The 72,089-nt window shown below is 35.3% G+C and overlaps 1 protein-coding gene across 1 annotated transcript; it reads left to right on the top strand.

Annotated features, from left to right (window-relative positions):
- Positions 1 to 17,651: 17,651 nt before the first annotated feature.
- LOC123539348 (SCO-spondin-like) lies at positions 17,652 to 68,473 on the top strand. Its single transcript, XM_053530661.1, has 28 exons — positions 17,652 to 17,761; positions 18,062 to 18,130; positions 21,123 to 21,386; positions 22,807 to 22,959; positions 23,968 to 24,138; positions 26,316 to 26,486; positions 28,250 to 28,420; positions 28,886 to 29,050; positions 30,225 to 30,392; positions 31,696 to 31,866; positions 32,147 to 32,314; positions 35,235 to 35,405; positions 35,912 to 36,079; positions 36,869 to 37,039; positions 55,185 to 55,277; positions 57,643 to 57,930; positions 58,700 to 58,855; positions 59,490 to 59,642; positions 60,029 to 60,199; positions 60,901 to 61,065; positions 62,257 to 62,427; positions 62,577 to 62,744; positions 63,241 to 63,411; positions 64,003 to 64,170; positions 64,920 to 65,090; positions 65,434 to 65,606; positions 66,399 to 66,512; positions 67,485 to 68,473. The coding sequence occupies exons 1-28, from the start codon at positions 17,701 to 17,703 to the stop codon at positions 67,575 to 67,577; spliced, it is 4,497 nt and encodes a 1,498-aa protein (XP_053386636.1). The 5' UTR covers positions 17,652 to 17,700; the 3' UTR covers positions 67,578 to 68,473.
- Positions 68,474 to 72,089: the final 3,616 nt, after the last annotated feature.

The raw sequence follows: 72,089 nt of genomic DNA, 5'->3' as shown, positions 1-72,089 counted from the left end.
TTCCAATCCTGAGGTCGGGGGTTCGATCCCCGGCAGCTACTCGGGAATTTTCAGAAACGCTTTTCAGTGTTTCCCACCCAACTAGAGGTGTACTGGTCAGGAACCCAGGCAATCCTTGCGTGTATCAGTGCTATACACTGGGCACGTTAAAGAACCAGGCTGTCTATTCGCAACGAGCTAGGCTAAGTTAGCCGGACAAGCCTGTATCTGATTTCTGATCTCTCTGTCGTGGGGGCTTTGTCTCACTCTGTCCCTCTGGTCAGATCGCTCTGTGTCTGTACTAGTAGAGGATGAGTTATGCGCCGTGTGTGGCTGCATTTGAACTATGTAAAGCGCCTTTGAACGTGAAACTGATCATGAAAAAGGCGCTATATAAATCTGGTATAATAATAATAATAATATGTAATAGAGGCTGGATTTTATAACTGATCTTCATGAAATTCTGTCAGAGTTATAATCTTGATGTAATCTAGGATAAGATTTAAAATGGGTCACCTGGGGTTAAAAACTAGGTCACTAGGTCAAATCAAAGAAAAACATTGTGTATGCGATAGAGGCTGTATTTCTCAACAGATCTTCGTGAAATTTTGTTAGAATCATTACCTTGATAAAATCTATGAGGAATATGAAAATGATTTATCTTCGTTTAAAAGCTAGGCCACTAGGTCAAATCAAAGAAAACCCTTGTGTATGCGATAGAGGCTGTATTTTTCAATTGATCTTCATGAATCTTGGTCAGAATGATGACCTTGATAAAATCTAGGCTAAGTTTGAAAATGGGTCACCTGGGTTCAAAAACTAGGTCACTAGGTCAAATCAAAGAAAAACGTTTTGTTTGTGATAGAGGCTGTACTTTTGAATTGAAGTTTATGAAATTTGGTCAAAACGATTTCCTTGATCAAATCTAGGTCAGATTCGAATGTAGGTCATCTTGGCTCACAAACTAAGCCCTAGGTCAAATTGAAGAAAATACTTGTTCACACTTAAGAGACCACATTTTTGGTCCAACCTTAATGAAAATTGGTCACAATATTTGTTTCCATGAAATCACTAGGTCAAACTTGTTTATACTGTTATGGTGTGTTTCTCAGGTGAGCGACCTAGGGACATCTTGGCCCTCTTGTTTATTTCAGTATCTGATTCACCTGATGTTTTTTTCTATATCTACCAGTTCGGATCCTTAGCACGTTGGTAGAATGATTCTGGCAAATTAAAATCTAAGAGCTTGAGGCTATACACCAAATGTAATTTTCAAACGCTAGTGTCATGTTTTCAAAATTTCCACATATCTAAAACTGAACTGACTCACAATAGAACCGTGCCGCAGTTGTATAATAATTATTAGAAACTCTTTGTTTTAATATTTTTGTAACTCGTATACAATCAATTAATCACGATTAGTAAAATCTTCTGCAAAACCATACAAATCTAACATGTTATTACCATTCGTCACCAAATTATTCAGAGATTTTTATCGGATTCACTTAAGTCATAAATAGGTTTTAGTATTTCATACTGTCTGTACTTGTATTATTTTGACATATATCTCTTTACAGCTAACGCATTTCGATACGATTCGTCATATGTACTTGCATTCCATGCACTAGATAGAATCTAACTTTTTTAATTATTTTACAAAATTTCGTATGCGTACGTTCTATTGCTATATATTTCTATAATCCCATAACTTTGAAGAATAAGGCAAAACAGAGCCTGCAAACAAATGGCACATTAGCTTGAGATCAAATGCGTTACAACTGTACGTTACATTCAATGCAAAATATTTGCCAGTATAGCAAAAAAGGTACCACGATCGTTACAATTATCAAACTTAACTTCGGTAGGATTTCCGTTATATTGCCACCGTCCTGCCTCTTTTGTTCTAAAGACTGCACTGTTTTAGTTTTTAAAGTGTGAACCTCAGGTCTCCGGTGACAGTAAATCAAGAATATTGTGTAAAAACCAATACGATATCAACAAGTGAATGAAGTATTGCCATGCAATACAAAGTCCCCTACTGGAAGGCACCTAATTTTCTCTACTGCAGTATAATATAATGAACTGATATCTGTCAATAATGTATAAACAATATTGTACTATATATACAATATGTTATAACAAAACACTTGGATTAAAATGTGTATATATAAAACCCTATAGTTGGTTTCATATAGCATTTGTTTTGGCCAATTATCAAAAAGGTATCATATAAGTTATTTATAGTAAAAAAATAATTTATACAAGTCCACACAAAACTCTTTACCAGATAGAGATAGGTCAAAAATACACCTAAAAATGTATGTAACATGCATGTTGTACCACAAGAACTGGTCTCAATTGTTCCCTACGGCCTGTAATAAATAAGTTATTTAATATAAGCTATTTATAGTAAAACAAAGGGACATAATTCTAAAAACAAGAGTGCCTCATGGTGGTGAACATTTGTGCCAAGTTACATCAAAATCCCTCCATGCATAAAGAAGAAATGCTCCAGACAAAGTCATTCTTGAATTTGGCATTTGACCTCTAAGTGTGACCTTGACCTTAGACCTAGGGACCTGGTTCTTGCGCACAACAATCCGTCTCATGGTAGTGAACATGTATGCGAAGTTACATCAACATTCCTCAATGCATGAAGAAGAAGTGTTCCAGACAAAGTCATTCTTGTATCTGACATTTGGCCTCTATGTGTGACCTTGACCTTCGACATAGGGACCAGGTTCTTGCGCACGACACTCCGTCTCATAGTGGTGAACATTTGTGCCAAGTAATATTCAAATCCTGTTTTGCATGACAAAGTTATATACCGGACAGGAAAAATGTCCCATTGACCTTTGATCACCAAGTGTGACCTTTACCTTTAAGCTAGTGTTCTGGTTGTTGCGCTTGACATGTCGTCTCATCATGGAGAATATTTATGCCATGTAATATTAAAATCCCTTGATGGATGACAGAGTTCTGGACCGGACAGGAATAAAAACCCTATTGACCTTTGACCTCCAAATGTGATCTTGACCCTTGAGCATAACACGTCATCTTATCATGAGGAACATTTGTGCCAAGTAATATTAAAATCCCTTCATGGATGGCAGCGTTATGGACCGGACATGAAACAGACCCTGTTCATGCAATGTTAACATTTGACTGCCAAGTGTGACCTTGACCTTTTTGCTAGGGGTCTGAAAGTTGTGCATGACACATCGTCTTATTATGTGGTACATTTGTGCCAAGTAATATTAAAATCCCTAACTTTTAGGAAGATCGAGAACTTCAGTCAGATTGAGTTTCCATTGAATGTCAAGTATAAAGCTTTCTGCTCCGTAAACTTTTACATAGAAACATTCCCCATGGTTAGACTATGTGTCACGCACATGACCCATGGTTGGCAGTCAAAGGTCAAGGGCACTGTTGGAGGTCAAGTAAAATTGCTTCCGCTCCATAACCTTTATGCACATTGGTAGATTATCTTAATACTGCACACATATGTTCCCGAAGATACGATAATATGTCGCTTACATTATCTATGCTTGTAGGTCAATGTCACTATTGAAATTTAAGTAAAAACTAGTTTTTGTTTCTTAGCTCCTAAATGCATTTGAGTGCCCTACCAATGGAGGGGATTATAGAAATGCCCCCCGTCCATCTGTCTTTTCATCCCTCCGCCTGTCGGTCGGCAAATCTTGATCAAGCAATTACTCAAACAGTTACTGTATCTGTTGCCACAACCGCAAGGGATGAACACTAGCAAAGTTTTCCACCAGTAAGGGACTCCTGTATTGCGACTGCAATACACGTTCACTTGTTATTTGCGTGATTTTAGTATGATTAAAAGCTCTAACACCAAACGTTGCAGATTAAGAATTTATTTATTTATTTTGTTGGGTTTAACGTCGCAACGACACAATTGTAGGTCATGTGGCGACTTTCAAGCTTTGATTCTGGAGGAAGATCCCAGGGTAGAACAACCGACTTTCCGTAAGCCAGCTGAATGGCTTCCTCACATGAACAATTCAACGCCCCGAGTGAGGCTCGAACCTACATCGATGAGGGGCAAGTGATTTGAAGTCAGCCTATAGGCCACGGAGGCCCCTGCATTGATTAAGAAAATCCGCAGTTTTTATCAAAAAAAGCCCATATGCTGATCAGGTTCACAAAGTAATTAACTTTTCTGAACACGTAATGAATGTTCCATCGAAAACAATAGCAAACTCATTAAGGTCAATCAAATCAATTTCTGTTGTTTGACCGGTTATAATAGTAATCAAAGTCAATTAGACCGACACTTCATGGATAAAACATTCCGCCGTTACGAAATTTGCTGGAACAGTAAATAATTATCAACAATGACCTAAACATGCAAACAAAATGATAAGTATTTATATGAACAGTTTGAATTTTATCCCTTAACAATATCAGATAAAATAAATCGATTGCTGAATAACTGAAAGCTGACCTGTGCTCTATCATTGTGTGACAAAGCGTCTAAAACAGGAAAACGAGTGCTTTCCTGCCATAACTTCTCAATACTCTTCAAACACCTCGTTCAAATCCCAGTGTGCACTTTACCTCCACATTTGGTCCGAAAAACACATTTTGACGAAGTGTTTTAGAAAAGTTTTGAGAATTCTGATAGAGGGTCTGCGCCGAGGACAGCACTCGTTTTCCTGTCTTTGACGATTATTATAAATATCAAATTCAGTCAAGTAATATGGCAATTATATGCAGAGATGTTACCTGAATAGTGAAATTTTTTCGTGTGTACGATACCTAAATGTCACGTGGGTTGGCTACCCTGTTAAGTGTTTCACTGAGGGAAAAAAAATCTGAGATGTTTTCTATACTGCACTACCAATCATAATTATTATGGGCTGGTGTTTGGTTTCTAGCTCCGCCTTTTTCATAATTTGAAGATGCATCATATTTCTAGGAAAAATATATTATAGCCGAACATTCAATATTGATTTAATATGTTTATTTAATTTATAATTATTGCTAAAATAACGATGGCAACGAGGATAGGAAAATCAAATTTTAAAAATACTCTCAGTGAAAATCTGATGTCAATCAAGAAATCGGTGAACAAAATTAAGTGTAAATGATCACCCGATTCCTTACACATTTTAGCTGCTATGTACTAAGCAAATCTAGTACGCAAGAAGAAAAGGACGAAATGCGATAGTAGGATGGAGGTTTAGAAGGACGATATCATAGCAGGATGGTTGGCTTTAATTGTAATGGTAGGGTAGCGATGGTAGGATGGTAGGACAGCAATGTAAGAATAATAGGATGATAGGATGGTAAAATGAGTGGAAAGCGTTGGTAAATTGGTAGGATAGCGATAATAAGAAGGCCGTATAACTATCATCCTACCATTGCTATCCTACCTTCCTACTGTCTTTATCCTGCTATCCTACATTCGCCACCCTACCATTCTACCATCAAAACATCGTCATCCGACTACCCTGTCATCGCGTTTAGATAATTAGGGTGTCACCCCTAGGAAGTAGTTCTTTGAAAATTTGAAGTTCCCAATTTGAAGCCATCCCTACATTGACTCGTTAAATTCCAAATGTATTTATTGACACTGCACATTTTGTGTCATTTCTGATGTCTTTAACATGTGATACTTTGATGTGTAGCAAAAAAAAATATATTTGTTGCTGATGATAGTACTTTTCTATTATATATATATTGGGACAGGATTAATCTTCAGAAATACAGAGCTGTCAATGCGGTAAATGTGTTGTGAAATTCACAATCCATGTCCAAAAGTGCTTGTTTTACTATACAGCAAAGAAGGAGAAATTGTACCGGGCCGATACCTTGGGTGATAAGCGATGATAGGATATGAATAAAACAGTGGAGTCCAGTTGTGTTAAAATATTTTCATAGTCATTTTGCAGTTGACGTTTCATCGTCGGCGCATCGTGTAAGGATACATGTTTCGGCATTCCATGTCAAATTCCATGACATTGATCGATATCTATTTGTAACGTTTGTTTTGTCATTACATTATTGGAGTATTATTCCTACATAGTTGTTTGTTGTGACATTTCTCATGTGGGAATAGGTAATAACTGAAATATAAAGATAGCATAAGATAATATTGTTCATTCTTCTTTTTTAATTGTGCCGATGGACTTAATATTTAAATGACACATGTCTTTTAGTCCATTCTATATAGTAATTCTATAATTATATTACAGAGTTTCGATTTATATCCTCAAATTAATGACAGGCGTTTATATTTGCATCGACAGAAGAACATAGTATTACAAAAATGTCATTACTTTCTTTTCTACTCAAAATAGTTCCCCAAAGCAGGTGAATGTGTATAGTAGTGTTAGGCACTGCGATGGGGGCTTGTTTTGTTTGCTAAAAGATTGAAAAGATTATTCAAAACAGGTTCAGGTCTACATGCATTATAAAATGAACAAACAATATAAACATTTGAAGACTATAGCGAAAAATATCTAAAGAACGCAAGACCTTAATGAAAAAGAATTAAGGGCAGAAACGAGATGACATAGTACCAGAAAGAAGTGTTAAGAAACCGTTTACACAAGAGGTACTTGATATAAAGTCTCCACTCACCATTGAAAATGTGTAAAATCAACGAACCATCTTCAGACCTTGTGAAGTTTTGGTAGATAAAGGGGCATCACTATGTTACTATTAGGCGTGAAACGATACATTCATTATTCCCCGTCACGGTCGTGTATTTTTACCAGTAAAATATCAACATTGGCTTTGAGAATACGAGTAATAGAACAGTATTTTTTTCCCGAAAATCGTACATGTAAATTTCTTAGGTACAGTGATGAAATGCATTTGCTATATTATATGCATTGTGAAACTAGATACCTCTGTTATTGTTCTCCGTGACTATTTGATAAACGACATTGTGTCTGATATCATTAGTCCTCCACCTCTGATTCATGTGGGGAAGTTGGCAGTTACTTGCGGAGAACAGGTTTGTACTGGTACAGAATCCAGGAACACTGGTTAGGTTAACTGCCCGCCGTTAAATGACTGAAATACTGTGAAAAACGACGTTAAACCCAAAACAAACAAACAAAGAAACCTCTGTTATTGCTTGCATTTGTATTTAAGTTTACTACTTATCGCCATTAGTGCTCCAAATAGTATAGGTCAGAACAATTTGATGTAGGTTACTTATGGAGCACATTGGGGGTGCTGATACTTTAAATTGTTCAAATATGCTGTAGAATTTATATACTTTATTTCAAACAACTGTAACATAGTGTGTTGATGTAGCTACAGTGGTAATTCGTGGATCCCATGTCTTGAAGAATGCTGTGTTGCCAAAGTAGTAATTTGTAGGTGTATATATATATGATAATCGCTAGAGCTTACCGGCCAAAATACGTTCGTTTTTTTTTTAAATTTGCTAAATACGAACGTCTAACGATATCAAAGTACGAATATAAAAGTTTCTCCTGTAGAATCTCTATCATTGGATCAACAAAACTGGTATGGACAAAGGGAGACAACTCGTGTAATACTATGTTGCCATTAGTGTTTTATAGCAATGTATGTGATAACAGGTCATTTCGAATGGTTCATACAGGTATTATACATGTTATACCTTAGAGAAATAAAAAAACAAATTGCACCTGATTTAAGAAAAGGTTCATGTAACATGACTTAAACCTAGGGTCGGAAAAAATATCTTCTTTCCTCGCAAAAGCAATATTGATATTGTAAATCTATGTGCTTTTATTGTATCAAAAGAAATGCCCAAGTTTTAGACAGGGGATATACAAGGAAGATGCCTGCTGCAGCTGAATGCGTTATGTTACAAATAGACGTGCATCTGGATCATTTCCTCAATGTTAATTATTAAAACGAGTTATATCAATTTGAAAAAGTCTTCTATGGCTTGTACTAATTGAATAAAATAGCATTTTGTCCAGGAAAGGTGGTTATGTACGTATTATTCTAGTTAATTCTATATGGTCAGTTTATATTTCAAACAATCGAAAAAAAATGCTCACTTATCAATTGATACTTCTGTTAAATCTTAACTGCTTACGTTGTCCATTTTGTAGAGCGTATAAAAGCAACACTAAAGTAAAATGGAAAGCAACACAATTAGTATTATCTTGTAAGAAACACGAAAAAATCTAGAAGACGAGAATACGGACATTTCAGTCTTTTTACTTCTCTCTCTCTATATATAAGTATTGATATGAATTCCGTCACTAGTTGTGGCTAAAAACAATTTCACAGTTAAATTAAAATCTTATTTATATAAATATATATTTTTTTGCAAAAGTGATCAAGATCTACCATTAAAAACCTGCCCAGGACAGACTTACGAAGTTTTTAAACGTTTTTCATTATGTAACATTAATGACCAGATTTTCTCCATGTGATTTGGGACGTCGGTCCAAATTAGAACCACAGTATATTTACATTTCATATTTCTTGAATAACATTGTATTGCATCTTCACCTCCCCATATGATATCTTTACCGTATGTTAGACTGGTATAGTTTATCTTAGGAATATTTTTGGGGACCAGTCCATACAGATATACGTCATCAATCCAGAAAAATGGCGTTATTGTCGCAGATTTATATAGACTTGGTATGACGTCATTTGAAAATGACGCCATGAAACCTTGACAAAACGTGGGATAAGTTCTCTTCCCGCTGAACTCCTCTGGGTTCACATACCAACTGCCGTTAGGGTTCCGACGAATTACGACATTTGACAGACGCCGGCATAAAATATGATTTGACTTCGATAGAATGGTTGATACATACGTGGTAAGAAAAGAAAACATATTAATAATTACGTCGTCATCGACCTTGAGTATCACCTTTGCATTCCTACATCTTTCAGATATCCATTTATACCCCATAACTCCTTTCAGTGTGATGTTATGATAAGAATCAACAAAGTCACCCTGTAAGATATCAGTATAGTTTTTAAACTCCTGTTCTATCCTCGATTGTTTTTCTTTGTCTATTGTACGACCCAGCAGAAACAGCCTTCTTACTGTCCCCAAGTCTGGATAATAGGAGTTGTTTGTCCATGTCTGCCGTATAACTTGTCTTTTCTCGAAATTAGATGTTGCCGAATGTACAATTACTAATACCTTGAGGTCCTTAACAGATGAACACAAATCTGGATTTTCAATTAAGTATGCCTTTTGTATTGTACTCTGAAGCATTTGCGTTAAGCCTGTCGTGGATTTTAACGACAAAGCCGTTTCAGGGTTCAAAGAAATATCGGTGATCTCGTTCTTGTCTTCAAGTTTCTTTATTTCAGTCGAGTTAATCGCTTGTTTATCTATCTTTATTTTTGTTTGATTGGCAACATCCGACCAATTCAGATCACTACTGGATTGTCTCGTATCATCTGTTATTCTGCTCTTTCTAATAACACCATTGTGTTCCTTTAGTTTAGTTCTTACAAACGCCCAAACCAGAAACAACAATAGAAAAGTCGAAAGAATTACTTTGTTAAAATTAAACCTTCTTATTTTACATCCATTTAAACGCATATTCACTAACGAAGAAACAATTTCTAAGAATATTAAAGTGTATTGGACGTTTTGAATTTATTTGATCTATAATTGTGTATTGATTGAACTAGGTTTAATTAGCATACCAGCAACATATTGTCGATTTTCATACGTTGGTACAATAGTATTATGGAAGTTAACAGTACGATGATATTTCATATAAAAGTATTTACGAATCAAATACTATCTTCTGTATATGTTGATATATCTATCTAAACCACATTGATCCATACATCTGCTGATATCTGGGTGATAGCTGATAACATTTAGTTTTTTTCTTTTTATACGGGGATTGCAGATCATTTCGTGTTTTTGATTTCTTGCTAGACTGATTTGAAAAATTTAGATCCCACGCAAGTTTTCATAACGTGAGTCCATTGGAAAAATTACAATTTTTATAACATTTTCGAGAATAGGCACTTCTCACATTCGTAAATAAAGATATGGTGAAATATATGTATAAGTCCTTGTGCTTGCTCTTGAGATATTTGCCCATAATTAAAATGATCCACACATTTCAATCTGGTTTTAAGACATTTTTTGAATTATTTAACGTGTCATGTTTTAATATCATATTCTCACTTCAGAAAGATCACAGTGAACGTTGCTATTGTTATAAATATACTTCTGGGTTGCCATTAATTCAAAAAATGATTTTTATTTTCGCACACCGAATCCGGGTTTAATTCTACTAAATGGCTAAATGACGTTACGCCATCATTTAGATTCAGTGTGTACATACCACGTGGTTTAATGACGTCATTTTCGGGTATTACGGCAAGAAAATTAATAAACAAATCCGTCGATTCAGAACTTAAAAGCACTGTAAGTATTTTATTTTCTCACCGATTTGAATATTTTTTTTACGAGGCTCAAGCAAAAATAGTGGGCTATGAACGTAAGGCAATGATTTTCTGAAATTCTAAGCAGTTTTTGCAAAGGTCCGTTCCAACCCTGAAATGCTGCAAATTCTTGGAGGGTAATACAGCAAGAAAACCCTGTGTTTTACAAAAAAAATGCAGGATTGATTTGCTTTCCATTGTTGTGCCTTTCACCGCTGTTTATTTCGGTCCCAAGAAGACCAGCGAACGACTTTACTGGAAATGAAATGGTAGGTTTCTCATTGAAAACATATGTCTTCGGAAAATGCTAATACTGCAAGAATGATATGACGGCAAGCAGTTCATTTATACACCTATTGTCCCTAACAGCAGTTGAGACTTGGTTCTCTAAAACTACTTACTTCCTTCAGCAGGTAAGTAAATAGGGCCTAACTATTTAGTGCATGGTATGCTAAACTAGATGGAACCGTTTATAAACAATAAAGCCCTGTTTCATATTTGAAGTGTTGACAAAACATTTTCTTTATGCCTGAGATTTATTTGAAAAAATATTTTAAATTGTTTTTATTTTTAAAGGTGCATCTGCATTTTACACTCTAGTATGACATACAGGAAATACTGCACACATATGCATAGTTTTGTTATTTACAATTATATGGTTTAAAGCTTTGCTCTTACAATAATATATCATAATCGTTCATCATAGTTTCCCCATCGTCAGTAAATGTTTTGTTTAAATAAAAGATAATTTTGAAATACAAATTTATCACAAAAGGATGCTGCACAGTCTTCATTTATGAGTTTCAATGTGCGTGATATATCGTTGCGTATATGGAAACTACACATCTGGTTTGGTGGTCTTTTGTTGACTTTGCATTTGTTGTATTGCTATTGCTTTGTTGGGTCTGATAAAATGAATATTTCCAATTTTACATTTTTACATTTGACGTTCATTTCGTATGAACAGCAAAAGGAAAGGCGCGAAAGTTACATCATCGCTGCTTAGGGATAACCTACCGCTGTTTTTACGACGTCCGCGTATGTCAGGAAGAACGTTCCTTAGACGACATCGCAGTTGTTCCGTCTGGTGAACAGAATGGCCAGGAAGTTGATTTTAATGCTCAATGCTACAAATCATATGCAATTCATAATATTATATAGTTTACAAATGGAAAGGAAATATAATGTAATTATAAGAAATTAAACTTGCCGATCCTATTAAACTTGCCGATCCTATTCTGTTGCAGATCCTATTAAATTGCCGATTCTATTCTGTCGTTCATTTCGCATTAACACCGAAAAAATCATTTCATTTCTTAATTAAGTTTTACTGTTATGTTTTACATTTCAAAACGTTTAATCAATTTTTAAAAGTGTGTAATTATCTGCTTATACTATCATAATTCAATGTGTTATTTTTTTATAATAAAAAATCTTATTGGAAACTTCTGTATGCATCAATGATGTAACAAACTTTACATTTGAACTCGCTTGTTGGTTTCTGTGTCTGAATTCTGACGTCTTAGATCGTTTCCCAAGTTTAAGTTTAGTCTTTGTTCGCGTCATTACCCTTAAAAAATTAAAATACGTCGTCCGAGTATTCGTCTTCAACATCAAGTTTTTTCTTATCAATGTTTGTAGATCTATCACCGTAACCTCGAAATCTCAAAGACTTATCCTATATGAAGTTTCGATATATTATCGGGTATTGATCAGAGGCCTAACTTTCACTGATGCTTGATAAGGAAACATATAATGTGAACATTTAGGATATATTTTTCAATTTTTAATACTTTTTGTTCACTTTTTGGCAATTTAGTTGTTAGCATTCGCGGATGCAACAGTATAGGTACATAGGGACTCATCTTTAAGATACCTCTTGAGATTATAAATAAAGTAAACATTAGGAAACTTCTCCTGAAAGCCCGAAATTATTAGATAACAAATAATGAAACAGAAAAAAAATAGATCTACTAAACGATCTTTAAGAAGCATTGAAAAAAAACCCGTTCTTTCATATCACATCATACCGAAATAAATCTTAAAAGCTAAAGAAATCTGTTAACCGGTATTTTTCAAGGGGAAATGAGTCTCAAACACAATAATCTGCGAGACTGTTCGTAAAGGAACAGTAAGTGTATTCATGAATCTGCTTGCCGTCATATCATTCTTGCCGTATTAGCATTTTCCGAAGACACATTTTCTTTCACAGATACCTACCATTTCATTTTAAGTTAAGTAGTTCGCCAGTCTTCTTGGAACGGAAACAATCAGCGGTGAAAAGCACAACAATGTAAAGGAAAGCAATCCTGCATTATTTTGTAAAACACCGGATTTACTTGCCGTAATACCCTTCAAGAATTTGCAGCAGTTCAGGGTTGGAACGGACCTTTGCAAAAACTGCTTAGAATTTCAGAAAATCATTGCCTTACGTTTATAACCCACTATTTTTGCTTGAGCCTCGTAAAAGAATTATTAAAATCGGTGAAAAAATGAAATACTTACGGTGTTTTTAAATTCTGAATCGACGGATTTGTTTATTAATTTTCTTGCCGTAATACCCGAAAATGACGTTACAAACCACGTGGTATGTACACACTGAGATTAGAACAGAGCCAGTAGCGCAATGCTTAGCAGGTTTGACTGCAACTCCAGCGGTCCGGATTCGATTCCCGTTCACGACTGATAATTATCTTGACTAGTGTTCAGTGCTAGGTGATTTTCTTAAATTGTTACTGTTCCAAGTAGTATCGGCCTAGACTGAATGCTAGGGCTTAATGCTAGGGAGGTAAATATAAGTTGTTCCATCCATTTCAGGTGGAGATTTTCGTCGACTGCCCACGTTAAACAAGAATCTTTTACTTTTAATTCTCGTTAATCAAACGTGCTGAGCTACCTTAAGTCGTTATAATTTAAATGTTACTTGGCAAGACAAACAGTATATTTATTAGACAAAAAGTTGTTTTGTGTAAAAGGGAAATAATCCTTTAGGCAGAACATACTGAATGAATCCTAAAATATGTTGAACCTTTTCTATAGGTTTTTACAAATGTAGTTAAATCAATATAAACCAACATCGAACGTTATTTTGTTTGTATGCATATACCGTATATGAGCCGCGCCATGAGAAAACCAACGTAGTGCATTTGCGACCAGCATGGATCCAGACTAGCCTGCGAATCCGCGCAGTATGGTCAGGATCCATTCTGTTCGCTAACGGTTTCTCTAATTGCAGTAGGCTTTGAAAGCGAACAGTATGGATCCTGGCCAGACTGCGCGGATGCGTAGGCTGGTCTGGATTCATGCTTGTCGCAGATGCACTACTAATATGTTGGTTGTCTCATGGCGTGACTCAAATACTTATATACATACATATACAAACATCTGGTCAAAATTCTTGCTGTTTGCTAACGGTTTCTGTAATTGCAACAGGCTTTAAACGTGAACAGCATAGATCCTGACCAGACTGCGTGGATGCACAGGCGGGTTTAGATCCACGCTTGTCGCAAATGCACTATGTGGGTTTTCTCATGGCGCGGCTCATATATATGTATGATATAGTTACATTTGCACAAAAGTTATGTCCAAACTTTGTACTAAGTATATACTAGATGTAATAATGACTTAGACTACAGAGGTTATTTTTGATTATTACATGTTTTTAGTGAAATATCGAAATGTGAGAGTGAAATACATATACATATATCTAGTATTTTCACAATGAAATATGTCGAACATGTTGTCACTGGTAAGAAAATGATAAAAATGAATAAATTCAGTAAAAATATGGATTTTTTTGTTTAACATACAAAATCAGAGTATCTTCCACTCCTGGACACAGTATCTTACATTTTCAGTCGTGGCTATGGCATTCATGAAAATATTGCATTCGGTTTTCACTTGTGAAAGATATTTCAACTTTATACATCCTCCGCATACAAGTCACAAAGTCTGCATAACGTGAAAGATAACTTTCCTATATCTGTACCTGTTGTTTCAGCATTATTGCTCTCCCCTCCTCTCTTCCTCATCCCCTGTGAGAATTTCCTTTATCAGTCAATTATAACGTATATTTTACTGAAGCAAATATGTCAATTTTTAAACATTCAAACGAAAGGTCATTCAAGCTACTGTTAGGATTATTTTGTATCCAATATTTTTTTGTGTGTGATATTTAATACATCAGTCTAGTCAAGATTAGTACGTGTGAACTTCAAACAAACTATGTAACTGACATTTGAGCCGCGTCATGAGAAAAGCATCATAGTCAGGATCCATGCTGTTTGCTAACGGTTTCTCTAATTGCAACAGGCTTTGAAAGCGAACAGCATGGGTCCTGACCAGACTGCGCGGATGCCATGTCTAACTCTTGCTAAATTCTAGACAACTCTGCCTTCTTTAGATTGTACGACAAATACCCTCGCTGTCAATACAGTTTTATACAAGAGCTAAGGATTCCTGCGAGCGAGTAACTGTTGCATAAGCGTTTAATCGTTTAGTCGGGGTATCTTTGTGTATTCCAAAACGAATGGATATGCTATAACTAAATATGATATACAAGAGAAATAATTTTGTTCATGCCGAAATGTCATGCTGTGTTCCACCTCACATAGAGTACTATGTTGTCTCAATACAGCTCCGTGTAGACGGTCCGGTCTAAACCCTTATCTGAGATAACAATAACGGAAGTCCATCCAGATTTAGCTTAAATTTACGGATAAAGTAAACGGTTTTTAGGCACTTTTCTTACCACTGCTATTTTCGTTTGGTCTCATGTTTTAAAAATATACATGTGCTTTATATCAGTCAATTGCAAAAATCCTCCATAGCGTTATTTTAAACGACAGCAGATCTAGGTTTCGGCGTTTCTGAGTTCAACAATTAATTTGTTTTATTTTGTCTAATTACTATCTCAGTTTTTTTGTCAATGTGAAGTTGCCTACAATTCATAGGCTTTGAGCTATAACAATTTGTACTGACAAAATCAGGCTAGCAGACGACAATATTTTCCGTAACAGCTGCCGAGTACTTACGGATAACGGCGGAAAAAGCCGGATTTTTTTAAAGAAATGTTCACTGTACACACTAAAATGCAAAAAGGACCAAACAAACCATTATTAAAAAAACAAATTACATATAACGAAAACTAAATAATTTTTCTACATTTTTAAAAAAAGTCAGTTTTTTTTTACCCGTTTCCTACAGAGCCTATATGGACTGAGGTGGGTCTATTTAAAGTAAAAAAGAACCAACCAAATATTAAAATATTTTAAAAAAAAAATATTCATTACATCCGGAATAAATTAAACTTTAATTTGTGGTGTATCGGATTTTTGATTTCCAAAAGGCAAAGAAAATCTCCTATATAAGTGACCCCCCCCCCCCCCACCCCCACAAATACCAGACTTTTTAATCCCCAATATACAAGATCCTGTCTGGTCCAGTCTGATAAGGGTCCATAAAACCCCTGTAGACTTGACATGTAGCCTAATTATTGTCAGAGAATCATAAATTTTATTGCATACAGGTAAATTGGTTATTTCCTGTGTTTTGCATTTTATTAATTGAAATGCTGTTGTTTTTTTAGTCTTTTTTCAGCATGTACACAAAATTATTTTAATTGATAAGATACTAATTTTGATTGCTCAGTCATGTTGAGTAATGTCCTGGCCAATTAAATTATAACTCTTATAGCACAGCATTCCTCACTATAAAATAATTATTCAAAACTTAATAAGAGAAATTACAAGTTTGTTTATTCAATGATTATGATCTTTTTAACAAAAGTAAAAAAATAAAAACGAAAAAAAAAAAAAAGATAATTGCTGGATTTTATTAGAAATTAAAGAAGCGTTCAGTTGCATTTTTAATAGATAAAGAAGGTATATAGACAGAAGGATGTTATATATTAAAAATGCTTAATTCCTCTTGTGTTGTCTAAATAATGTTAACTTTCTTTTATGTATAATAAAATCCAGCAATAAAGATATATCATTGTTCAAAATACACAATAATTTATTGCTTCTAAAAGCTATGTGCCTGAATGCATTTTTTATATTTTTGATAATAAAAAACAGCAATAATGAGATGTAATTGTTAAAAAACTTACTTTATTAAAAATATGATAAAACCCTGTTGTATCTTATCACTTTGTTTATTTAGCCCTAATTCAATCAAGCTTTCTAAACTCGTTATAAAGGTGAGAACTGATTTGCTATAAAGGTGAGAAATATCACCTGCAATTTATTTACTGCACAGTAGCTATACAGTAGCTTATTATGATAAACAGAAGCAAGTCTGCCAATGGTCCTGACTTGTGTATTGGCCCTTATCGCCAATACGCAGACCTTATCATCTCCATAGGCCACATACCAGGCATACCAGAATCAGTGTCTTTAAGTAATTTTTTCCTTCTTTGTTTCTGGCAGTACATAGAACAACTGAAAGTACCACGCTTCGCTGCGCGCTTTAAGTAAAAGACTTTTCAATGATTTATGATACTTGGAAATTTATTGAGAAAGGAATCTATTATATTGCCGAATACAATATTACTTAGCTCTCAGTAAATCTGTGAAAGTTATTACTATTCTAGAGCAAAATCAAAATATTTCATGCTCAAATGATCTGGCTATTACAGTCTATTTTAATTTGCAACACGGTAATCAGTTATATGTGTATTCCTTAAAAGTCGGATCGTCCCTGGTATAATCAGTGACCTTAAAATGTTTTTCAGTTCTGATCTCTATGTTATTATAGTTTGATGTATATTTACCCAATAGTTATTACAAAATGTATGACTGTTTTGTAATTGTGTGTATGTGTCTACATGTACATCTGTGCAGTCTGATAATGATAGTCTGCAATGTTCATATTTAGTCATTAAATTCACAATGAACATAGAAATTTGGCAAGAAAATGGTTACACTGTTGTAAAAAAAACGAAAAAGACATTTACTAGTTTAACAGTCCCAAAAGAGATCTCGGACCTGACAGAATCAATACATTTCAAGACAATCCGTCCTCCAGTATTTACAATGCTTTGATACTGTATGCGGACGACATTGTTATCTTAGTTGACAACGAGTACGATTTATGAATAACCTTTATAGCCTTAAAATTGTATAAACGATAAAATGCACACATTGCAAACTGCGTAATACCTCCGTATCTAATCATGCAGGGATAATTGTAAATTTATTCAACTTGAGACCCTAACAACAGATGCAAAATATAATATGTAAGACAGATAAAATGGCTTTGTTATAATTATATAACTCATGTTGGAAGTTTAAGAACTTTAGGATGAATTTAATAGTGTCAAATGTATATGTAAAAGTTTTAATTCTGATATTTTGCACACAAGGTAATGTTTTTAACAGTACTTTTATTTAAGTCTTAAATCTGTTGAGATGAAAAAGTGCGTACATGCATAATTAAGCGTTAACTTAATAACAATGTATTTACATAAGAAGCTAAAGTTTTGACTTTTGAAAAATTACAATAATTACTATTGTGTTCCAATTATAAAACTTTAAAGCCTAGCGTATTTATCGACTCATTTATAGAGAAAAATGTGTCATTTGCTCAAAAGTTTTTTTGTTGTTTTTTTTTTTTTGTATCATTTTATCTTGACAGTATAAATTAAATCTATTCCTTTTTTCAGATCTAAATGGGTCTCGTGTTAAAAGATATCTCTTGGACAGTTCGCCTTTACCTCAAAATGTATACACAGGTAAAATTTTATAGGAATAAATATTTAATCTTCACATCTTGGCTCAGGTATTAGGTGAGGGAACTAATGGCTTGCCCTCGACACGCCCTCCTCACCAACCCCCATCTGCCTGACTGGCAGTCTGTCATGTCATGAAAAGCAGGATCCAGCAATAACTTTTAAAGGCTAATGCAGATTCATAATATTATTGAAATATCAAAAGAGGATACGGTTTCAAACCTGTTAGTTTGCTTTTACAGGATCTATGCTTTGGCGAAACGTTTGCAATATTCTGAATTTTGATTTTAAAGAAGCTTATCTTTCACTAACAAGTATGAAAACCACTGCCTCCCAGCGGTGCATATTAGCACATGTTTGAAACCCCGGTATATGACGTACAAAAATAGTTCTACTTTTTGACTTTTTCAGCCGTTGACTGTTTGTACCCTGGATAAATATATTTTATAATATAAAATTGTGAACGTACGATTTGACTGTCAGTTCTGCCAGAAGTGCCAGAAGTGTCAAATGATAGCCCTAAAAGTAAAAGGACTGATAACCAGTGCTTACTGAGTGATGATTCAGGATCACTTTTAATCTGATTAAAGTACTTGATCTTCTAAACGAAGATCTGAGAACGACCCTCTGTATATCTTGGATTTCCAATATCGCTATTTTTATTTTCGCAAATATATTTTTATTTGAACCAACCAGACGACTTGTTCGAATGTCAAAGAGTAAGAAAAATGTGCAATCCAGGGCTCGAACCCGGGACCTCTCGCTTACAGAGCAAGTGGCCTACCAACTGAGCTAACGAGCTATCTGACACATCACTACATAAGAATTGTAAATATCAAAAATCAAGGCTAACTATAGATTTGCAAAATGTTGTAAGTTAAGCTCTGATTTGCTAGCGAAAGGGTCGTCAGAACGAGGCTATCAATAGCTTGTTCTCATATCCTAAGCGTAGCGTAACAGGAGATGTACTTTAGTCAGATTAGGATTAGTTTTAACTTCGACTTCCCTGGAATATGGCACCAATCAAAACAAAGCATTTCAATGACCTTGACTTTAATGTAATAAAATATGGCGGCCCCGGATTGAAAGTAGAAAATGCCGTTCGCTTGAAAATTCATAAATACACTCGCCAATTTTTCGGTGGAAAAGACATGTTCTTGAAGAATAAATTCGGCGGTAAAACTTTGCTTTTATTTAGTAACATAGAAAGTTGGAAATGATTTTCAGTTTTTGTAAATACAGCAGCAAACAATTTTCTACAGATGCTGGATTATCTAGCAAGTATTTTACTATTGCAGAAATAAAATCATTATCAACTCGCATTTACAAGCGATCTGCCTCTAAAACTTCGAATCGTAAAGTGCTCACTGCGCATGCGCAACGGAAGTTATGAAATTGTAAGGGAGAAGCATTTACATGTATTCAGTTTCTGTACTTTTTATGAACTATATCACCACTAAAGGGGAAGTAACTAAAACATTGCTAATTATGCATTTTGAAACTAAGTAGAATTTTAGAGTTATTTTCATTTTAAATGCCATGTATAAGAAACAAATACTAATGTGCCTCATATCTAAGATAAACTCTGGCTGACCTTACATAAACAGCTGGAAGTCAGTGATGTAACCATGGGCTGGAATACCTAATCATTGACAGATCTTATATAATCTAAATGGCCAGTGTGAATGGACGGTGGATGGAGAGGATGAATAAGAACTGCTTAATCATTGATAATTCATCCGCATTGTTTATGGATGGGACTACTTTGTGTAGCACATGAACATCCTTTGGTTGTGATTTGGAATCAAATAAAGATGCTACATGATTGTCAGGAATACACTTAACTTTGGTAGCGGGATAAACCCGCAACTCGAATGTGAATACATTGTGTATCTCGAATCAATTGCTGCTTGTTCTTGTTGTTTAAAGCAGTAGTCTTCTGTTGCTCACACACACACACGACCAAGATTATAAAAAATAAATATGAGACTATTTTTGTTTGATTCGGTCACATAAAAGTAGAAGATAAACTCAAACGACGCGAGGTTAAAACTTGGCAGTTGATTTAGAGCTATTGCCACTTGCTAGCACTGGCTTAAAAGAGAATCAGAAATAATCTTCCTGCGTGAAAATAAAACAAATTGCTTAAGATATCTGAGATAAAAAAAGAAATACTGCATGAAAGGTCCCAAACGAATGACATAAAACAAAATTCTGGTTACTCTTGTTTTTGATAGTTAGGATAATATTTCAGCAAGTATCAGACATTCAAAGTTTACGTAATGAACAACCTTTGTATTATGTAGTTTTATAAAGCATCTGTACAGTCTTTATGACTTACAATTTTATTGTTGTTATTAATAATACAAATTTATTGTACCTAAATTGTTATGAAAACTCTAGCTTACTTGACATACTAGTACTCCGGAGCCCGCTTTCGTGAAAAAATAGTAATGGTGTAATGTAAGAAGACGTGCTCGTGGTTCCATTTGAGCTCGAATCCACGACTCCAGAGTTGAGCGGCCGGCATCTAAATCACTAGACCCCCTCTCCCCGTATCGTTATTATGGAAACGGGTGAACTGGAAGACACAGGAGAGCAGGAGGTAAGAGTCTAAGTCTACACCAATAGGCCCTTACATCCAGGAATCATTTGAGTCGCGCCATGAGAAAACCAACATAGTGGCTTTGCGACCAACATGGATCCAGACCAGCCTGCGCGTCCGCGCAGTCTGGTCAGGATCCATGCTGTTCGCTAACGGTTTCTCTAATTGCAATAGGCTTTGAAAGCGAACAGCATGGATCCTGATCATACTGCGCGGATGCGCAGGCTGGTCTTGATCCATGCTAGTCGCAAAGCCACTATGTTGGTTTTATCATGGCGCGGCTCAATTTTAATTATTGTGTGCGATTTCAGAAACAATTTTGACCTTTACGTTTATTAGATGTTAGATATACTTGAGTGGTTGTTTAAATAACTCATCCTAATTTTACAGGCCCATATCAGTGGACATTATGGACAGCTTGGTCAAACTGCGACGGAAATTGTTTAATTAATGGAGGGATAGGAAACAGGATTCGAGAACGATTTTGTGACGACGGAGACGATTTCGTAAAAATACATCACTGCCAAGATCCATACACTGGCGATTCCGATGACACAATTATAGTTAAAAGATATAAAAGGTCAGAAGATGGACATGAGGACAAACATACTGACTTTGAATTTCAAACTTGTCAACTTAATTGTACTCATAATGGTAGGTACTAAAATATGTTAATTAGTGAATATTTAAGAGGCTTCCAAAGACGATATTTTGAGATCGATGTGGGTTCGAAATTCTCATGGGGATTAAAGTTCTTAATGTAAGGAAGCAGTCCAGCTAGCTGGCTTAAGGAATGTCGATAGTTCGAGCCAGTTGCCCATCCGTGCCTGCACCTGGGGTCTTCCCATAACAATAAAAGCTAGATTTTATATTGTTATATTTCCGTCAAAACGCATTGCTTAGTATTGAAAAAGTAAATGTTTGCTGTATATATGCTTCACCGTTTTAACAATACTAGATACAATTTTTTTATGTTAATTGATCAATATTCGGCTGAGGTGGATTTCGGATAACTGTTATCATACCTGCCTTGTTAAATCTACAAGAGTTGAATATATTCCATGTCAGTCTTTTTTCATAACTTTTGATAACCTTACCATCACAGCTATTCTTCCAGCATCTTGATGTAGTATTCATGAACATAAATGTTTGTAAACTGCTCTTAAACAAATAACTATTTGTCAAATGTGGATCATGCATATTTAATGAAAGTGGTCCAGTCAAAGGCATGATACAAATTCGGAATTTTGAACGGTGCTATACGGATTTCGATGCCGATTTCTGTCAGTTCGTACTGTCACTTCGTACTTATTTATGATATACAATACTTAATTTTTACCGAGAACGTACAAAGCAATAGCTTTCAAATGATAGCGCTCTCGATTATTTAAAGCCAGTCCACCAAATACTAGCTTACTTACGACCTTTACCAAAATAAAGTAGATTAATGAAATAAATTCGTATGTATAATCATCCATTTTTTCAATGAAATAAACCCGATGTTTGTAACAACTCAATTTTGTAAATCAGTAAAGTCCATTTTAGAATAATGTGAGACTGGATTATAATTATTTGTACACTGTTTCGTCCATAAAAGTAGCGCACCAACAAATTTTGGCTTGATTTTTTAGTGGGGCGAGCGCAAGCTAAAGACTAAAATGATATGTCTTTTATTTTAAATTTTTGAAACTATACGAGCGGCAAAACCAATAAACAACTTTTTAATTTGGCGTGACCTTACAACAAATAAACGTTATTATATGTTAAAAGTGATAAAAAAACTCATGTTTACTTTTTTCCCAAAGGATTACTGACTTTTTGTCAAATTCAGTGTCAATTTTATTAAAATCACTGTCGACTTTTATTTATTTATTTTTTTGGTCAAAAGTTTTGTTTTCAAACAATATGACAGGGTAAGGTATCATCCAGTTACATCGGTATGGGATCTACATGTATTATAATATACAACAGAATGACTGGTGACTGTTAGCACTGTAGTTTGTAAAGTGTATGAAGTATAATATAAAAGAATCGTATTCAATTCCACTATTAATTGTTTGGTGTTTTTTTTCAGTCAATGTGTGGGATAAGTGGCAAGCGTGGACAACGTGTAGTGTTTCATGTGGTGATGGTACGAGGTCAAGGTCACGACAGTGTAGCACCGGATCGGACTGTACCGGACTAAGTATTGATATCGCCACATGTACAGAACAGTTGTGTTCAATTAGTACGTTAATTAATCCTTCAATTGAATGATTGGTTAAATAATTTGCCCCAAATAATTTGAATTATCTAATACGGATTTAATTATGCTTTTGGTTATGTATTTAAACGAATTTAATTTCAGAAGTGAACGCGATATAAATACTATTATCTGTAATCTGTAGTGTTTAACTCGAGTCATCTTTCTATGGATGTCACATCAGGTGTCATGACATAATGCGAGAATACGATAGTGCTGGAGGGAGATTAAACATGTTGATAGAGCAATGATACGAGATGACAAAGGGAGATAATGTTATATTACTTCGTGCCTTCTTCCCCGTCCCCTTACCATGACTGTGCTGCCGTGGCCTCGCGTCTTCGAAATCGTTTCATCGCTCAACCACCATCCGGCCGTTGTACTATAGTGGCATCTCATGCACTCGGTGTTACAACGGTAGCACGATGACCGTAATAAAATATAATAATAACTACTAGCACTTCAGTTGTGATACATTCAATTATTCAGTTTTGTTAGCAGATGTCTGGCATATGTACAATAATACGGCAGTGTAGGTACTTTTATTATATAGATGTCACATAGATCAGGTGTAAAGGTGCGGGAGCGAATGCATAACGGAAAAGAGTAATATCCTATCTTCGTCATCACGACTATGCTACCTCACAATCGTGGCGTCGCGTCATCGTACTGTAGTAGGTTGTTAGTTTACTGCATGGAGCAATTTCACAGTTTTATTTGGCGTAAATATTTGCCGAGCAACGCGTCAATGTCACACTTAGGGGTCAGATTTTTAATGCTGTAACTATGAGCATTGTTTTTCATTTCATACATAGAGCAGATTTTTTTGACAAATATATTTAACTAAGTAAAACAGAGTATAGCTACAGGGTACAATTCCTTTCCACGTAGGTTAAGGTCACACTGATTTCCAATGAAAAAGACATTTGATATTTTCTCCATGTGACCGGATTTATTTCACTGAAAAACAGACAATATACAGTCGATTTTCAGACGGGGGATGGAGCGGTTGGACTGAGTTTGGAGAATGCTCACGAAGCTGCGGAAACGGTGTTACTTTCAGAACGAGGCAGTGCAACTATCCCGTTCCTCAAAATGGCGGACTAGACTGTACCGGAAATACACAAGAAGTTAAAGTATGCAAAAAATCGGACTGTCCTATAGGTATACATGTAAATGTGTCATAAATTTGTATTTTTTTCACAAGATAAGGTCTCGTCATGTCCTTCTAGTTGGTTTAATTTACTTTCATGTTTACAGGACCTTCCTAGATATATTTTGTTTATTACCTCTCCCTCACATATCTAAATTCTAACGTTTCGTTGCAAAACTACTGCATTTGAATCTAAATATTAGGTTATATACGCCACTGTGTTTGATTCATAAATTCAATAAAACAATATTCCTTTCCCTAGAAGCATAGAAAGAGGACTGGTCAGTAGTTAGTGGACATCTTGCCAGATAAGTGTGAGGTATTGAGGATTACTCGAAAGAACACAAATATTTACAATCATACATTTCATAAGAAATTTTTTTAAGAAAACGGACTGCCAAATACCATGGCTCCGCTTTAAGTAATGTTTTCGGTTGTTTAAAGTTATAACAGCAAAAGCAAATAGCTCACTCAGATTTCATCAAGAACAATGTTAGAACAAGTAAATGAAATAAATGAAACGACAGGGAAACAAAATAAAACACCAGTGTCAGCTAAAGCTCGAATATTGCTCCAACGCCATCCGCGACAAAAAATGCCTCACATAAAATATTAAACGAACATATGATAACAATCAGCAGCTCGATGTGTCTGCTAAAACAAAGGTCAAACGAGTAGCGCCATCTAAATGCTTACCATTGAACATCGCCGTATCCAGACCTCTTTCTTAACATTTTACAAAATAAAGTATATTCAATATTGTCTTATTGCAGCCATCAGAACCGTTTCATACCTATAAGATACCTGAACTACTTTTCGATCCCAAAATCTCACACTCAGCACAAACAAACTCCTGTTTCTTAAAGAACCATACGTTCTTGGAATGATTTCGTCCAGTTCAACTGTGCTGTGCAGTAGTCATGATAATAAACACAAATAAAAATCTAAAATCAAAGACTGTACTTCATAAATAAGACATTTAAAATATTTAACAACAAAATTAATTGGTTAGTTTGAATAATTTTGTGAAAAGGAATTTGTTTTAACATATTTAAAAACAGTCCGTGCATCGGCCTCAATCACCGAGAAAGTTAAGCGCCATACATTATTGTTCCTGTTATCGGAAAACCTTATGACATAATGTTTTTTGATTTTGGCTGTGACTAAATACAGAGTTGGTGCACCTGTGATATATTACAGACTCCGGTATATACCGGATTAACTAAATTTGAAAGAAAATATCTTAAATGTATATATTTTGTAACCATGGTGATACTAACCCTAATCTCTAGTCAGTATATTATGCATTTGATACTCTAAATGCGTGCGGACATGCAAAAAAATGAGTAATTTTGCCGTGCGCTCCAATGGATATTAATTCCGCGCAGGCGCAGAACGGCTGCACCAACTCTGCAATGAGAAACATTCTTTGATTTTATGTAATGGCCGGGTCATATAATTTATATAGGTCGGGGAATTATCGTGTAGAACCGTGTAGTTAGGTGCCAGAATTTCGTAATGTACTCTTTCTAACTGGGAGCCAGTAGAGCTCCAACAGTACAGACGGTAATAATATTAAGGCGGATCATCAAAACAAACGGCAGCCTGTCATGTCCTGAATTGCTGTAACTTACCCTATATGGTTTATCATCGTGTAGCAAACGTTTTATCATATGATAACCAGGTAATATACAAGGATATTGCATGACGGTATCACTGAATACCGGTCACTAAGAACTTCCATATGACGACATTAATGCACGTGATTATCTGTGACCCTAAAATGTTGTGTAAGGCCATGCAACAATGTTTAATGGCGTCCAGTAACACGAGGCTGCAACTCAGTCTTAGTCGAAAGACTAGGGGAGGTCATTGAAACCAGAGCTGACTCTGTTGAGTGACTTCAGTCACTCATGAAGGTTAATTTTATCTAGATGCTGCTCTAGAAGGGCATTTTATGCTACTTTTTCCAGAAACTTGAATCGAATTTGAGAACCTAAATGAATCTGAAATGATTAATTTGAATTTGAAACTAAGTTTCGTTAGACGAGGTCTAATCTGGAGGTTTTTGTTTGATTTGCCTTACCTCTTATTTTGTTGCAGGTGCCTAATCAACAAGACAATTTTTTATTTCATGATGCGCGTTACATTTTTTTTTCTGATCGAATCTTGAGCATCATTTTTTCAGATGGCGGCTGGAGTGGTTGGTCAGAGTTTGGAAAATGCTCACGTAGTTGCGGAAACGGTGTAACGTTCAGAACGAGGCAGTGCAACTATCCAGTTCCTCAAAATGGCGGACATAATTGTTCGGGAAGTTCACAAGAACCCAAGGCATGCCAAAAATCGGCCTGTCCGATAGGTATGAACGTACCTACGTCAAATACGTATGAAATACTTTACCTAAGGCCTAATTGTGCATTGCCAAAACGGTGTTCAGTACAGACATGGGAGTTGTGTGCGAGCTAGATTTTTCCGAAATATTTTTCTTCCGTAGAATGTGTTGTAATTATTAACGAAAAGCTCATCTTTAAAGTCTTTTTAGATTATAATTAGTGAAAGAGATTCATATTACTCAGAATAAATTGGCAAAAACAATTGAAATGTGACCATGTTTCGTTTGAAATAAAATACAAAAATAAAAAAATCTTATTAATTAGATAAAAAGACATGATTAACAGCTAAAAACTACTTATTCATTGATGAACGGAGAAATAATCTGGAATGTTCAAATTGATAAACGAATTGCCGTTTTTTTTTATTTTAGTCGGTTTTCTTAGAAATTAAAGTTTCATGGGAATGTTTTAAATCAAGCTCTGTATCTAAAAAAAAACTGTAGATGTAGATGATTTTGTGTTTCGTTTGTTTGTTTGGCTAAAACGCACACAACATTCCTGATTTTACATAAAACATGGCCAGAATGTTTGTCTGTATGTGGTGAAGGCAAAATAATATACTTTTTTTATCTGAGGTAATAGTCCTGACGAGGAAAGCTGGTTTCTTGCTGGACCTTGTCTTGATGTAGATGGAAAATGTTTTAACGGTTTTCAGTTGTCGTGGTGTTGTAGAAGTTGATGACACTCTGTCATCATTGGGCAAAACTGTTTATGGATGATTAAAGATGGCGACCAAAATGGCGTCTTAAGCCACATTCAGATAACATATATTTGATCAAACAATATTGCACCATTTAGTTTCATTTATAATTGTGCATTGCCAAAACGGTGCCGTATGTATTGAACATGCACATTATATCTGACTAAAGATTTATTGTAATACTTTTATTTACTTTATTGGTAACATATTGGTAATGTATCGGAACGTATTGTAACGTACACTTCATTTTTATGGAAACGTGTTGCCTTTGTTGTCTACATCATTCTGGAGAATATCTACTTACAAAATGAACTATCTGATGGCAATATTGTTTGATTAAATATATGTTATCTGAATGTTGCATAAACGTATCATTTGCTTAAGGCGCCATTTTGATCGCCATCTTTAAGCCTCCATAAAAAACGGATTCAACCTCCACGCCACCAGGGCAATTGAAAATATTAAATACATTTTCTATTTACCTCAAATCTTGGTTTCGTCGGGACTATAAGGTTTGAGATAGGAAAGCGATACAGGACATTCAGTTCCCTCATGTTTTTTTTTCTTTTTTGTTTTGTGTTCTTCATGTCGGTCAGTACCCCAGCTGAGTGCAAGGTATTCTGTTTCTGGCCGGTTTGTCTACCTCTGTCGGGTCCTTTATATAGGTTGAGGAATTATCGTGTACGAGTAGAGTATTATAGGCGTGTTTCAGCATTTCGCACTGTACCCTGTATCTAACTGAGAGCAAGAGGAGCTCCTATAGTACGTATGGTAATTAGATGTAACACTATTTAATGGTGTTTACAGAAACTTTGAAATTGATTTCAGATTCGACACGGGTCTGTAGTTCAATAAAATATTGTGGTAGCAAACTAAGTTTCGTTAGAGGAGGTCTAATCTTGAGTTTTTTTATAAGATTTTCCTTACCTTTTCTTTTGTTGCAGGTGCCTAATCAACAAGACAGTTCGTTATTAAATAATGCACGTTACATTTTGTTTTCTGGTCAAATCTTGGGCATCATATTTTCAGATGGTGGATGGAGTGTTTGGTCAGAGTTTGGAGAATGCTCACGCAGTTGCGGAATCGGTGTAACGTTCAGAACGAGGCAGTGCAACTACCCAATTCCTCAAAATGGCGGACGTAATTGTTCGGGAAGTTCACAAGAATTCAAGTCATGCCAAAAATCGGCCTGTCCGATAGGTATGAACGTACCTTCGTCAAATATATATATATCACTTAAGGCCTAGTTGTGTATTGTCATTCATATTGATGAATTTAAGAGTGTTTTTCGGAATATTTCAAGTTGATGAAAGAATCGTTTTTTATTTCGATAGTTTTTATTGAAAAATCAATTTATTTTTAGACATTTGAGTCGCATGATTAATACGAGTTCCCCACCAATATTTATCTGATCCCCAGAGGTAACTGACAGATCAGAGGTAAGTAGCAGACGACCTAAGGTATATTGACAGTCTTCACGGAGCACGGTATTCGAATCTACGACCGCCAGACTCAAAGTAGTATGCAACAGGGCGTGAAAAGCACTCGTATCCTATATTCTATATAATCAAATGCTGAATAAAAATGTATTCAACTTTGTACAAGTAACAAAGAAAAAGTAGAATACAATAAATAATAAGACTTAACCGTGTATGCTATTGTCAGATGGTGGTTGGAGTAATTTTACAAATCTGACATGCAGCGCCACCTGCGGCACGGGGGTTATGACGTCATTCCGGACATGTTCAAATCCCAAACCGGAATATGGTGGAAAAAATTGTACAGGGGTATCACATACGTTTAGCCGCTGTCACGTTCGCGACTGCGTGGGTTAGTTGTCTTCTTATTAAATATGCGTAATCCTTAACCTTTACCCTGCTAAATTCCTAAAATGGACTGGTCCATCATTCAATTTGGGCAATACCATTTATCATTCAAAGGGGTGTTCACTAAAAATTAACTGACTGAATAGCAAACAGTGTAGACCATGATGCACGGATGGACAGGCTGATCTTGGTCTGCACTGGTTGCAAAGGCAAGATCAGTTGCTGTCAGCAGGCTAAAGGTTAAATTGGCAGTGATCATTTTATGGTTTATGAGTACACTTGAATATTATACAAACCAAAGAAATATTTGGCAAACGAATATTTTCTCTGCCAACAGTCCACGTATGTAATTCATCTTTTACCGTACTATTCCGTATGGCAGACGGATACTTAAAATAATAACAAAAGTTGTCACCCTTTAGAAATGAATGTCAGTTATAATATAGATAAACCTAGTTTCTGCATTTGGACAAATCATTGCAAATTACACAAATCAAAGTTGCTTCAGTTCTCTGAAAATGGTGAATTGTTAAAGGTGTTGGACCAAAGTATGACCCCTTTATGCAGTCTTTCCCCGGAATTTCATTGCATCAGTAAATTGACGATAGCTTGTTTAAGGTAATATCGAAGGAATAATTGTGCACTGAAAAGATTTGATCCTTCTATGAGAGTCACCGTATCCACAACATTACCATCTACCTTGCGTGTTCTGTTGTCGTAATGACTTAATTTTGACTCATATAATATAGTCTATTGGTAACCTTAACCATTTCGTATGACTGAAGATTTGAATTGTGTTTATTATTTCAACAATTTAAAAAAAAAATACCATAACTTATTTTAATATTCGGAATATTCTTACACAATTTGGATATTTTTTGTTTTGTTTCTTAATAATTTCTAGAAAACCGCATGTTTGTGCCTCAAGAACATGTGCCAGGAAAATACCTTGTCAAATTACCGAAGAAAAAATATGCGAACATACAAGATCTCTTTATCATTTATCTTCAACTGTTATTGCCATTTATTAAAAAAAAAAAAAACAAAAAAAACCCATTAATCGAATTTACATGAAAACTGAACAGCTTATAGAACATGCGCATTACTCTGCAAAAACAAACTTACACATAAAATATAACACATAAGCATATACGTTACTACATAAAAAACTGTTTTAGTAAATGCATGGTCGTTATGGTCGGTATGGAGTGACTGCAGTGTAACATGCGCATCTGGAACAAAGTCGAGAACACGGACATGTTTATCAGCAGTTGGCTGTATTGGTGATTCACACGAAAAAGACACATGCTCGAAGAATCCGTGCCTTCAATGGCTTCATATTGTAGGTAAGCTGATTTACTCGCATATTTTTAATATTAGACAAAACCTTTTCATAGATACAAGGCCACACAGATAACAGTGCATAATTGTTGTTGTAAATCTGAGGCGATACTGACCTTCCACAAAACAGCGGGAAACGTCGTCGCACCCTGGCTAGGAACGAAACTGTCGGCGTAGGGATATAGTTTATTCGAAGTTAGATACCCTTTAGCTACATTGTCACCAGAGTACCGTCGTACTGACCTATGAAAGCATATCTCGATGCCCTAGTTACAAACGGCCGTAGGTAATACTGGCATATTATGATCTATACATTTTTGGAAATTGTATTCCAGGGCCGCAATCAATCAAATATTATAGAAGTGTTACACTGTTTATCAAACCAAATAAGGAAATTTCTTTAATGAGACTTTTTAACATTTTTGGTCAAACTGATGTCACAGGATGAGAAAAATGTGCAGCCAAACTCGAACCCTTGTCCTCGGAATACCGTACCGACTGAGCTACCCAAACGCCTACACACTTCCACCCCGTTTTAATATCTACGTTCTGTACTGTGACATACTTCCTCACCATTTTGAATTTTAGCGGGTACTTTATATGTAAGCAATTACGGGCGTCTGAGACTAACCAGTGTAATGCCGTAGCGGCATCACGTTGGACGCCAGATGTCACAGAGTGAGAAAATGTGCAGCCAGAGCGGAACTCAAACCCGGATCATCGGAATACCGTACCGACTGAGCTACCCGCCGCCTACACACTTTCACCCCGTGTTAATTTCTAAGCTCTATACCGTAACACTGAGAAATAATTTTAAAATGACGAAAACGGTTGCATCAGCCCTGATGGCCTTGAAAACTGCAAATTATATGAAACTGGATCCACAAGTTTGCCTACATGTAGAAATGATCGTGCGAGGCCCTATAATTGATTTGTCTATCGGCCTATAACGAAATGAAAAGCTACTGACCTTCCACAGAAATATAGGGTGGGGGTCACGTGACTGTCTTTGAACGATTGGAAATGTAAGAATATTATGAGAGGTAAAACAAACAAAAATATCCCCACAAGGTTCTAGTATTTTCATTGGTTAAAATGTCGTCAAACGATAACCCCCTAATATGTTTGTTGAGGGTTTGTAAATTTTCATATCATTCTTGGTAACTGGACTCGCCTATCGTCTGATATAATGCGTTTTCTTCAAAGCAGTGCTGATTGTCATATTGTACATAGCAATATTAAATAAGCTATTAATACAAGAATAGTTTGTTATCAATGTTTTATTTTGAATTTTCAAAATACTTCTAGACGGGCATTGGAGTGAATGGTTAGAATGGACGTCTTGTAACGCTAGTTGCGGAAATGGAACCCAGTCAAGAACGAGGCTTTGCAACAGTCCTGCACCACAAAATGGCGGCCAGAATTGTAAAGGAACTAACAGAGAAACGCAAACGTGCTTTTCAAAACAATGTCCTATAGGTATTAGAAGCTGCCTAACTAAAGCAGAAAGTGTAGAAAAGAAACAAAAAGACATCTTATAGTTTCAGTTCAAATGGAACTTCGTATGTGACATTAGCATTAAGCAGACATGCATGTATTGTTTGGAATGTCATGTTGGAGTATTATTTCTCTTTGGAGTTCGTTCCTTCTTTTCCATATATTTTCTTCCAACTAGCATTTTCATGGGCATATTTCATCTAATGTTGATATCATTCTCGTTTATCTCTGAACTTTGTACATTTTTAACACCTCCTTTCAGACGGTGGTTGGAGCGTTTATACCACCTACACATGCAGCGTCACATGCGGGCGTGGCCAGCAAATCTCCCTTCGGGATTGTAACAACCCTTCTCCCCAGTTCGGTGGGAAAGACTGTGAAGGACTGTCGCACAAAATCACTGAATGTAACCTGACGCCGTGTGCTATAGGTAAGTTTTACCATAAGATAACACCTGTTGATGACATCTTTAAAGCGGTCACTCTTCTTTACAACTGTACTAATTTCTTCTTCACTTCATACGCCCGAGATATGAAAACGTAACAATCATATGCCTTAATATATTATGTACTACAAAAAGCATCACCTTGAAACATACACATCTAGATATTCAATACCCATTGTGTTATTTTTACAGTCTGTTGTGCTGATTAAATTTGGACACAATGGGTATAGAGTATCGAGATGTGTATGCGTTGAACATTTCAAGGTGATGCCTTTTGTAGCAACGAATATTTGTTGCGTTTTCATATCTCGTCAGTGTAAGTTTTTATTCAAAGAAACAACCACCTCTTCCCTAGTGACGTTTCATTTGAGGAGATTTGTTTAATCTTATTTTATTGCTCTTTGTCCCAAATATACAAACAATAATACATACTTTTTTACAGTACTAGTATGCCAATTAACCCAAATGGATCTGGCTACGAGTTATACAGCTGTTCCCGTAAAAAGGAGTTTAAAATATATCTGTGAGCAAAATACTTAAAAGAAATACAAAAAGAGTATCAAAGAAAATAAATTTTGGATTGTTACATAAATTTCCTGGTGTTATCAGGCTAGTAAAGCGGTGGAAAAAATGGCACATTCACCGTGTGCTATCATTACTTTGAGTAATCGGATGGGCACTGCGTAATCCGGATATCTTCAATCAGCCGGGCAAAATTAAAGTTTTTAAAAGCTGATATATCTGTTGTTTTTACGTGGTTTTTTTTCAGATATTTAGCAATTACCGTTAAGAATGACATTCAGTTCAAGATGTGCTATCTATTGCCCTGTACAACTAAGCACTTTTTGCAGTTACTTCTGCACGGGGGAGGAACTGTTACACGAGACTCGGTTGTGGAGGATATCATGTTACAGATTTAGGATGCTACTGTTACAGTATTCCACAGTTTATATTCACATAGATTACTTTCGTTCAAATCTAAGAAGACAGCGAGTTACTATGGTTATAAGGTAACTCCTAATTTTTGAACAACCCGAATTTAATGTGCTCGTGCTCGGGTGAACACAAAGCCAGATGGTGGGCATTACAGTCCTGAGACATGCCTTGGAATGGCACACAGTTCTAAAAAGCCCTTGACACCAGCATACATACAAAGACAAAGATGCATATATTTTTAAATGAAAATCCTGAAACATTATACATTTTTAACTATAAGCTGCGTATAAAATCCTCTTTTAAATGATATAGGCTCCTAACTGTGACCAGACAGATTCAATGCTTCAGATTAGCCAATTTAATTGTGCATGCTTGCCAGATCTTCATTGCGCAGATGCATATTTGCTTGTAGGCAGCTACGCGCCTGCAAGTAGACTATGATTTGATGGTTGTTCCAACAGTAAATACGTATACATGTTTAACAAAAAAAGAAACTTTTGTTATTTGAAATAAAGTTTTATTGCACATGTGCGAGTTGTCTTTAGAAAAGTCAATTAATTTCTTAAGTTCTCCATTACCGATTCCGAGAGGATATTTTCTTTTAAGCATATTAGTAACTAAAATCGTTGTTAAAGACACGCATTGCCAATCTCTTCTGAAGCAAAGACTCATCGTTTGCTAGCATAGTACATGTAGCATAAACATGTACTTTTTATAAATGATCAGCCTATTAAAGTGCCAACGACGATTCAATGTGAACTGGTGATTATGGTATTATATACATTGGATATAGAACACTAGCTTTCCATTGAAAATGTTTATTTCATTTTATTATATATAGATGGTGATTTAGAATTTCGAAATTAGAAAAAAATGCACTTTGTATAATATATTTGTTACATCTTACAAAAAAAGAATCCCGCATAATTCATGGTAAACTATCTAAATTTTATTTACTATCCTGGTATTGTATATTGTCAAAATGTATTCCAAAAAGTATTATCCTAAATCTGTAACACATCCAGAAGTAGCACCCCACAACTGTAACATATCCAGCTAAGCTGTAACATTTTATAAAACCACGAAAAATTAGACCCACAGTGAATTTTCTACGTCGTATTACAAGTGCATGCCTAAAGAGGGCTTTTATCGATGCAAATGAGCATAAAATATGGTTTAAATATATTTTAATCAACTTCCTTTAGATAATTTTCTATCAAAATTTCGAATTTTGTCATTAAACGCTTGTTTGACATCAATATGCTGTGTTTCGCAGATTAAATCATGTCGCAACAAATGTACATACCATTGATCTAGAAAAAAACAATTTTTACTTTTGCAAAAAAGAGATAAATCTTTACCATTTCTTAGGCAAACAAAACACCGACAGCGATTATTATCCTGCGAATGCTGTAACGTTATCCAGGAATACTGTAACAGTAGCATCATAAATCTGTTACATGATATCCTCCACAACCGAGTCTCGTGTAACAGTTCCTCCCCCGTGTTCTGTAAACAAGGGCTTGCTCAGAATAAAATATTTGGGATCTCTACTCGGCCAGGGAAAATCCAAATATAACCGGTATCAGATTATCATCAATAGGTTTCTATACATTTGTTTATCAAACCAAATAAACTCGATTTCTTGGAAGCCCAAGAAAAGGCAAATAATATTCAAGTACTTGGTAACGCGGTCAGCTTAACGGCCTATATCTGCTAAACGCTGAAACGTAGAAGTGCCGAGCTCTTCTGGTGTGCCCGATCTCATCCACTTTCTAGGGAAACAAATATTTTTTTACGAAATAATCAGTTATTACAGTAAGTAATATTTATAGAACACAGGTGTTGACCATAAGTTTTTGGATTATAATTTATTCATACCAGAACTCTTTTATTTTGATTGCTTTTGCGTACATACGGGTACACATCACTACGGAGCCGATGTTTTGCAGCAATATTTTCTTTCCAGATGGTTCATGGGGAGTATGGTCTAACTGGACGTCTTGTAGTACTAGTTGCGGAAGTGGTAGACAGACGAGAGCAAGGCTATGCGATAGTCCCTCTCCACAATATGGCGGATATAATTGTTCCGGAAATAACACACAAACACAATTATGTCATAATCCTGAATGTCCAGTTGGTATATATCACCTCTTTCTACTATGGACAACAAGATGTAGAAACCCTGTTAATATCTGAGTTTGTGCGAGGAAAACATTTTTATTCCTTTTATCATTAACTTAGGACCACTCCGACCTTTGTGAGTGGGATCCAACATTATTTTCACAGGCGAAAATTTAAAAAAATGGTAGAACAACCTATATGAAGAGCGTCTCAGCCATCTGGAAAGCTCTTCCCGTTGTATTTGTTTGTCGTCAAGGGAGATGATGTTGCTGATGTTTTGGCTGTTGTAAATGTTCGTGGGAAAGATGGGTTGGAAATTGCTGACAAACCCCGTGTTTATTATTTCTATTTTCATGAGTTCATTTTTTTTTTTGTTTTGTAAAATATATTCTGGTATTATTCAAAATGGAGATGCAAAATTAGTCTTTAGGTTGTCAGTTAGATTACTTGCATCACATGACGTACCGGTTTCTAAAGCTTCATGCATGCCCTTGTTACGCATTAAATATATGTATATTGCAGACGGTGGGTGGAGTGATTATCTCAATATCTCATGTAGCGTCACGTGTGGGCATGGTCAGCTGGTATCTATCAGGACATGTACAAATCCGTCACCACAGTTTGGTGGCAGAGTTTGCCAAGGATTGTCGCACCGACTGACAGAATGCAACATGCCAGCTTGTGCCATAGGTATATTGGATAAAGAAATAAAGTAAACAACAACCCGTCGATTGAGTCTGCCTTTGCAAGCAGTCTGATTATGATCTACACTGTTCACTATTAAGCTAGTATCTTTTTAGTAAGGACCCCTTTTAACAGTTAATGGTACTGTCCAAACTGAAAGACTGACAAGTTCATTATAGAAATTTAGCAAGGTAAGGGTTAAGTATATATATCCACGCAGATTCCTTGTTATAATCTAATTTAGAGCACAGTCAAGCTTTTAGGAATATAAAGAGAATCGCCTGTAGTTACTTAAGTACCGGTCTGATCTTTCTAACTTTCTCTAAATTAAACTCAATATTTTTAAAAACGTCAGGCAGGCAGGCAGGCAGACAGACAGACAGACAAACAGATTGTTTTATTTCCCCCATTCATTAACAACAAAATTTATATATGTACAAGAAAAACATTATATACATACATTACTGCATCGGGAATATGTTTGTAATGACATTTCACAACAGTTGTAAATACATACCGGAATAGTAATGTTATAAGTCTGTTTGAAAACAAATGTATGAAAATACATGGATTGCACACAAAACGAAAATTAAAATATAAATGAATCAGAAACATTTCGTAAAAAACAATGAAAGAGTACAATGGCGTATGACCTCTAAGAAATGCTCCTTGCTGAGTAAGTAGTATACGATCCGCTTCTCGTAACATAATTAGCGGAGTTTATTGTCAGTATGCGTATTTTTCATACATATAACATGTAATACATTGTTGACAATGCCTTCATTTTTTCTGCAGATGGAAACTGGTCCAACTGGTCGCAGTTTACATCTTGCGGGTCTGTTTGTGGAGACGGATACACTTGGAGGTATCGCACTTGCTCGAACCCTGCGCCACAAAACGGCGGCAAAAACTGCACAGGAAGCTCTGAGCAACGACTTGCGTGCAATAACGGACCTTGTCCTGCGGGTTAATAAAACCCTGTTGTATGCTAAATAGTGTATTCAAAAATACAGCAAATGGGAGGATTCAAAAGCTTGCAGACTGTTCAATAGTTCTTTATTCTATCCCGTAAATGTTTATTGGCCTATGTAGATATTGCTTATAGTATCCGATCCACAAACAAGGTCTTTATAACAGTGATATTACGAGGGGCGTTCAAGAAATAATGTTACTCCGTATATAGTTCCGTAACCGGTGGTTATTTTTATTTTTTAAGTGCGGTTTTCGGCACATTATTGAGCAATTTATTTGAAACAAAATGCTATAAGAATGATAAAAATTGGTTGATTCAAAGTTAAAATATAATCATTTGAGTGAGGTGTACTCGTGTATACTGGACCATAGCAAAAATAATTATAACTTAGATTTGTCCTGGAAAATATATAAAGGTCAAAACAATTACTGGAAAATCAACATAATGATTTAAATGATTTATTTAACATTAAAAAGTAACTACTGACAAAATTAAGGAGTCTTTACTTTGTTATCACTCAGAAATTGTGGATATTTTGCTGTGTAACAATGTGACACTACTGTATATTGATGCACATATTTCAACATTGCGTCAATGCAGTAACATTCGAAAGCTGTCTTATTTCTAATCAAAACATGTAAGTGTGAGCACTCATTTTCTTAGTTAGATCATTTCCAATCTGATGGCGATAGTTTCGATTCAATATTTGATAAAAAGTTGTTTTCGGAATTTTTGGCACGTAGAAAAAATCCTTAGAAAAAAGAAGAAGTAAAATCGGCCTTGGTCACACATGAATGAACACCAGAAAAGGTAATTTAAGCGCAGTCGTCCGAAAACTTATCGCCTTAGTCTTTTAATCAATGCAAAAGTGTCAATCTCTCAACGAGAGATGTGAAAGAAATAATATCACATGCTAGTTGCAGGTGTCATAAGAATCCTATCTTCTAATACAATAAAATAATAAAACAAAATGCGAAGAAAACCAAGATAGCGCTGTTGCGCGCGTTATATGAGATTATGGATCATATCACATGCGCAGAAATTGAAAATAACGATTTTGCGCTTGAGATATAAAATCATTGGGAAATATGATATATTATTCAAATTAAAGTAATGGGAAATTTGCATTGGACATTTATGTGAGGTATAATATTAAAATATATCATATACTGATGCCTGGTAAGCTCTCATTTGAAAATGTATTGCCAACTGAAAAAGAAAATATAAATTACATGACAAAATATTCAATAGAATTTTTATTTGTTTACTTCATAGTTTTTAAAGATACTTCAACAGGAATCCAGATATTACAATGGTTCGTGCTTATTTTGGTCGTCTTATTTACTAATTTTTGTTCAGTAGACACAACTCTTTCAAATGATGAAAAAACATGGCGTCATCAGGCATCGAAATGTTATTTATTTGTGGATCGGATAACTTATCATACATCTTTCAGTGTTGTATTTGATTTGCATTAAGCGGAAGACATGGAAAACTTTAAAACATCGGATCTATACGTACACTACATATCCTAATAAACGGAAAAGGAAATTAAATTGGTTTCTTACCGACGATAGATTTGAAAACTATCTTTATTCCATTTCCGTGACTTGCTTAAAATTTCCATATTTGCTTTTAATTCTATGTTAGCAAGAAATATCTGTAAAAAAATGATGGTCGGCGAATTGTAGGAAGACAAGAAATTTATGATGTTTAAATATTATTTGTGTTATTCTATCGTCTATTTAACATTTTGCTAAAAACAAAACTAAACACCACTCTTTAACAATTTAAATGGTTCTCTTCTAATTTTTTCACAAAGGCTTCGTAGGTGTGTTTCGTTTATTCTAAAACAAATAATTCCAGCAGTGGTCTGGAAGGCACTTCTTTACCTAGAAGACTTTAATCGATCGGCTAATCACACCCATGTGATACACAGACCGTATTCAGCTCTTTCTGTAAACTGATATAATTATGTTGTACTTGAACAGGTTTTTATTATATTTAATAAACTTACCTAGAATTTTATATATATCAATATTCTTGCTAAATATACTGAGCGAAACGTAGCTTTAAAATGCTAAATATACTGAGCTAAACGTAGCTTTAAAAGTGTAAACAGTGTCATTAAGGATAAATGCTTTGTCTGACATTTCACTCAGTGCTGCACAGTCAGCAGAGTGAAAAAAATAGGTGTTACATAAATCTTTTATTTTGATCAACTATCTATAATGCGTTATCAAGTAGTCTGATTTGAAACTTAAGTCACTTTGTAAGGGTCAGTCCAGGTCACGAATTCGTTCTTAGTACGGCATTCGCCGAAAAAAACAGATAAACGTCTGCCTAAATAGCGAATATACTGAAATAAACTGGTATAAAGATCGACTATTTGTTATATATCTCACGGCACTTTGGTATAATTAAAATCCACGTAACGTAAATACAATATAATTACTGCCAGTTAAAAAGCAATTTCCTTATCATACGCTTTGCGACTCAGAAATTTGGCGTATGTGATCAAACAGATTCCTAAACGACAAAAAATGTCTCGGTTCGGACTTGTTAGGATATATGAAGGCATTAATAGCGAGTAAGATATGGAACAAAAAATGGCAAAGATGTTCCCCTTTGTGAAGAAAGCACCAAAGTTTGCATGAAATTACTTTAAGGTATCCCAAATCCTACAAGAGGAGGAGACACGCTATATCTGCCCTGGAACCTCCTTTTAAATCAGTTTAAAAAAGGGAGGTAAAAATGTCTTGAAAATAATAATATTTTTTCCTTTAAATTGAAATTTATCTATAAAGTAATGTTTCATATGATCTAAACATGGATAACATATCACTAGCATAGCCAAACAACCATTTGGTATTGACAGATATACAAAGTTTACTACAAAACACTCAAGATACATACTAAAAAGGGAGGTAATCAGATTTTACTGTATGTTTAATTTCAAAACTGCGTGTGAAAAGATGTTTCTTATGAAGAAAAAATTAAAGTTGTATTATAAAGTGTTATAAAGTATACTGGATCAGAAATGGACTACATATACAATTTGTTGGCTTGAATAGAACAAAACATGAGGCCCCAAAGGGGAACTACCTTTTATTTATTTCAATTAAATATATCTACAATTTCAAAAATGTTAATTCATTACCTTAACCAATTATAACCCTTGAGATAAAATTTATTCAATTATATTTTATACACACTCAATATACATGACTCGGGAAAAATAATATGTGGTGCTTAAACGGGAAATTGTTAAAAATCACATTTTAAGGGCAAATTAATTTATTTTAATCATTAAAATATCATATTTCTGAACTTAAAATAAGTAAAACAGAATTCATAGATCAAATGTATAAAATATCAAAAAAAGAAAAAATATTCACATGTTTAGGTCCATGAGTTAACCTATATATCTGTATTTTTATAAGGGCAATAGATTTACATAAAAAGAGAGGCCCTTAAATTCAATGGATCATTTTTGTATGTTACATAACAGCATACTCATATAAACATAACCATGTTTTCAATTTAAATGACTCATCCAAAGACCCATAAAATAAAAGAAACTGATAGTTACACCCATTCAATAGATATCTAAGAATTGTAACAGGTTACACAGTACTTCTCTAATACATTTGTTTGACAAATTTATATTTCTTATACATGAATGTGTTATTGCACTGGCACTGGCATTTAATTGGTTCTATGAAGTGTACATAGTAATGAAAGTCAAGTGTCATTACTGGTCAATCCAGATTCAACAGAATTAAGCAATGCAAGGGTCACAATTAAGGTATACAGACACTAAATAGAAAACTGGCACGGAAAAAATCATGGTAGTTGCAAAATGGTAGTATATAACCAACTGGGTAAATACTTAATTTACATATTCACTGAAACGTTTCCAACAGTTGTAACTTTTTATGTTCACTTGTTATAAAATAGATATGCCAGCACGATCCTTAAATTTGCAAACAACTGGATCCAGTTGTTCGAAACTCTAATAGGCGATTAGAAAAACAAATGTACTTGTTAAGTATTATAAACACTAAATCATTTTACAGTAACATCAAAACATCATACAAGTGTTTCCCACCAACCAAGACTAGTATATTGAATAGAAATTAAACAGACGGTTAGTTTAACAGCTTAATGCAGGGGTCGTGGGTTCGAGCATCATTTGGGTCACGACTATGACTTCTCATATGGCACCAGTACTGGTTTTCCCAGGCAACGGACTCGAGAGTGGTCACAATAAGCTCGAAGCTTTCATCACAATCGAGCTAAAATATATTACTATAAACTAAACTAAACTAACAACCCGTTAAAGTTTCGAATAACTGGGCCCTGTTAGAAAGCAGAACAACTACATCATTCTTACAAGAAAAGTCCTACGAGCATCTACGAACTAATCACAATGTATAACCTGATAAACAAAATAAATAAATAGACACCGACACTGGTTCTTGTTTTTATAAGAACAAATATAACCATAATTATTTTGTCACTTTATACCGATTGTTTAAAAGTGATTTCTAATAGAATCTGATAATTTGTACGTGATTATGTATATTACCAGTAAGCACTAGTCAATACTTAAAATACCAGATTTACAGTTTTAGTTAAATATTGAAAGGGTTGTTACGCCTAAAATTAAAAGTTGTTTGTTTAGGGTAACCTGATTTCAACTTTTGTAAGTTCACAAACAATGAATGTATTGGACAAAGAGCACATATCAGCTATGATTATAACTAGGACGGCTAATATATTTTAAGGAGACACTTTTGTTTATAAACTAATCGATTAATCTTTACCTTCAAAAATTTACATCTAACTCTATTTGGTATGACCTTCTTTATTTCTGTATCATATTTTCATCTTAAACTATTTTTATATGTAACTATTTGCGTTTGTGGGGTGTCTGCAGTAAATCACTGCACTTTAGAAATGTTTATAGTTATAAGCTCTGTGGAGGGGTTCAGTGAGAGAGACCGTCTAGTGGTAAAGGTGTTGTCAGATCAATAGGAAGGTCATTGGTTCAAACCGTGCAAAGGTTAATCTATCATACAATACCAGTGCTATTTTCAAGAAAGCGGAATTTAGACTGATTCTAAAACTTGAAATCTTTATCTAATTCAAACAAATTAATATTGAATATAGTATAAATTAATAATAAACACAACAATACATTTAGTTCACATTCCATTTTCTTTTGTTTTAAAGAAAACGTTAGGATGATCGTACGCTTTAGCTTGAAGCCATTAATTGTCTTGAAAAACATATAAATTATGTTTTGTATCATACATTTTACATGAATTTAAATTAGATATTGATTTACAAGAAAACACAAAATAACTCCTTCTTTTGAATGCTTAATAATATGCATAGGGAAATCAAACTACTGGTACCCCATGTAAGTATAAGTACTGTAAAATCGATTATATGAATTACAGTATGTAGTACTACATATATGTGAACTTGTTTTTTATAAAATACCCTTAATGAACCTCAAAATGTAAAGAATGTTTAAATAATATTTTGATATAATTAAATACTAAAATTAGTTTTGTTTACCTGAGTGATATAATATTCACACTTAAAAATAAAGTCATCCTGTAAATGAAATTTTTAAACAATTTTTCCCCTTTTAGGGCCTCATCTATGTCATTTGTTAGTGTCCGATATATCAAATGTATATAAAATATAACTAAATAAATATTATGTCAATAATAGCTACTTATTTTGGTTTTAAATTAACCTTTTGGACATTGCTTTCAAAAATATATGATTAAAATATATAAAATATAGGTCCCTTTTGGGGGCCTCACTTTAAGCAAATTGAGGTTAGCGAACTGCGTGTCTCCTCCTTTTTTTGGATTCAGCATACTTCAAAATAGTTACATACAAAGTTTGGTGCTTTCTTCACAAAAGGAAACATCTTTTTCCTATAACCTACTCACTATAGCCATTGTCTTAATAAGACCAAAACTGACTTAATGAACCGACTCTGTTGTTGTTCAGTTTTATTAGTATTTACACAAATGTGAAAGTGAACGGTGCTTGAGTGAACACACAAGGGGACACAACTCTAAACTTACTACTGAGCTTGCACATACACATTTTAAGTCATCCCCTCTTTATATTAATTACTGTATAATTATGATTTATGAGGAAATAAAGTTACTATGGTATTAGCGTAGTAAAATACATCATTTTGATAGTGACCCACACGACTACGTAACACCTAGTCCTATCCAGTATGTAAGTATATGATAAAATGAGTGAAACATTGACATCTTTATGCTTTGAGTATTCCTTGTTACTGATTATATCTCGGTAATAATAAGGTTTTGTGTATTTCAGTGCAGTGATTTTTTTACGCATGTTATTTCAAATTTCTTACAAGTTACGATAATGGTATATAGATTTTACAACACTGCTACTAACGAGCCCGTGTCTGAGAAAATGTTACTATTTACAGTAAAATTGTCAAACATGTTACATCTCGAGCCGGTTAAGTTTGCTTTCTGTTTTTGTTTGGTTTAGTGTCACATCAACATAGTTAAGGTCAAACGGAGCCTTTACCAGCATTTTGTACTTGAGCAGGACCCTAGATGACACTCGCCATGCAATAGTTGAGACACGGGCGGATACTTTGGTAGAACCACCGACCATCCCTGAGCCAGCACGGGCGTTTCGAACCGGGGTATGATTCAAAATCCGCGGCCTGAACCACTTCTCAATTGAGCCCCTTTCCCCCAACTCCGCACCGACACTACCCACTCAAGACAAAACGGCTTTTAAAAGTAATTTAGTAAACAATAGGTTGTATAATCTATAATTATTTTCACTTGATGTCACACAAATTTCCAAACGCTCCGAGGTACGCTGTGGAACTGGGCCAATTATGCGAATTAACAGCAAGTAAAAACTGATTCATTTTCCAATACAAACTTAATGAAGTAACATGATTCTCTCTCGATAACTCTGAAATTAGTAACCTTTGCGAACAGATGGTATTAACAATTTGTTCTATAGGGAGTAATATTTCATTATATTTTATAACAAATATCTAATGCATTGAAAACTGTTTAACAGCAAAGAGAAATATTGCAACAAAATGAGAATTAAACAGAAATCGTTTTTTATCTGTGAAAATCTTTTCCATGACATATATTTATACTGAAGTTCAATAAGTATGTCAATAACACAAGGAAAACTACTGGGAAATTAAATTTTATTACAACACTAGAGGAGACTATAGTCCGTATAGTCCGTATGTCCGTCCGCAAATCTGGATCCAGCAATTACTTAAAAAAGTATTAAAGCTAGGTTCATTAAATTAGGTATGTGAATAGAGGGCAATATGTTAATTATGCGCTCACATGACTTATGATTGTAGGTCAAAGGTCAAGGTCACTATTGAAGGTCAGGTAAAACATGTTTCTGCTCCATAACTTTTATATGTATTGTAATAGCTGGAAATCTGATAACCGAACTTTCGTGTATCCGGATATCATTCACTTTACGAACCAGTACTCACCATGTGTAAAATACAGATTTTAATCCAGTTTCCTTTAATGTATGTTTAGTACTGACATAACACTTTGATTTCATCAGAGAATCTTTGCTTGTTATAAATCACTTTTGTTAATATTTGGATTTCCAGCATTCCTGCATGATGTATTTACAAGTTGAATATGTCCGCCATTTTTGTTATGAATGTTCGCGCATGAATTTTGGTAATTTTGCAGGGAATGCTTAAATGACTGATTTATATTGCCATAGAATACTGGTTTGTTAACTTTGATTGTTTTAAAAGTAAATCTTATTCGGAAGCGAATATGTAATTAGCAAACTTCAGGAATATTCTGGAACGCTCCGTGTAACTATTTGTCTGCTTTGAACGCGCAATGCTGGAAAATGCTGGAACGCTGTATTTTCGTCTCTATTTTGGTTTATCAAAGACAATTATATCAGTTCCCCTTTTTAAATCAATTCTTTGTATCTGCCCTTACCTTTTAATCCCTTTATAGCAGCAAAGTTTACGTTAATTCCATATTATTTAATGTTTACTGTGACTTGACCCGATTACACTGACAGCGCGCTTTTTGTGTCAAGGATTTTGATTGGTCCCCAGCATTCCAGCATCCCTTCCAGCATTGCGCCACTTATAAAAGGACGCACGTTCCAGCAATCTGGGTCAGTTGCAACAATAACAATAACATTGATCTACTTTTAAAGTTCGATCTTCAACAACTTTCAAAAATGCAGTCAAGCTCTGAAGCTTTAGGTACAAGCGGTTTACCAAATTTCCTTTACTATACTATCGCTATATTCTAGAATCGTGAATTATATCGTAAATCTCTATAAAATATGGTTTTAGTAGAACTTTGATAAAAGCTAAATGGCTGAAAGTAGTTCTTTGCAACTGGTCCATTGCTGTGTCTGCCTTTAATCTCCTACGTGTTTATCATTTTTATTGTAAGAAGCATATTTTATCGTTAATATATTGAATACGTTATCGTTAAATTAAATAACATATAAAATTTTGAACTTCATTACTGTTATCATTTAAAGTGTATTTATAGGATCAATTCCTCTACCATAGCCCGATCCATATCTACAACAAACCATTTTATAGAAATGGTTTCTTCGTAATCCGTGCTCTTAGTCACAAACAACTTTCTCACCACTGGCTCAACTTTCGCACTCAGCTTTCTCCACCAAAACTGATCATCTGAAACAACGTAGATCTTCCACTCGACAAGACTGACACAGCAATGATGCGATTTACTCAGCGAATATGATAAGAGTGACTTAGAGTGCAGATTAAATATTCCTAGTCCATCCTGTATACATATTTGTCAGAAACACAAAAGCCTGGGTGCTTACAGTATTGATGGATTATCTTAGTGGTACACACAAACATTCCCCATAATGTGACAATGTGTCAGCACTTGATCTTTGCTTGTAGGTTAAAGGTCAAAGGTCAATGTCATTATTGAAGGTCAAGTAAAATTGTTTCCGCTCCATAACTTTTATGTGCATCGATGGATTGGCTAAGTACTTAGTACATAAATAGTCCCCATGATGAGATAATATGTCGCGTATATGATCTATGATCGTAGGTCAAGGTCATTATTGAAATTTAAGTAAAAAAACCTTTTGTTTCTTAGCTGCTTAATGTATTGAAGCATTTTTAGTCTCAACACTATTGCCAACAACCACAAGGGACGAACACTAATAAAGTTTTATACCGGTAGGAGACTTCTGTATTGCCGCTGCAATACTTGGTCACTTGTTTATACAGTTTTTGTCAAGAAACTAAACGTATTTAAGGGAAAAAGCATGAAAGAAATGTTATAATTCCAGTTGTAATTATTAAGCGTTCCGTTTGGAGAAAGATAACTACAAATACTCATAGAGCGTAAAAACAAAACGGTTAAGATGTCATTAAACATACAACAGTAGATGCTAGCGTAAAAGAGAGCTTTTCTAGGGCTCGGCACACAAAATGTCTACACCAAATAGAAGGCCAAAGCTGTGTGTGGGAACCTTCACCTTGTAAAGGGAATGCACATAAAAACACAAGCATGCATCACTTTTCCAAAGTGCTATGGAGTTCCTCAATATTCAGGATCCTCTTTTCCGGCTCTCGGTAAATGGGTAGCTTGATGTTCTAGGGAGTTGTGTCCCTCAGCATGGAGATAGCGCAGGTCACCCCGCTGACAAGGGGCAGCTCGAGAATCGAACTAATGTCCAAGCGATCCGCAGGTCTACATTCTCCCTACTGAGCTAAGCGAGCTGGTTGATCAGACTGGTTCTCTTTAGATTCAGGGAGTGTTTATACCTAAGTAGCACTTTATTCAAACAGCTAGGTACTTAAGTATTACTAGTATTTGTTATTTTTAAGTACGTCTGTGCTTCTGTTATCTGTTCTAACATCAGCCATGTGGTTTGAAAACGTACAAACTTCACGTGTGACCATATTATGTGATTACAATGGGCGCTGAATGTGATTCAGGTATATTTATGTTTTCATACTTTTTCTGCATCTTATCCAAAGCCATTAGGAAAAAAAATGTAACGGTTATTGCGATTCCGAATTTTAATTACGGGTACCACGCTGCGTTCCATTAATGGTTGTTTGCTTTTTTCCTTGTTGCACCACGGTAAAGGAGAAAAACCAAAAGCGTCATTGCGCCTTGATGTTTCCGTTCGTCTTCTTAATGGTCCGATTGAGGCTTTTCTCTGTAAAAAAAAACATGGTCCTTAAGAGAAGTCATAACTTTGTGTAATTAAGGCAAAGACAATTCATGCATTTGTCTCTCTGTTCTAAAGTAGTAACAAGTCCAACGGATCTAAAGTTTTTAGATTAGATACACTTTAATTGCAATTAAAAGTTTTTCAGCATTGCATTGATTAAATGAAATGTCGATCCTTAACGTTGAAATAAAGATCTTGTTTGTTGTATTTGTATTACAGGTCAAGCAATTTAGTACAATGGAACCTGTCTGCATAACTAAAAAGACGTTTATGCATTTTTTGTCTTCCGAATTCAAGAACCACATCAAAAAATTTCATTCTAAAGGCCTCTGTGGTGAAATAGAGACCGTTTCATCTTAAGTATTATGTTATTAACAGGCAAACATTAAATTTTAACAGTCCATGGACCGGTAACAGCATTAAAACAACAAACGTTTTACTTGGTACACTTTTAATTCAATTGGCTGACATTTGTATGAGAACCATCAAACATCAATTGTAACAAAAATGGCAATTTTAAATGCATTTGTTGTTCACAAAACAGAAAATCATCAGATTTCACGTTGTCAAAAATGTCTTGACAGAGTAACTGAACTCGATTTGACCTTGAAGACCAAGTGGTGTTAAAACTTGTATGAATCATTTTCTTGACTTTAATAAAGTAAAGATAAAGCTAAGTTTATTATTGTGTGATAAACTGAAGGTAAAGGAAAAATAACAAAACGCACTTTTTTACAGAGGGCAAAATAAAGAAGCGTCCGTTGTAGAGTTATATAAAGTGTCAGTACATGTGTATGTTATTATGTAAGACGCAGATTATGTTGACTAAACGTTACTTTTTATGTGAGAAATAGGAAAATTACAATGCTGTGCATTTTCTAACGAGGACTATAAGCTTTTAATACACCTCTATATTACACGTGAAGTAAGTCGATTTGTAAAACATATACCAGGCTAGTAGAATCCAGCTTTAGCTAAATGGTCTGTGTTTACCAAAATCATCATAATATAAATTATTCGTGTTTAGCAACGTAATCAGTGATATTTTAAGGGGAGTGGTGGTCTAATGGTTAAGGTGTCGTTTGCTCAACTCGGGGTTCGTGGGTTCGAGCCCCACTGGAGTCACGACCATGCCTTGACATATAACAAAGTACTGCTTTTTTCAGGAAGCGGACTCGAGAATGGTTCAAATAAGCTTTAAGCTTTCATCATAATCGCGCTAAAATAAATTAGTATCAACTGAACTAATCTGACTGTGACGTCAGGCTTCCATATAAAATTGTTTTGCTATAGTCACGTCGTGTTTTATTTTGCACTGTATATATGTTCCCATCAAAATTTCACTTGATTTTATTCGAAATAGGTGATCATATTACTGTCTCAAATCCAAAACAACGAACAAATTTATACGTTTTTCTGTGAACTCTAGCCGTGCGTGTGCAGAATTATATATAAAAAAAACTATAAAAAATAATATAGTTTATTTATATAGTTTAAACATTGAAAAAGTCTGTTAAAATAATATGCATACCATCAGAAAAACGGGATGACCACACTTGAATCCACTTTAAATCATCACTACCGAGATATTGACCTTAACCTTTACCCTACTAAATTTCTAAAATGGACTGGACTATCATTCAATTTTGGCAGTATCATTTATTATTGGAAGGGGTGCTCACTGGAAATTTACTGACTGAATAGCAAACAGTGCAGACCATGATCACGTCCGCGCAGGCTGATATTTGTTTGCACTGGTTGCAAAACAGAATCACTTGCCGCCAGCAGGCTAAAGGTTAATCCACATTCACTGCTAAATAGAACAATTTTATGTTTGTATGTCTAGTAATCAGCGCAACGTGGACAAAATAAATATTTCATCTTTGATAATTTAAGATTATTCCTGACTAAATTCAGAATTTCTGCTCATTCATTAAGAATACAGACTGGTAGATATTCAAGAAACAGAAATGAAAGATATTGCTTTTGCTGTAACAGACTAGATTTAGAAGATGAATATCATTTTATCTTAGTCTGTCCTTGTTTTACAAACTTAAGAAAAAAAATACATTAAGAAATATTATCACGAGAGACCGAGCATGTATAATTTTATAGATTTAATGCAGAAACAAGAAAAGCAAATTCTTTTCAATTTATCTTTGCATTGAACTGCAGGAACCAAATATTAAATGTGATGTTATGTAGATATAGCTAGCAATCACATACATGTATTAACCTTTCATATTGATGTAAATATAAACATTATACATTTGTATATGTACATGTATGTATCTGTGTATGTATGTAAAGTATTTGTAAACCGTAAAGTATATTACAGTGGAAGTTTTACGCCAAAATACATGTTAAATGTATGTAACTGATGACACTCTTGTAAACATATATTTGTTTAGATTTATCTTGTGTATCCTCTATTGGTAATTTTCTTAATTATGCTGTACGTGATATTTAAAAAAAACTAAATCACATGTCAGATGTAATGAATCACGTGATTACTATATTATCTGAAACATTATTTGTTAATATACTGATGATGTACTCTGTACAAATCGAATAAAGTATATGTTCTTCTGTTCTGTTTGTTAAATTTGATTGCCACAGACTTTGAATGCTACAATACAAACAAGTACTTACATTATCTGTGTGTTAAGTATATAAAGAAATAAACGTTGATAATGTGGCAGTTGCCCTCAATACAATCGACACTGTTTATTTTCCAGTACAGGTAACTAATAATTACTTTGGAAAATAGCCCCAAGATAATTTTATATGGGATTATCTTTGAACACCCCTCGACTTATTAGACTCACCTGCCACATTATCAAAGTTTATTAGTACTTTCGCATTCAACTTTCCCCGAGACTGCACGCGCGAACTGATATTTTACGTGCACCACCGCAGCACCCATGCTAGGTCGGTACTGCTAGAAAACAGTACCAATTTTAGTTAATCACCAAACATTGAACACGAGGCAGGACCGTGAATCTGGATCGCTAGGTTTGTTTGAAACTGCTACTCCACAACGGGCGTCTTTATCTGATTGTATATATATTTTAAACACGTCTGCATTAAATCTTAATCTTGACCTAAATACAATAAATAAATTGAAACATTCTACATCTGTTGTACTTGCTTAAGGCGAGAGTTGTTATTCTTTGCAAATACAGCTAATAAAATAAGAAATAAAACTCCAGTTATTGATATAAACAAAACTTTTATAAATTTCACATGTGTAAAAACTTTTTTGTTTATTTTGAGGTAATAGAAATAAATGTCTAGACTTTATTTAATTTCTTCCTAGCTCAGCAAATTTTAAGTTTTATCTCTACAAACGTACTATGACGTAGAACTGAAATGCCATACAAAAACATTTACTGAAAAGATAGAAAATTTATAAAATAAACTGTAACACCCCGTCAATACTTTATAAATTGATAGTACTAAAAAGAAAATGTTAAATAGATTATACAGAACGACATTCGAACCTATTTTGTTTAGATCTGAAACCTAACAGCTTTTCCATTCAGCAGCTAGTTGGCTACCCGCTCAACAACAAAAAAATAAGGTCATAGGTTACTGGCAAACTACAAGTGTGCTTGTACAGACATGCGTTTATCGTCTTCAAAATTTACATTAAGGTAAGCCTATCGCATAAGGTCAATGGGACAATGAGCGACACATTACTACACCGTTATCATGAATGGTATGTAAACAGCACCGTTTGGGACATGATTGTTTTCCATTGCTAGCTGCACCTGGGACAAGTGTTTGTTTGACGTCACAGCAGAAGACCATGACATTATTATATAATTTTTATCCTAAAGTAAATAAACTGTGTAATACTTATCTTAACATCTGGTATTTTCTGCACGAGACCCGACCTTGTTCGATGTCATTTAACTATCCATAACTTATCATATTTTTTATGTAATTTACAAAAGTGGAGAACGACTTTGATGCTTATTATATTAAAAGCTAAGAGCGTGTGGTGCCATAATATAGAGACTTTTGTAAGGTTTAATTTATTAGGAACATGGCGCGAACAAAAATTGTAATCGTATCATAAGGATTTAAACACTTCTCAGTTGTTCTGCTGTGTTGAATATTTTCCCTTAAAGTAATGCCATATTTTGCGGCAACCAGTTAGCAGGTCTATGCTTGGTCTTCATGAAATAATTACAATTTAGAAATAGTTATGGAAACTTACAGGTCATACACCACCACTAAATATTCGGGCCTCATTTTGAGCTGATTTTACAATGTGTTTGTTTGACTGTAAATAAATTTCTTACATAAACCACTTCTTTTGATTTTTGTTCAGCACATGAAACATTTTTCAAGAAATTATAAGTTATAAACATTAACACAGGGACTCGGTGCGCGCTGCAGCTGTTTGAACTGTGTCAATAAGAATAAATAATTAAAGATATTTAGTGTAATAATGCCTACACAGAACATGAGTAACACTTCCAACTCCAAGACATAATCAAATAATGGGGTCTATTTCTGACATAGAACTACAACTGTTTCACACAAGGTATATTACCTATCTGCATAACATGATATTGAAATATGAATTATGACATAACGGAATGCAACATAAAGATGTTTGGATACAATATAATTTCGTCTAGAGTTAAAAACACAATCGCCCATGATATCCTAGACTGTATTTTTCATAACATAAAGAGAGCAAACTTTACAAAGACCACTGTGCATAATATGACAACATTTATACACAATATATAGAATGTTTTACATAACTTAGCGCAACCAACACAAAACATTAACAAACCACTAGTCTAGTGGTAGAGCGCCCGCTTTGAATGCGGGAGGTCGTGGGTTCGTTCCCTGACTCCCTGGTCATACAAAAAACACGTGAAACTGCTACTAGCAGCTTCCTCGCTTATCAATAAATAAATGGCTGATAATTTTTAGACAGTTCTGCATTTCTTCCATTAGTCTTTTTATATTATGTTCTCTGTTCAAATGCGTATAATTCAAACATTTCCTTCCTTGACTTTCGAATTATAATGTCGGATTTTTGTAAAGAAGGTCACCTTAATGTCTAGGCCTGACACTTGTTTACAACTTTAACGAAGGTCATGGATAAGCTGACGTAGCTCTTTATCATGATATAGGTTACATACCCGCATGATTTTCCTTTAAGAATGACTTAGGAGAATGCAAACTCTGTGCACTGGCTTTATCACAGAAGTTTATAAACTAGGTTATGTACTAATACAATGATTTTTGTGCACACGCAGTTGTTTATCGGTAAAAAATTATCAAATAGAAACAACAGGATCCACGTATAGTTTTTGAAAATACTGATATCAAAGTTTTATATAATACAATAAAACCTGTTTCGAGTGTATGTATTCAAGAATAAATGTTTAAACAAGATATGATTAAAACGACAAAATTATTTAATGTCAAAAATATAGTTTAAATGCGACTTTTAAAATATAAACTTATAAATGTCAGAACTAAATATTATATATAGTTATCCAATATCTGAATAAGAATACATTGCTTTCAGATATACACTGTGAACACAACCCTTGTTTGTAGAATATCAAAGGGATTAACTTTCTTAAAGCATTTAAGTATACAGACGCCTTTTTTACATGGGTAAATATATCATATATTAATGTTTTGCATGTCCGCACGTGCCTATATCCTTATTGAAATCTGTAAAAAGATAAACATCAGATCACATTGAGCGGCTGATATCTTCTGTTATAAAAAATCACGTTTTTTCCCCAAGTGTTCCAACAATATGTATATGAATGAAACGCTTTTTTGGAGTTCATGAGAAATGAACGACAGAATATGATCGGCAAAAACACGAACTGCACTAGCAGCAACTTTAATAGTCCACAGAAATCTGTTCTTCAAGTAAACGTTTAATCTAGAGCATTTCATGCCGGCATAGTCTATGTGAAAAACTATGAGAAGTGTACCGAGGTAATAAAAATTTGTAATGAATTGTATCATATTTGAACAAACCAAACCTGTCTTGCTCATCATGAAGAAAATTGACACTTAGTCCTAATTAAATGAAGGTCATTGAACGCAGGCGTTTGACTTTTATCTGGGTGTAGCTCGAGCTCTGACGTCACACTGATCATGCCTAACTCCTGTGCATAACTTCGCATTGAACTTTTGCACGGGGGCATTCTCTTGGAGATTCTGCTATTTGCTATTCCCAACTGACCCCTTTGCCCTAAATGGTGGACACCACCATAATGCATGCTCACCTAGAGCGTCTGTCAAAGGTATATAAGCCTGTGCAATTCAAAATTATTTTCAATAGGAAATACATCCTACTCTTGACAGCTGTTTTTGAATTTAAAAGATTAAGAAATTTGAGTGCACAGAATGAATCGCTCAGCATTAACAATATGCATGACAGTGGGCATGTTCCTACTTTTCCTTCAAGGTAAGAAAGTTTCTCATCGCTTTTAACAAAAATGTGGTGTCAATGTTTAAGAAGTCTTTTGAAAAATCTCTAGTGAAGCTTAGTTTTAGGTTTCTACGCCTGAAAGTTTTTTTTATAGGAATAGCAAATTGTTCAAAACAAGTAAAAGAGGCATTTAAGATTTTTTTCCGTTTGGAATTACAAAATCTGTCATATATATTTTGTACTTTGGCAGTTCCTGTTCCTTGTTCGGAAGAAAATAACAAATTTTGGATAATCAAAATGATCATCATCTGACAATGTATAGCAATATTTTATGATTTTGACAGGTTATGCATTCAAATTCATTTTGCACTTTCTGTTTTTGTTTTGAAATGAATTCTAAATTATAGGTTGTTTAGTTCTGCCCATTGTTTTCTCGTTAAGGGCAAACCCATTTTTTTTATCTGGGGACCATATGCCGCTTTTCATGGAATTACACGCTAGTGTATCATTGAAGGTTCCATGTGCACCGCCGTATGAACACAAATTGTTTTTTTTTTTGTACTTTAAGTATGATGTAAATGTTGAGTTCTGCTCAACCCGGGGCTAGAGGGTGTGGACGGTAGCATGCACTTCCACTACCGTCCATAAACAGGCTCAATCAAACCGAGCCTGCAACATTTTCGTTTTTGTCATGTTGAGCCACCTGTGGAGTTTCCACTTTTTTATTTTTGTAACATTTACAATACTCTGGCTACGTAGACGCCAAATAAGGGGATACGTAATGACAAAATATTTCTGAAAAAGAGGTTTGGTATACTCCATGAAACAGACCAAGGGCAGTAAAAGTACAAGATAAGAAGGCACAAGAATATGAAAGATAATTATACAGTACAAGAAAAATATCAAGGCTTGAACGCAATACTGTCGTAAGTCCTTCTTTATTTAATAGGAGTTACTACAGTATTGCGTTCAATCCTCGATATATAAACCTTGTAAGTAAACTCTTTTCAAGCATATCATATAAGTCTATGCTTCTTTTTTAACCTATGTGAGTTCGATATACAATTGCTATCATTAGTTATTTTTTGACAAAAATTTCTTAAAGAAAAGCCGAAAGCAGTCGGTTTAATATAAAATATTTGATACTGTATTTATCATTACATGTATAAAGTACACAGGTGAGATTCTGGAACCTTCAGACAAAGCATGCAACAGGCGCTTGTTATAGGGTATAATTCCACGAGATCATATAGGGAATCACTGTCACCTAGCTTTTATTACCTCTCGAAGGTCGACACCATGTGTAAATCAAAAATAAACATGATTTTTTATATAAAATTAAACAAGATTTGTCAAATAAAAATTATTTTTTCAGCATTGAGTATCACTGGTAACTCCATGTTTTACTACTAGTGTTTTACTACTAGTACCAGTACTTTTCATCGTTTCAGGTGCAGATGCGTCCCGCATTAAGAGGTTTTTTATAAATGATCTTAGTGTTGCGCCAACGGTAGATACAGGTAAATATTATTTTTTAAAATAATACGTGTACATTATCTCTGATTCAAACCACAGGGGTCCGTCGTAATACATAGTCGCCATACAAAGAAGATAAAAAAACATTGCGAAAAAAGGTAGACAAATAGTATTCGCTAATTGTCTGTAACTGATACGGATGAGAAAATCTGTTGTTCCTACAATGGTCTGCCAGTAAACAGAATGTCAATATTTTCTTGATATGTTATTGTGTCATACATGTTAAATAATTCACATGTTAATATCATGTGTAAATTTTACCCCACCCCCAATCCCAACAAATTCTCGATTTTGCGTTTTATTTTTTATATTGCATAATGTGACTTGTGACATACCGATTTTAGGCCCAGTATAAACAAATACATTTTATCTAAATGGCAATCGTCATGGAACAATGCTTCATTTAACTGCCCGCCGTTACATGACTGAAATACTGTTGAAAAACGGTGTTAAACCCAAAACAAACAAACAAACTCATTTAATAAACCTACTACTCTAGGGGAATGGCACCAAGGGAACAGATCTGTTCGCAGGGAGAAAGTTGTTCTTTCTCGCTGTCGAATAGGTCATACCCGTTTGACTCATTCTTATCTTTTGAATAAAGATCAACCCGAATGTGTACCATGTCAAACACCGCTAACTATTAAACATATTTTAATCGACTGTGTGGACTTTGCTACGCAACGCAGTACATACGACTTTCAATCTTTGAAAGAGTTATTTGAAAACGTTTCAGTCGGAAATATTTTATCGTTTTTAAAGCAGAAAGGAATATATAAAAAAACTAACATTTCATATTTTTATTTACATCTTGCAATATTATTATGTTTGCAGCTGATATTTGAACATACGTATATAGATTTTTACATAACAGATTTTAGATATGTTTTACATTATTCATAGCGTTCTTTACATTTTACATGGATGTGTTTAGGTATGCTTTACATTTTTACATCAATGTTTATGCTTTACAGCTGGCGTTTGCAATATGACTTCTTCTCGGCGATATATGACCATTTTATGTCGATTCGCCGCAAAACCCAACTCACTCACTCACTCACTCACTCACTATGGCTGTGTTTAGGGTGCTCTGCGCTTCCGGGAAATCTTCCGTTACCTTTTATTTTTCTGTATTTCGGATACGGATTCTTTGTTCATTTCAAATAAAGAATATCTAAAAGAAAATGTATAAATATCGAACTTCCTAAATGATCACTACTGAGATATGAGGATGGTATGATAAAAACTAGTTGTTCGTTTAGTCGTTTGCCGATGCTGTCTAATGGACATACGCACTGGATAGGAGCCTTTGATTTATACAACTGCTTGCGAATAAATCCTACCTCAAGACGTATTGGAGACGACCCTCATTTTTTATTACTTTACAAAGGTTTTCTTGTTCGTTAATGCGACATTCAAATCATACATTTAGCTTGCCCTTTATTTCTGAACAGAAAAGAAACATCATTATCAAAAAGTTTTTCGATACACAGTCATCCAGGTCCAATATTATTTCAGCCCTAGGTAATTTCGATGAACTTGCGCGCCTTCTATTTTTCGTCTTGCTCCACCCACTATTTTTAAGAGTTATGGCCCCTGAAATAGTAAAGAATGCACATTTTCACCCTGTGACGCGCCTAACTCAAAAAGGTATTTCATATAAAATGATTACACCTTGCATGAGTCTTTATCATGATAGGAACTTGCCCACATCCTATTTTTGACTGCCTCCGCCCTCTTTTTTCAGAGATATTGCCCCTGAAATAGTAAAATATGCACATTTTCACCTTGTGACACACCTAGCTCAAATAGTATATAATATAAATGGACGAAAACTTGCATGTGTCTTTATCATGATATGAATTTGCGTACCTCTTACTTTTTGGCTGGCTCCACCCACTATTTTTAAAGTTATGGCCCCTGAAATAGTCAAAAATGCACATTTTCACCTAATGATGTGCCTAGCTCAAAAAGTAAATTCATGAAACCTTGCGTAAGTCTTTATCATGATGTGACCTTGCACACTTGGCATTCTTCTTTGGAATCTTAGCGCTTATTACAGAGTTATGGCCCTTGAAATAGCCAAATTAGTGGATTTTTTGTTTTCGAAGCTCATAGCTCAAAAAGTATATGGCATAGAATAATGAATCCTTTTCATAAAATGTTTGTTGAGGCTATACCTCCTTAAGATTGCAAACATTTGAATTATTGCCCATTATTTTTAACAAATGTGCCAGTGGGGGCACGACATGTGTCCTACAGACACATTCTAGTTATCATTAAAATTATTGATAGATAAACCCTCAGATGTTAAATGAAAAGAAAGAAATTGCTGTGTGTTTTTTTCAGGACCGTACCACTGGTCTCAGTGGTCGTTATGGACAAGCTGTAACGGCACGTGCAATGATAATGGAGGATTGGGCAAGCAGAGCCGATCACGGTGGTGTAGTGATGATGACGATGTTGTCAAGCTTAGACATTGTCGAAACCCTTATCAGTCTGATGATACACCAGTTTCTCAAGGAAAAATACTTGAACGTACAGACGTAGTGTTGGAAGATGGTACCAGTTCTTCACATTCGGCTCAACATTACAGAGAGTACGAGTACCAGTCATGTGTCGCTCAAAATTGTCCAGGTATCACCTTTATAAATTTCTTCATCAGTTTTTATTAAATTAGATATTTACACACACACACAAACACATATTCTAGGAATGTTTTCCTGTTAAAGCAGTTTACAATATTTGAGCCGCACCATGAGAAAGCCAACATAGTGCATTTGCGACCAGCACGGATCCAGTCCAGCCTGCGCATCCGCACAATCTGGTCAGGATCCATACTGTTCACTTTCAAACTCTATTGCAATTAGAGAAACCGTTAGCGAGCAGCATGAATCCTGACCAGACTGCACGGATGCGAAGGCTGGTCTGAATCCATGCTTGTCGCAAATGCACTATGTTCGTTTTCTCATGGTGCGGCTTATTTCATTTCCACAGTCTTTTACAATGGTTGCTTCTATAGTTTGTGTGTGTGTATTCTATTTATGATTTGTCTGTGATTCTGTTATATAAAACAGACACAAAATAATGACTAACTGACGGCACTACTCGGAGGGTCTTTCGTCCGTAATTTCATTTTGAAAATTTGTCAATTTCACGAAGATAATAACTAAATACTGATACAAATCAAGTGGAAGCTTGTAAGAGCATAAAGCATATTTTTCGAAGACTTTTGCCGAATCAAAATTTAACTGACTTCAAATTGTTTAAACTTTGCAAAGAAGTACTCTTGAAGTATTTTGATGCAATGTCTTTACTTTAAATCAGTTAAATATAATGACCCAGATGTTAACCGTAGTTAAAAAAATATTTTTTCCACCCTGATGGTATTTTTTTTTTTATTCAGTAAATGGTGGTTGGTCGTCGTGGGGTAACTACAGCTCTTGTTCGGTATCGAGTGGAAATGGTCACATGACACGGTACAGACTATGTAATAACCCGACACCGGTATACGGCGGACATGACTGCATCGGCTTGTCATCTGAATCGAAACAGTGCACAGGTATTTTACACATTGTATTTTAAATTAAGATTTCATTGCTTAAAATGTGGTCACATGGTCACTCCCTATATTTCTGTGAAGGATCCGTAGGTTTTCATTTCAGGTTAGCGGAAAATAAGTGGTCGATAAAACAAATCATTTTTAGGTTTGTTGGTGACCATACCAGAAAATATATGGGGTCATTTTGGGAAAAAAGAGGCGACGCGTAGAGGATTACCAACGACCGTAAAATTAATAATGCACGCTCTGTTAATTGAAATAACAGCTGTCTAATACTCTATTAGAAAATAAGACTTAAACTCAATAAATGCAAAATGGATATAAGATACTAATTTTTTTGCGCACGTACAGTCTTTATCAGATAATAAAACACATTACTTCAGATCAAGAAATTTGTGTCGAATTTTCTTATTACACCTTTGATGTATGTAAAGATCCAACTGGCATAAAACCAAGATTATGGTATAATCAACCAAATAGTATTTGTGTACATTATCAAACAAATCATTTTAAAATCACACAATTTAGTATCACTTTATCTTATTTAGACTTTTTTTTCAACTAGATATAGCTGACTTCCTGTATTCAGTTTCACTACGCATTCTGATATGTTCCCGAAACATTTTATTTCCAGTGAATTTGTGGAGTAACTGGGGATCATGGATACCGTGTAGTGTCTCGTGTGGCACGGGCATAAGGTTACGATCAAGACACTGTTCAACAGGCTCCGATTGCGTCGGCGCTACAACCGATGCCGAAACCTGTATGGAAACATCGTGTTCTGTAGGTAAGTTATCCAATTTGTTTGCGTGAACTTTCCAGTTTTGATAGTCAGCAGTCTAAATAGCGTGCTTGGAAATTAGCAGTTCGTAACTGGTTATATTCTGCGATAGATTGCTTACAAATCTTCTACTAGACTGTTTCGAATTCGTAATTAGTACATGCGGGGTGCCTTCTTGACCTTATTTTAACAAACGGAATAGCTACCTCACATAAAAAAGCTCCACACCTTAATTCAGGAGACAAAATGGGCAAATAATTCGTAACTATTCAAACGCAGAGTCACTGGTTACTTTATTGCAATTATGTGTCAGATCCATGCATATATGCCTCAGTGGTTAAGGTAGATTGTTTAAGGGTGCTGGCTTATATATAATCTATTACATTTTGCAGATGGTGGATGGGGCGCTTGGACAGAATTTGGAGCATGCTCACGAAGTTGCGGAAACGGCGTTGCGTTCAGAACGAGGCAGTGCAACTTTCCAGTTCCGCAGAATGGTGGACTCAATTGTACCGGAAGTTCACAAGATTTCAAAGCATGTATACAAGGGACTTGTACAATAGGTAAGTTGCTAAATGTCACTTTACATTTCGAGCAAATGAAAATCAAGTTTAAACAATATTTGGTAGGTATATGTTGATGAACCATAGTTATATTGCCCCCTTCATCGCATCTCGTCTTACTTAAGCTCCCGTCTTAACCGTTAAATCAAGAAGTCGGTTTTATACATGGAAGTATCGAAAAAAATCTGAAATCTCGAGCGCCTGATTGGTTGCTTGTAAGTTCAAAATTTGAATTTTACCAGTTACAGAGCATCTGGTTATAAGACTTGACTAAAAACTTAGTTTTACAACATTTGGCCCAGATGATCTAGTTTGAACTTACTTGCTCTACTTTTATTATTATTTTTTTGTTGGGTTTAACGTCGCACCGACACATTTAAAGGTCATATGGCGACTTTCCAGCTTTGATGGTGGAAGAAGACCCCAGCTGCCCCTCCGTTATTTCATTATTTCATCACGAGCGGGCACCTGGGTAGAACCATCGACTTTCCGTAAGCCAGCTGGCTGGCTTTCTCACATGAAGGATTCAACGCCCCGAGTGAGGCTATAACCCACATCAATGAGGGGCAAGTAATTTGAAGTCAGCGACCTTAACCACTCGGCCACGGAGGCCCCTGCTCTATTTTATAGCTGGCATAATGCGCGTGACCCTCTGTTTGAATAAACAATCCCAAAAATGTCTTATCTGTTAACTTTGTTAGATGGCGGATGGACTAGTTACCAGGATATGCCGTGCAGTGTTACCTGTGGCCTTGGAGTTCTGACGTCATTCCGAACATGTACGAATCCAGTGCCGGAATATGGCGGGAAAAATTGCACCGGAGAAGCCTATACATTTAAACGTTGCAAACTTCAAGACTGTCTTGGTATGTTTATATCCTTATTTCTTTTAATAAAACTCATGGAACAATGTAGTGGAGTTATAAACAAGGGCATAATTACTTTGAAAATATGACAAGATCAACGGATTTAATAGGCGTGTCGTTATCATATTAAGAGAGTTTAAGACAATAAGGCTTAGACATTGGCGTTAACAGTACATATATTAAGGATAATTAAAAAATATATATATGCGCAAATAGAGGGGGTAAATTCCTAATAACTCAATAACAAAACAATTGTCGTGCTTTCACTCCTGGTGTGAGATGTAAATAGCTAACATTGTTTGACGCATTTTTCAAATTATTCCAACAGTAAACAAATGGTCCGACTGGTCGGCATGGAGCACATGTAGTGTCACGTGCAGTACCGGAAGTAGGACGAGGACGAGGTCATGTCTGTCGCAGAATGATTGCATTGGTGAATCGCAAGAGAACAGCACGTGTTCAATGCCAAACTGTCTTCAAGTAATCAGTAAGCATCTTATTATAGTATGCTAACTCATTTTATCATGATTGTAACCTTTCTTTATCAACTTTTGAAATAGTACAATAAACTAAATTATCATCGTCATACGATAGGTAATTTTCAAGTTCTCTTTTCGGTTTAGCCCCGTCAACATTATCTAAGTTATTCAAAGGCCGGCAGTTAACAATGCTGTATTTGTTTGGTTTGGGTTTAACGCCGTTTTTAAACAGTATTTCTGTTGTAACGGCGGGGCGGGCAGTTTACTTAACCAGTGTTTCTGGATTCTTTATCAGCAGAAACCTGTTCTCCACAAGTAACTGCCAACTTCCCCACAAAAATCAGAGGCGGAGGACGACTGATATCAGACGCAATGTCTTTTATCAGTGGTTACGGTGAACATACGCTTTGTCAGGGGATCGAAATCACGACCCCTCGATCCGTACATCTGCGCTCTTTGATGTAATACTATACCTGAAAATAATGATCATAAGATACTACAACATTTGCAAAAATGAAACAGCAAACATGCATGTAAACATTTCACTAATACACACACGGCCGTCCTTTAACATGCATAAACTTTATTATCTGTATTGTTAATTGATTACAAAAAGGTCCGACACAAGTTGAACGTATTTGCAAATCATACATATTCTTTATTTTTGTCGTGTTTTGTCACGTTTATGACAAAATGTTTACTTTTATCTCAGACGGTTCGTGGAGCCAGTGGAGTAATTGGAGTGACTGTAGCAGTACATGCGGAAATGGTACTCAGATCAGAACGAGACTGTGTAACAATCCCGGACCGCAAAATGGCGGTTTGGACTGCCCCGGACTGAGCATAGAAAGCATGACCTGCAATGTGAAACATTGTCCAATAGGTAATTATTTTGCATCTTATACTAAGTCTTGTAAATAGACATGCTAAATATGTGAATAATGACCGTTAACAATCGTTTCGTTTGGTTTGTCAAGAGGCAATCGAAATCTCCGTAAAACTTTTATACTGAATGTTTTATGTTTATTTCAGATGGAGGCTGGAGTGAATTCCAAAACTTATCGTGCAGTGCCACGTGTGGTAAGGGGGCGGTTTTGTCATACAGGGCATGCAACAATCCAACCCCTCAATATGGTGGAAAGGACTGCGTTGGTTTAGTACACCAGATACATGAGTGCAGTCTGACACCTTGTAAATTAGGTAGGGGTTTACTTACTATGTTTAAATAGCATTCTGCAAATTTGAAAAATTCTTTCAGACAAACTTCGCCATCTATTCCTAAAGATAAAGAAAAATATGCAGATGAATGCCCGATTGGTTTTACATGTGAAAATTAGCGTTAGTGACTGATATTTAGGAAAAAGTAAAGTTCCATAAGGCTAAAACACTTAAATCAGCTATTCAAATAAATGATACACAATGTATGCGTAATTACATTGTTAGAAAATCGCTACTTTCAATATTGCGCATAACCTTACTCAGTTAAATCCAAAAAGGGAGATAATCATGACAAACAGCATCAGAAATTCTTTCTTAATAAATAAACACATTTTTTGCAAACACATGACAAAGCACGTTATAAACAAAGGCACCATGAGCTTTTAAGAAATATGTATAAAACATGTTCCCATAAATGAAAGAAATGATCAGATCTTTATGTCTAACTTGGTTATAGATAAATATTAATTTTTTACAGACGGTTCATGGGGATCATGGTCAAACTGGACTGAGTGTGGTAGTAGTTGCGGAAACGGTACCCAAACCAAAAAGAGGCAGTGCGACAGTCCTGCTCCACAGTATGGCGGACAAAACTGCAGTGGCAAAGATATTGAAACGCAGCCTTGTTTTGTTACAGAATGCCCTATAGGTAATAGAAATCAACAAAATGCCATAATATTCTAATTGGTTGTTATCAGTTATACAACTGAAATAGGATGACGCATTCGTGCACCCCACTACCCCGCCAAAAGAAAATATCACGTTTTAGAACTTTAAACGTCGTAGCTGCGAACCCGTTACCAATTTCCAACTTATAGACCCATGCCCTGTTGGTTGGTGTTCTTTTGAAGGCGCGGATAAAAAAACACGCTGAGCTTAAACTCAGTATTTAAGAGACATTCTCCCTGCTGATTATCTGTTTTTCGTCCCGTAAAGTCACTGTTTTTGGTGTTTAGCGAGTCGTCACTCCGCCCTTCATTCCACTTCAGGGGTCGCGGGTCGAAACGACGAAGAGTAAAAATCAGTCACTACTAAAACATTACTGATAAAAAGGGCCGATAAAATAGTTTAACGTTTAAAACATTTTTTGTTTCTTGAATTTTCAAACGTTACGGGAGTAAACACTTTCAAGCATAATCTGAATGCTGTGCATTCCATCCTTTCAAATAAAATGACTGGTATATAATATCTCGCCTAACAAGTCAAACATGCTGTTACAAATATGAAAAATTCTTTGCAGATGGCGGCTGGAGTGATTTCCGCAACGTCTCTTGTAGTGTTACATGTGGGCGCGGTCAGGAAATTGCAATAAGAGATTGCAATAATCCCGCCCCTCAGTTCGGGGGCAAAGACTGTGTTGGCCTTTCACATCACATCACTGAGTGTGCCATGCCTTCATGTGCAGTAGGTATGTCGGATTATAATCATTATACAATTTAGAAGGGTTCCTTCAGTTAAATTTGGCACTGGACGTAAGGTATATTAAACTGGAAAAATGTTAAAGCAGCATGCCCCCAGATTTGGCTAAAAATAATCTTTCTTTCAAATTGAAGTTTGGTCATATTATGAACATTAGAACATGAATTTTTGTTTCTAAAATATTTTAAAAGTTTCAAATCAAGAAAAAAAGTTGACCGCGTCTGGAATCGAACCCCGGACCGCCGCGGCAATAAAGACATTTTCCCGTCGTCGTAACCAATAGCGCTATAGCTGAAGTAGTGATTAATGACTTCAAAATATAGATATTTATAATCGAGACAGTTTACTTGGAGTAAAAGCGTGACAAACGCTTTTCAATTTTCATCGTAAAAAGTAGTAAAAACAGCAAATTCTCATGCGTTTCCGTAACATAAAGTTTGTCAGTAATTAAGTTTTAAAGCCTTCTTAAGAAATATAGCATTTATTTCAAGATATCTAAACAATTTTTTTGTTGTTGTCGAACGATCTGGAGGCATGCCGCTTTAAATGACGATAACATTTACCTTAAAAGTGGTATATGCATCTTCTTACACACGCAGAACAAAGTCCCCATGTAGTGGTTATGAATTAAAATATCAACTTTAAATGAACTGTAGTGCAGACAATGGCATTTAGTAAGACAAACTTACTATTATCTTTGCGTTAATAACAAAAACAATTGAAATGATTCATTTACAGATGGTAACTGGTCAGAGTGGTACCTGGCAGGACAATGTGGATCCATGTGTGGTGATGGCTACACGATAAGGTACAGGACCTGTTCGAACCCAGCACCTGAGAATGGAGGTCAGAACTGCACCGGGAATCATGAGGAGAGATTAGCGTGCAATAATGGACCATGTCCTGCAGGTAGATGCATATTGTTATTAAAATACATGTATGACTTCCACGTAAAACATATATATTTCTTTTCTTGCCTGGTTATATGTTTCATAAAAGGAACCAAAGAAAACAGTTGCATTATTAAAAAAAAATCTACCGTTTGTTCATATGCTTGGTACCCATACATCGGACTGCGCGTTTTAGGTGAGAAATGTACGATTGAAATGTACGAAGTGCATTTTCCCGTTCATGACCATGGTTCTTATAGTATACCTAGGGGTAGAGTATAACATGTACAGTGGCATTTTCTTTCTGTTCTGGTGCCAGTGATTAGAATAACAAAAAAATAAAATTTGCATTTTGTTTCCAGATGTGCCCATATGTGATAAATCTGCGGTTACAGACACTTTGAAAATACATACATTATTTGCGCCAACACGAGCTGGACCATGTAGCAACATGGACTATATACCGGAGGAAAATATGCTCAAAAATCTGTGTGGTGCACCGTCCGACACGAACGTGTGGGGAGTCAGTAAGGACGTAAGGAGAATTTAAAGTTGCTTTCTTGTCAAACATTTCGTAAGATCTCTTCCTTTTTTGAATAGAATATATATGAGCCGCCCATGAGAAAACCATCATAGTGGCTTTGCGACCAGCATGGATCCAGACCAGCCTGCGCATCCGCGCAGTCTGGTCAGGATCAGTGCTGTTCGCTAACGGTTTCTCTAATTACAATAGGCTTTGAAAGCGAACAGCATGGATCCTGACCAGACTGCGCGGATGCGCAGGCTGGTCTGGATCCATGCTGGTCGCAAAGCCACTATGTTGGTTTTCTCATGGCGCGGCTCATATATCTTTTCCATAAAATCGTTACGTCTTGGGTCTAATATTTTAGCATGGTATGTCTAAACAAAAATTCAAGACAAATGAAGATTACAAATTTATGCGATGAATTATACATACTTTAAATCGTTTAATACGATAAAGTAGATTATGTATTCCGGTTATAAAAATACACTTTTCTTAAATATTAGTATTATCTATTGATAAAAAACAATAACTGACCATCCTTTTTGATATTATGCCTCGATAGCCTAGCGGTAGAGCGGCCGCTTCGAGTAGTGGATGTCGTGCGTTCGATCCTCGGCCACGTCATACCAGTATCCCCCTTGCTTGGCGCTCAGCATTAAAAGGGAAACTGGATTCTCTTCTCTCATACTCTCGTGGATATAGATCCCATCAGGAATTAGGTGTTGAAAGAGATTAATATAAGTTGTGGAGCTTGCTTCACAATCGACCTGGAGTAAATTAGTATATTGAACTATTTTGCAGGTACGGACGAATTGTGAAAACATTCCTCTTTACAGCCCGATAGCAAAGGTTCATCGTGAATACAAAACGAGGAATTATGGGATATTGCTGGACTGTTATCAGTCACAATTGAAGGTTCGTATTATAGTTAATAAAATAAATACATGTATCAGTTAATGTTAACAACACTTGCATTATCATGTATGTTGCAAATTTAGAAGTCTTTATCGGCCTTAAAGTTAAAACGTCCATAGTATGTTCTAAGAATCTACTTTTAAAATAAACACAATATTGGTTATATTCTGTCAGACTGGACTTCGGTTGGTTCCTTTGACAATATTTTTTCTGACAATAAGAAACTAATGCAATTATCGGTTTACCAATTTTGTCACCTAAGCAGTAGAAATTGTTGAAAATTAAGAACGGTTGGGATAAGTTATTCATATTGACAATTCTATTTGTACACAAGCCAGTTGGAAGTGACTGTTCTCTACCTGTCCTATGGGTCCTTATTCATCCACGTCTGAAATTTCGACTTAGTCTTTTAAAAGCTAAATTTTCTATTTTGCTCTGGCATTGCTAAACTAGCACGGATTTTATGAATGCCTTTGTTTCAGCTCCAAAGAATTTGGTATATTCTTCTATAAACCAAGATAAAGCAAACTGGATATTTCCTGTTCTTAACCCTTATCATGCATGGCACGATTAATTCTGTTTTGCGAGCAGTGCAGATCATGAGCAGCCTGAACATCTGTGCAGTCTGGTAATGATCTACGCTGTTCGCCATTCAGTCAGTATCTTTTTTGATAAGCACCCCCTTTAACAGTTAATGGTAATGTCCAAATTGAAAGATGGACAAGTTCGTTATAGAAATTTAGCAGGGTAAGGGTTAAGTCTTAAGATTCAGATTTTAAAAATTTATGAAGACCGGTCTAGTGTCATACCTTCTTGCCGAGAAGGTGCTACTGTACAAAACTCAGAAATACTCATAAGGTTGACTGACCTGTTGAAAGCATTATTAAGATAGAAATAATTATTACTAAAGTTAAATTTACACAAACTTTACATAAAATGCATATTGTCTGGCAACATTTCTTATATTTACAGTTTGCAACGGAGACCTGTGAAGACGGTGTACATGAAGTAGATATACGTTTAGACGTTGCAGATGAGTGGGACTATTTTACAATGACGTGGTAGAACCAAAAGAAAACAACTGCGCCTAGAAAAGAGTTCGAAATGATTTAAACGCCTATCAACTACGACAGTGCTGATACATTTTATAACTGTATGATTTGAAACTTAATCTTCTGTTATATTGTTGTTTTAAGGTAGTGGACCCGTCATGACACTCGGCAATTTCCGTGTTATCACGTATTCTCGATATGCCATTCGGCAATCTTCGTATACAATATCTTTCCGTAAAACCGGAAAGTGCCGAAATCGCTTTCGTAGAAGACGTAATTTGCCGGTTGTACTATCTTTTCGTTATATATATATATACATATGTACTGATCTCATATAAATGTGCTTAAATAGTTGTTCTGTAGATTCACTATTCCTATATTGTGTGTATTTTGTACTGATCTCACTAAACAGGGAATGTTTAATTTGTTAAGTAGTATCTGGAATATTAACTTTCTTCATGTGAACTTTTCTTTTTTAGTTGCATGTTATATATAATTTACTGATGTATCATTTATATATGTCTTACTGAATTTGAATTGGTCGAATCCCTATGTAAAATGTACGACATTTGACAATGATTATGATTTGACATTCAGTCATGTGGCATACCTGTATGTCGTCATTCAAAAATGCAATTCTGTGTGTTTTGAACTTATGCCAGTTATGTGTAAACTTTACAGTCATCACTGCGTTAACATTGACGTACTGGAATAAACCGTATCACGTCATCAAGTAATCACGTTGACGTAATATTATGATATCATTTAGGCCTGTAAAATTGCAGAAGCAGAGTTTTCTGCCTAGGAATAAAATTAACTGCGACATATTTTTTTCTTATTTTCTTTTCAGTTTTGTTTTTGGTGTAATTTCTATTGAGATGCAAAATCCAGCTGAGTCCTTTATAACATATTAGAGAATTTTGTTTGTACTTTTGTCATGTGTGTTCTCTTTTCATATAAAATTTGCTATTTTTCACTGCTTTAATTACATTTTCATCTATGACAGACTAATAATCAATTTCCACTTATCAATTAGTTTGTATTTATCAAGAAAATATACAGAGTTAAGATAATTTTTAATGTTCATAATATAAAGTACAGCTATATCATACTTCGTTAGATCTCTATCAGATTAAAGCGGAATCATTCCAGAACCTTTTTTATTGTAATTACTAACTTTTAATGAAATGATTTTCAAAACGACCTAGGAACATGCATCTTTAAAGGCCACCTTCAGGTGAAAATGCATTGCAGATTATAATTTAGATACTTCTGTTATGTAATATCACTACACAGATTCCGAAATTCTTTTTTTTTTGTATTCTAAATTAAAATTTTTCGTACACAGTAGGGTTCGACCTTTAGTCGAGAAATATACTATATTTAGTATAACCGTACTGTAAGTAATGCTGCGTTTACACTTAGCCACGATGTCCACGATTTGAGAGAAGCGTGGTGAGCGTGAGGGCTCGTGAGATCGAATCGCGGTGATCTTGAGGGAACTTGGTGGAATCGTGACGATCGTAGGGATCGTGACAAAATTTTTGACAGTCAAAAATTTTGCCACGATTATCCCGATTTATCTTAAATCTTGAGAGAGCGTGACAGAACGTGGAAATCGTTGTAGAGTGTAATGCAGCTTAACAGACCTTAACGTAGCGCATCAGACCTTGATGCTCCATCGTATGGGGATCGTGGTGAACTTGGAAACACGATTCTAAGTTCCACTAGATCTGGAGGCATCCTTACATAGTTGACGTTGGAGCCAACATCTTCACGCCTGAGTTCTGTGTTGAAAAGTTAAGGATATTGTCCCAGTTTGTGCCTTCGGTTTCCACTTAACCATGAACTCACCCAACAGGTCTTAGGCCTTCTATTTCTTCTTCTCCTTCCTCTCTCTTCTTTCCTGTCCTGTTCCGTCCCTTGTTGCTGCTGCCGACAAGAAACTATTATAGGCATACACGAAAATTGCAAATTCAGCATCTTGTTCAGCTCTTTGATGCATAGCTCGTTCCTCTTTGGAATCTCTGGAGAGAATGTGAGGGTGACCCTTGCCTCCTATTTATACTCCAGTCGTGCTCAAAACGTGACAATCTTGATCAAATCGTGGCCATAAATCGTAGGAGAGCTTAACAAAACTTGATAACGTGAGGGATCTAAACAGAACGTGACAAAACGTGATAGCATATCGTGGTAATCGTAAGAGAACTTGAGAGAACGTGATGAAAATCGTGGCGGAGATCGACCAGAATCGTGTTGGTTTCGTAATAAAACGCTGCAGGTAGTAACAAAACGTACTGAGAGCGTAAGGAAGCGTAGGTAAGCGTAGTAATACAATATTCGTGCAATAAATCGTGGAGCTCCGAGCTTTTCTTTAAATCGTGGACATCGTGGCTAAGTGTAAACGCAGCATAAACTGTAGATTATGTTAGAATCTCGTTGTTGTATGTGTATAAAATGTTAAGTACTAAAGAAATATATACGATCTCATACAGGATTCTGTGTTTTATTACCTTATTCCATCAGTGAACGTCCGTGTTTTAGTTTTAAAGATTTAGTTTATAACTACAATATATCTTTCTGTTGGTTTTTATGTCCTTAATAAAATCTGGAAAGTTTAAGCCTCGAAGAAGAGGATGTATATGTTTTGTTCATAACGGTCGGCCCTTACGTCCGTAGACAGGTTGGTTTCCGATCAGTAACTAGAGAGCGCTTTGACCTACAACCATCAAATAGTGTATGATGGTTACCTGCCGTAAGTAGATGAGCCAATTGTTTGTAGTCAACGCTCAAAGGACACATGGAATTGCTACTTTCAGACTCCATAATATGATTGATATTGAACAATAGATGACCACTATTATGTTTGAGATTAGGATGTCTTAAAGCGATGTCATATTGACTTCAAAACAGAAAACCCTTCGTGATTAATTACTGTAGACCGCTTGTTTCGTTTGACGCGAAACGTCATGAGAAAATTTCCTATTGTCCATAGATGACCACATTTTTTTTTATTTCGGAGGCAATGTATCAAAGTTCAGGTCACGGTGACGGTGTAATTTAAACTTTAAACCTTTTACGGTTGCCGATCAGTATCGGAAGAACGCAGGCCTACGGCCTCCAAACTTCATAGGCTGATTGTCTCTTGTCACTCAATGATAAATTTTATATGGGTGGACTGCATAGTGTCAATCACTCGATGGATACTGTCATTAAATCTGTTGTTTTAGTAAGTCTAGTCTATCTATTCCAGCCCCTCTCAATGGATCGGGTTTTGTTTGAAAGAAAGAATGAGAAAAACAGAAAAAAGCTTGATGAATACAGAGCATTGTGTTTATCTTACTCTCTTTGCAAGCCATTAGCTTGCTTAGGAACACCTCACTGATTGCAATATGATATTGGTCTCTATTTCAAAATGACCGTTGCTAGCTATTTTAAATACCATTATGTATATAATATATGTATTGATATGCGCCAGTGTCGGCTGCATGTTTCTGTCCTCGCAATATTTTCATGTGTATAAGTGGAAATACTTCACTAAAAATTCTGGAATTTGACAAAAATTGTGAATAGATCATTAGATGTACTTTTTATGAAGAATTTTACAGTGGTTTGCATGAAATCTGAAGTTTTAAAATCATTTGTAGTGTCATATTTTGGATTTTAAAATCCTGAAACATGCCCCCAGCCATATCCGGCGTGACAGGTGGTGAACACATAGCAGAGAATAAAGGGATTATAAAGTACAATAGATGTGATCTTTTCTTTATACGTCAGTCAACCAATATTGAAAAGCCAGATCATGTACTATTATCAAAATTAAAACAGTTAGGCCTATTGAACTTTGGACAATCAGTTTCCTCCAAGTGCAGGGGTACCCGAGGGGGAATTCCTATAAACTAAACATTGTACATGCACAACGGGAACTTCCCTCTCAAGTTAAAAATCAGACCTCTATTAAAGTATGCAGTATCAACCCAGGATCACTTAAAAATAAAGCACTCTCTTTTTGTGACTATATCATTTCAAATTAATTTGATGTAGTTGCTGTTATAGAAACTTGGCTTGGCAGTGTTGTAGATAAAACATGCTTAAGTGAAATTGTTTCGAATGGTTACAAAATTAGGCACGTCGCCCGCTGTAATCATGGTAGCCGTGGCTGTGGCGTAGCAATCATACATAGGACTTCTATAAATTTCCGCCTTCTTGCATCAACAGGAGATAAAATTTAATACGTTTCAAATACATGGACTCCAATTTGAGCAAAAAAGATTTCATTTTGCGTCTTGTCGTTTACAGACCACCACCATCCCGGGGAAATGGACTTAAAACAGGGGACTTTCTTGAGAATGGATGGCCCAATTTCCTATCTAGATTTGCAACAACTGACACACAAATCATCACTGAAGGAGATTTAATCTTTCATTTTGACATTCCGACTTACAGACACACAGCAAACCTGGTAAGTACTTTGGATGCACACGGAATGAGACAACATGTGAATGAAGCCATTCACGTCGGTGGA

The sequence above is a fragment of the Mercenaria mercenaria genome, chromosome 18, assembly GCF_021730395.1.
Source record: "Mercenaria mercenaria strain notata chromosome 18, MADL_Memer_1, whole genome shotgun sequence".
Taxonomy (NCBI): Eukaryota; Metazoa; Mollusca; class Bivalvia; order Venerida; family Veneridae; genus Mercenaria; species Mercenaria mercenaria.
This window is presented reverse-complemented; position numbering and strand designations above follow the sequence as displayed.

Bases quoted from the DNA above. Each gene is read 5' to 3' on its own strand.
- LOC123539348 (XM_053530661.1), top strand. From the start codon at position 17,701: ATGAATTTAATAGTGTCAAATGTATATGTAAAAGTTTTAATTCTGATA. The intron at 35,406-35,911 runs GTATATATCACC...TGTATATTGCAG, and splicing joins TAATCCTGAATGTCCAGTTG to ACGGTGGGTGGAGTGATTAT. The intron at 55,278-57,642 runs GTAAATATTATT...TGTTTTTTTCAG, and splicing joins TGCGCCAACGGTAGATACAG to GACCGTACCACTGGTCTCAG.